The 72,089-nt window shown below is 43.4% G+C and overlaps 2 protein-coding genes across 3 annotated transcripts; both read right to left on the bottom strand.

Moving 5' to 3' along the window:
* Positions 1–15,045: 15,045 nt before the first annotated feature.
* LOC123690455 (insulin-like growth factor 2 mRNA-binding protein 3) lies at positions 15,046–18,951 on the bottom strand. Its single transcript, XM_045633884.1, has 3 exons — positions 18,708–18,951; positions 17,753–17,810; positions 15,046–15,145 (listed from the first exon to the last, which is right to left on the bottom strand). The coding sequence occupies exons 1-3, from the start codon at positions 18,910–18,912 to the stop codon at positions 15,046–15,048; spliced, it is 363 nt and encodes a 120-aa protein (XP_045489840.1). The 5' UTR covers positions 18,913–18,951.
* Positions 18,952–24,271: 5,320 nt separating this feature from the next.
* Positions 24,272–38,526, bottom strand: LOC110995749 (glutamine synthetase 2 cytoplasmic). Of its 2 annotated transcripts, XM_045633914.1 has the most exons (8): positions 38,472–38,526; positions 34,898–34,945; positions 31,145–31,351; positions 28,557–28,718; positions 27,948–28,161; positions 27,202–27,459; positions 25,651–25,790; positions 24,272–24,864 (listed from the first exon to the last, which is right to left on the bottom strand). In XM_045633914.1, exons 2-8 carry the CDS (start codon positions 34,926–34,928, stop codon positions 24,710–24,712), a joined length of 1,167 nt encoding a protein of 388 aa, XP_045489870.1. In that variant the 5' UTR covers positions 34,929–34,945; positions 38,472–38,526; the 3' UTR covers positions 24,272–24,709. The 2 variants fall into 2 exon arrangements, with proteins under 2 accessions (XP_045489870.1, XP_045489871.1); XM_045633915.1 differs by lacking the exons at positions 31,145–31,351; positions 34,898–34,945; positions 38,472–38,526 and adding an exon at positions 30,032–30,149.
* Between the last annotated feature and the right edge of the window lie 33,563 nt (positions 38,527–72,089).

Here is a 72,089-nt window from a genome sequence, read left to right as displayed (position 1 = left end):
GCAGGAGGCTCATCTGATGTTAAGCCCGTGGACAGTCTCAATGCCAGAGGGTTCGCGAGTGCGTTGCCGGCCTTTTAAGAATTGGTACCCTCTTTTCTCGAAGGACCCTAAGTCGAATTGGTTCGGAAATACTTCAGTGGGAAAAAACTGCCTTGAAAAACTTTGTAGTTGTGGAACCGCAGACATACATACATCTATCTGATTATAAGTATGGTCTTAGGCGAAAAATAAACCAATATGACCAGCGTCTTGCCCACTTTCAAATGGTGAGTCTTGAAAGGAGGAGGTGGGTGAGCGACCTGTGCACTTTGCATAAAATAGCAAATGGCTCATTTGACAGCTGCCTTTTGGAGAGGCTGGAGATCAAGGTGCCGACGCGTTCTGTGCGCATCCAGGAATTATTTGTTATACCTATGACTGATAACAATGTTTCCCAGAATGCTCCGCTCGTAAGAATGTGCAAATATTATAATGCTGTGTGTGCTGAGGTTGATATTTTTCACAATAATTTTTGTAAATTTAAAAAGATAGTTCATAGTAAATACTTGCAACCTTAATTACTAATTTAATTGATTAATGTATATGTATAGTAAGAAATTAACAAATAAAATGACTAAACATAACCAAATTAGATTACACAACGAATAACCACAAATTCAACAACAATAGTAACGTCCTACATCTAATGCGAGCGTCGAAGAAGTGTGCCCGACCATACAGCGCGCCGTGCTTATATAGCCTGAAAACCAGTTTAGTCCAGTATACCCCACTGCTACACGTCACTTGACTTTTTACAGCTTATTCGGCCTCTCCTGACGACGGTGCGTCGTCGCCCGTGTGATGATAGGCAGGTTGGCATGTTGAAACTTGACCTGCTGATGACTCTTGTATCACGTGCGGTGGTTGTGGTGAAGGACTATCGTCATCATCAGCGCCACCTAAAAATTACATCATTTTTGTTATTATAACGTTAAATTAACATAACTTCATCGAAAGTAAGAGCGCATCCATTACTCTCGACACAACATTAGTTCATTTTTTTTTTACATAGCAAGAGCGTCTCCATTGCTATCAACAGTAAGAGCGACTCCATTACTGTACATCACACTAAGCAATAGCGAATCCATTGCTATTGATAGTAAGAGCGACTCCATTACTATCACACAAGACTCCCGCAGGTCTTTACCAAAATAGGTACTACCTATATGATAAGCAGTTCTAATAAAATGACAGTTTTCACAAACATTTATCAACATACATAAGTTTTGAAAAGGCAAGTAAAAATTACTTACTCTCAAAGAATGCGGCACACACATCAGGGGTCCATTCCCCGCGCCAGGGCAACATGTATTCCGCGGCAGCTTTACCATAAGAACCAGCGACTAATTTTAGTTCATATCTGTCCTGCGACGTCGCTAAAACCACATATGGTCCGCGCATACAGGAGTCTAGCTTACCAACAGCTTGGCACAAATGCAAAATCGCCGCCATTGAAATGCACACCCTTGCGAGTCAACCTCGCAATGCACGTCTTCATATCTTGACCATTGCTAACTCGGCATAGATACTCGATCTCCGTAGTCTGAAAGTTACATTTTTTTTTTAAATTAATGGAAAAGCCTGCCTGGGTCCCTTACCCTTACCCCCATCTCTGACACATCATGTAATGTACCTAAACCCTCTTCTATTGTTTTACTAGGTAGTAATACGTCATATACACAATTACAACACACAAGGGCTCTGCCTAATCTATGTAAAATCGTAACGTATTTGATATAATTCGTTGATATACAACCTGTGCATTACCTAATTCTTATGGCATCTTTATGTACTCATAATGACCCTCAGGTGTTACGAATCTCGGGAGTGGTGTCGATTTTTTTATTTAATTTTATCTGGTGAAAGCCAGTAGCCATATCAAGGCAAATATAATAGGTAGCTTTACCTAGCCAAACAATATGGTCCTCAATTAACGGAAGCGGGTATTTTAACTGTCTTTGAGTTTTAAGTTTAAAGTCGACACAAAGCCTATCTGAATCGCTTTTTTTCTTTACAAATCTCTATCTCTAATTATTTATTGATTTAACACATCTTTTATGATATCTCTAACGCGTAATTTTTCATCATACGACATTTTATAAGGGCGGTAAACTATAACTAATTTAGCCTACCGCTCGACTCGGAACGCTGTCGAACAAAACAGTCCTCCGTTTTATGTCCTACCTTCTTACAAAATGTGTAAATAATTTTGATATTAGAAAACTGCCTTTTTTCTAAACTTGAATTGTTTGTAGATTGAGTCTCTGGTGCGGTTTCATACTTAGTTTTTTTTAGGACACAAAATTTGTATATGACCAATTTCCCTACATGAAACATGAACAGTTAATATTAGACTGAAAATTATCTCGTTTTCAGAAATTATCTCGCAAATTTGGCCTTTTAACGTGATTTTGTATTATAGAGCGCGGTTCTAGGGGCTTGGTATAAAATGAGAGGATTTTAACTAAGCCTACCGATGATAAATTAGCACTAGTCGCGGCGGCGCGAACTTGTGGGTCCTTAATACCCCAAATAACTACTGCGACAATTAACTCTTCACTCATTCCTCGTACAACACGCAATACGTGAGATAACTATCAGAGTCTGTTGTCATTACGTCGAATAAAATATTTGCTAAGTCTACTCGCTACGGAAAAAGCTATTTAAATTCTCTCAACTATGATCATTACTAAGCCACTCATTTAGCCACACTTTAGCATCCCCTTTCAAACAGTATCCAATCAGAGATACACACTCACGGTCATCCCAATAATTAGACATCCGCGCAGTTTTCCTCCTCACACCATATATCTAAATATTTGAAAGACGGATCAAAATTAGAAATATAAATGGAGTTAGATCTTACCAGAATTGTGCTCAACGCACTTACTAGTTTGTCGGTCACCTGATTAAGTACCAGATCAGCGCTTGACTCGCATGCGCTGCTTGAACTTGGCACCGGAGCGTTTTCAGTACCATTGTGCGAACCGTCAGTACCAGGTGGTAACGAGTGTCGCTTAAGGAAGAAAGCAGCAAATCCGATGGTGTTGCGCATGTCGGTGCAAAGGGCCGACCCCCTCGCGGTGGTGTTGCTGAGCACAGTTGTGGTGACACCACTGGTGGACATAGCTCAGTCGCTTGCGTCGGTTGACGGTTTAATATCGACTGTAACGTTTCTTCAAGCCCAGAGACGGGCACACCGTCTTTTTATTACGTGTTCACCGCCTACCCTCCATTATTTTTATTAAACGTATATCACTCGCGTTTCAAACTGAATCTGAAATAAAACCACGTGGGCGTTAATTTAAACTAATCAGAAATGAGAACGAATCCCACTACTGAAGTAAGAAATTAACAAATAAAATGACTAAACATAACCAAATTAGATTACACAACGAATAACCACAAATTCAACAACAATAGTAACGTCCTACATCTAATGCGAGCGTCGAAGAAGTCCGCCCGACCATACAGCGCGCCGTGCTTATATAGCCTGAAGGCTGAAAACCAGTTTAGTCCAGTTTACCCCACTGCTACACGTCACTTGACTTTTTACAGCTTATTGTATATATACATGTGTGTGTATGTATATATATATTTTTTCCTTTATTTTTTATTTTTTTGTCATTCGGTTTGATATGTGTATGTTGTTTAGTTGATATTTAGTGTAAATGCTGTGTACAGATATAACTGGAAGTCAGATTTTTAAATGTTGTTTAGTATGTAATAATTTTATGTATGTAGTCAGTCTGTTTTCTGTTTTTGTACCTAAATGTGAAAATAAATAAATAAAAAATCTATATTATTATCAATTTAAAATTGTAAACAAAATTTGTCTGAAACCTAGCCTAAAATACCTATCAACGCAAACATATTTCCATAAAACTCATGGTTCAGGTACTCGTATACAAGTCAACAGAACTTATTATCTATTTTCGGGGTTAATTTCTACTTGATTTGCTATAGTGAAAAAAGTATAAATATGCGAGATCCAGTACTGAAGCTACCACACGGCAGCGGCTAACCCCGCTTTAACGTCTAATACTGGTCTATGCAACATGAACCGACAAATTTAATTATCTAGTAACATCGCCAACGACCCTTAAATTGAATGATATTTGCAGACTGCAAATGGGTGCTAGCAAAGTAATTCTAGATCCTGCCAAGTTCCAACTCTCAGCTAATAGTTACAAAATTACATTCAGATCTAGAAATTTTGCTTGCGAGGTAACCTCAAATCAGTCTTATTTCATCAGTCAATCTTATTTCCAGACTATTAATATTTTTTCTAAGCTCTGGATAATCGAGGGCGATGGTATGAAAACATACTTATTAAGATTAAACGATTTGTCAGTTGACGCAACATAACCATTAACGTCCAAACCGAATAACATATCTCAATCCATTTTTGACCAATTAAGATACACATCTCATACAAATATTGAGAAAAGTGTGCCAATAATGGATTGTAATATGTAGCCATCTGTCGATACAAGCTATCCATGGTAGGTTGGATCGCTGTATGCGGATAGACTTTTGTATGAAAATGACAGCTCAACTGTGCCAATATCCTATCTTAAGATTTTAACTTACACCAGTTATTAAAATAATTAAAAGGCTATTTGATATGGTTTTAACATAGACAAGTATGTTTTAATATTATTTGTACGATTTTATTTAATTTATTTGGTTTATCAAATATCAAATAAGAGCGAAGAGATTGCATTCTATCCCTCGCCAAAAATGGATTGTCTTCGTAGGGTTTGGTTATTGGGATGCAGATAGGAGATCGATTGACTGTCACGGTCTGATATTTGACCTGAGATTGTGGTTTAATTATTGAGTTCGGGTGCGTAAGTATATGGTTATTTCCATGAGATATCTATACATCACTGTTAATGATCTATCAAATAATCAAGTCATATTAATCCAACGAAACACCCTAGTTAATAAAGGTTGTTTACTAGTTTATTTACAGTATGAGAAAAATACAAGAAGCATTGTAGGTATTTCATTTACATTTACATTCAATGGCCGTCAAACCAAGCCTAAATGGTAGAAAACAAACAAACCATAATATCGTTATCAAATTAGCTAAGCAGTAGGTAGTTATATATTTAAAAAATCAATATTGGTAGTCATTGCAGGGGTTTAAAATCACCACATGTATTTATTCTAAGAACGTAATTGAACGGAAGTAGGTATCTATTACTATCGGTTCGTCTAAAATACTAATGTTAGCTTGGTACCTACTACTGTTAGTTAACTGCTTTTATTAACGTACAATTAACGTTAATAAAAACAGTATTTTAGCTTATTTGATTACCTTTACTTATTTTTATTATCTTATGTCATCATTTGGGTTATTGAACATAAAGTTCCATGTTAAATTATTTGTTTCATATATTTAATAGATATAACTGAACTTAAAAAAGTAAACCACATCGGGGAGCCATCTTTAGTATGGTAGATAAGGATTTAAAAGTTCACCAATGCAACCACACCTCTATATTTTTGACTTCAGAACGTAGAGCCATCAAATTGTGCATCTTATAACGTAAAAGATACATTAAAGAAAATTTATTGAACTGCCAGTACAACTCGCAGAACTTACATGCGAGCGAAGCCAGGGAAATAGGATCAAGACATTACAGAAATTTACGTGACTCATCAACAATTTATACAACAAACGTTTCTTACCCACAGACGCCTCGGTGCACCTATACACACTAATATACGCATATTTCCGCAACATAACTAATATCTAGGATTTATATATTCTTACACCGACTATTAAAATTCTGTCAAAGTATACTAGGCCCATTTCAAAGGCAAACCGATACGATAACGTTACGCTTGCACTGCGATAGCGTCCCTATGACGTAATTTTTCCGTTTCGTGAGGATACGCGATCGGAATTTAGGACTTACCTGTCCTCATAAGTAGGGGAGACTTCTCCAGAATCTCTTTGGGACGTCTCGCCATCCATGTTTGCTGGTTAGGGTCACTCGTAGATTAATGACCGCAAAAAGCGCGCGCCGACCGTGTACGAGGAGCGGCTAGATGGATAAGACACAAGCACTCCTTCCGAGAGCGATCACTAGGACTGACTGTCGGTCGGAGTTCTACTTTCCGGGCTCTCGAGTGCCGAGCGGTACTGAGGTGAGGTGGGGAGGGTAGAGGCGTGGGAACGCGGCCCCCGCCCGCGTCGCTTGGCAACCGCCGCACGTGGCCTACGCCTCCCCCGCACCTCACTGCCGCCATACTACGACTCCACAATTCTCATATAGCCGCTACATTTTGCTGGGGACGCACAAAAAATTTCCTGATGTCTCCAAAATGTACTTCAGCAGCAATCGGCAGCCGGTTATGTTCAAAACTCGCCTCGATCTATTGGTTAGAGATTGTCAATCTGGGACAGACAAGAAGTTTATTATTGATAAGAGCTAGATAACATTGTATATCTATGTACGTTGTACATACGTTAATGATTGTAACTAGCTAATATTGATAAATAAAAAATTACACGTAAATTTTTCATTTGCACAAATGTTATTGATTAAGTTAACACAGGGTTTTGGTATTAAGGAAAATTAAACCTAGCCATAAACTTTAGTACTTTAATAAAATACCAATTGCTATTAATATAACAATGAGTATTCGTTCAGACAGGATTAGATTAACTAGCAAAAATTTAATAAGAATGCTAAATAAAATATATAGAAGTAAACAGCAGCAATCACAGAAATAAATATAATGGCAATTTCAGATACAATCCAAGTTGTGTACTAAGTACACAACTTTCACAATATTGCTTAGGTGACATTGCAAATGCAACAGACAGGTCACAAAGGGGATATTTTACGAATCCCCTTGCTATAAAGGTCGCAAGATTTTCTAGGTAATCTGGGATAATATGTGCATGAAAAGGCATGCGGAATATTCGGTCGAAGAGTGATCTACTTTTAGGAATCTTGCTGTTGGCTAGTAAGGCCTTTAGAGCTCCACATGGGCTGTTCGGCGAGCTCTGGAGGAGAGACTAATTATGTCTAGGAGATCCTAGGCAACAGCTTGCTTTTGTTGACAAGTTCGTATATCCACTAGAATGTTTGGTAGGTGATTAAACATTTACTTGTAATCACAAAACTTTCGTCGATTATTTAATTTTAGCGTACATCACTTATGCTTTAACAAGATAATATATTATCTATGTTAATACAAGTATGTTATGTTGAAGCTACGGCTACATTAACTGCGACCGAGTCATGGGCACAATTGATTAGTTTCATGTTTTAAAGCATGCGATCTTTTGTGCATTGTATTTTTTAGTAAGCAAAGACAAAACATTAACTATACTTTAACACAAACCTGCAAAAAAGCTACCCAAAAACGCACGAGACGCACGAGACTAAAGTTCCACCCCATCTATTTGGCGACAATACTTGATAAAATTCAGTTAATTCGATCTCGCTAGGTTTCACTGTTAAGACGGGCTGGACGTTAATTTTTTTTTCCCGAACTTCCCAGGCTTAGTCCGCCCAAACACCCCCCACCACCCCTCGAAATAAGTGTGATTATCTTGTGAGACAGATCTTTATTTTCTTTGATTTTTAAGTATCCTTCCAAAAATAGCCCCATTTCCAAAAGGTATGATTTAATTATGTGGCATTTAGCTAGTGGCACAGTCTTCCATTCGCTACTCTATAATTGAAAACAGGGGCCTACAAACCGCTCTTGGTTCTGGCCCTCACATTATAGTATCTGTACTTATAATGCTGTGCCTGAATCATTCTCGCTGCCTATTCTTGTCTTCCTTCTATGGCTCAATTATTTTAAAAAATTGGTTATTTTGAATATTGTGACAGCATCAAGTATACAAAAGAGTTATTGCCGCACCAATAAGACTTTACTCCTTTAAGAAAAGAGAGCCCATTCCCTAGCTGGTCAGCAACACACACAAAGGTGACCAAATTTATTAGCACTTCATTATAAAACATTTTTGGTTACTACTGTATATATATATATGATATAATATATTCGTTTTTTTACACCATATGCATTTACGGACAAATTCTTATATCTCTTTAGAGAAATGATAGTTTTTATATCTGCAGTAATATATTATATGAAACCACAGTTATCCTTCATTTATACATAAAATAAACACTAGTACTGGGCGGGCGGAAGTCGCCCAAAAATCACGCACGCGAGCGTATAAACATCGAATTGGCAGCGGGAGCCGTCGGAGATAATCCAAGATCATTCATAAAGAAACGCTTTTTGCTCGCGACAAGATCAATTAACACTAAATAATAGAAGAATAGAGGAGTCCTATTTACTAACAGAATATTTGTTTTTGCTATTTACTATTACGCCGCAAACGCATACAAAAATCCCATCTCAAATATAAACTTGACAGTATTGAAGAACCAACACTTAACATATAAAACACTTCTATGGAATCCTACGTATTATAAATTGCTAACATCGCCGCATCTTTGTCGATAAATACCTGTGCATACATTCAGCATACATATTACATATTATATTGATTACATTTCAATGTGGTCGATTTTGGTGTCGTAAAGTGTCGAATAAAACTAAGAATTGTTGACGTAATTTAAAAACATGGCCATGAGTTTCGTCTTTCCATGTAATAAATTCCTTTTTAAAAATTATAAAAAATATTTTTTTTTTTTAAGTGTTTAAGTGTAAAATACTTCATACACAATGTTGGTATAAATAACCCAATACAATGAGCACAGGCGATGAGAAACTGATCGTAGTTGGTAATACAGAAGGCAAAAGATGACGTAACCAACCAGATGGACAGATCTAGTGACACAAAACTATACGCTGTTATAAATGGGCTCACTTTGTATAAAACTAATAAATATAAGTAACTTATACTCGATTTGTATATGTTTGTGTATATAAGTGATAATAGCGTTAAATATATTATGTGCCTCTCAGTAAAATATTACGCGAATATTTTACAGAGATCGCAACTATATAAAACTAATCCAGTTAACTATGAGAGGCAATCCATTTTAAAAAAATATAAACCCTTTTAATGAATAGCAAGCATCTGGTACATCTGCCCGGTGGGCGTAGTTACCTAGAAACAGATTCAAAGGGGCGCTATAGTTACCCTAGCAACTAGTCTAGGCCTCACCCCACCGCAACTTAATCCCCATGATAACTACCTACCCCCACCAACCACTCTATAATGACTATGTGTTTCTTTCTACGTACTACATAAGTTGTTGTATCGGCTAGGTAACGAAAATTGATTTTATTATTTATGAATTCAATTACGTTCCGACATTTTGGAATTTAGATTTCAGATTTCAGCTTTTACGTCTTAGAAATATAAAAATACTTCTCAGAATAACAAAGCGCTTTGTTTCAAATATGCCCTTTAAAGTTTGTGACCTTACTTTGGGTTTTCTACTGTGCGTCACGGAAAAAATGAAATTATTAATTAGTTCAGTTATAAAATACGGAAATAGCTGTTAGGTTTTGTCGGTAACGCTCATCTGAATCCTGAAGCCTAATCAACCTCGCCTCTTGGACAATAAAAACGTGACTTTTTGTTCTTTTCAAAAGATCTTTGTTTTATTTTGCCCAGGAGGGACCAATTTGTTTAACTCACGTTTGCTTAAATGACGCCTTTCGTACAAAAACATGTCGCAATGTCATTTTCACGATGTCCCTGGCAAAAAACTTTGGGAAACCACCAAAAGCTGTGTTTACGCACTACACGAATTTTTCGTAATACATACTGCCTCGAATTTCGGCTCAATACTTGCCTATAAAGAAAAGTGTCTTTATAGCCAAGTATGCCATTCGAGTATTCGTATAGTTATGTAATATTTCTAAAACATTAAAAGTATATGTATCATACCATACATTGGAGGTTGGAGGACTCGGTTCGTACTCGGTCTGTTCTGCGTAAATGGATATGTACAATAAATTATTTATTGTTTATTATAAAAAATGCATTAAATTGTATAAGATTTGGGAACGCTTTTAACCAAATTCTTTTTAAAACAAAAAGCATTACTTTGCGTAACAAGTGAGTGTGTGGCTGCTAGTGAGAAGCATCTCCAACTCTTCGTAAGGGATGTTGACTTAAAACGTTTTTAAATTGTGGATGATGAACGGGATATTAAGCTCTATTTGTTTTTTTATAGATGTAGTATGCTTGCATATTGGGTGGTTGAGGACGTTCAAATTCGATGTAGTATGTATTTGTATTTTTAAGAGACAACAGGTTAATATCAGTTAATATTTTGCTTCTGCCCAGTACCAGTCAAAATAACACCTGCATCCTCTGCATAGGAAAATATTTGCAGAGATCAATTTTTGTATTTAAAATAATGGTGTATTCTATATGCTTGCTCTGGAACACCATACATACTTAATTTTCTCTTCATTATCAATATATTCCACTATTTTCACTCTGTGTTCGGTTTGCGTTCGTCACAAAATAAATTTATAGGAAATAAAGTTGTCTTACACCGATTGGTAATGACGATTATGTACGAGTGAAGAAACAGTCGAAGGCCTTTCTTAAATCTAGAACTGCATTTCTTTCCCGTCTCTAAGTTTGCTACAATTAGACGTAAATAAGATATGGCATTTTCCGTGAGTTTTATTTGACTAAATCCATATTGGAAGCTAGAGAACGTTTATTTTGATAGTTTAGTTAGTTTTTCAGAGAACTTAGAGATAACAGAAATAATTGTAATTTGTCTGTAGTTTTTGACATCGCCTAAGTTCTGACTTTTCAAATTATGAATTTTAAAGCTTTTTTTAATGAAATATATTTGAATTGTTCATGGTTTTTATGCACTGGTGCACCTGCACAGCGTTCGTGTAAAAACACCGCAAACAACTGCAGAAAAGTCTCCTACCATAATACATAGCTGATTTTCTATGACGACCGCTTTTAAAGTGTCGACGAAAAAAGTGTGCTATGTCACTTTGCTTGTCTTTGCTATGGCTTTTGTTTATATTGCTAAAAAAACAAATGAGGCAGACTGGCCCACTGATATTCTAGAGGCACCATTTGAAGGTTTTGGATTGTTTTATTTTTAGTTTTTGATGAAGCATTTCGTATCGGAACTCACACTTTAAACCTGCGAATATAGTATCGCAGGTTAACAGGTTACGAATGGCATTCGCCATCCTCCTCATCCTCAAATTTGCGGACTTCAATTAACTGTAATGGTTAGTCAGTAAGTAAAATGTCTGCGAATATTCTTTGGTATTTAGGGGGTTCTAGCCACATATAACAGCTTCAAGCGTCGTATACATTTTTATATCCAATGATTAAATGCAGAAACCTGGAGGCTGTGTTTTAGATTTTTGAAGTGAAACGGCGCATGAGGGTAATTTTTTACGGAACGTCACGAATATGTGCAGTGTTCTTGTTGAAGAAAGAGGGAGAGAGCGATTAAAACTTTGTAAAAAAATGGTGCAGCCACATAAATATCATCATAATATATTAAAAGTTACAATTATTTATATTTTTTATATTCTGTATGTCCATATGAAAAATGTGAACTGATTTAATTTTGTACCGTCTAATTTCACTGAGCATAAAACCTATCGGTTATCTGGCACACGTGCTCATCCCTAATTCCCTTTCACGATTGATAACAAAGCCTCGTCCGTTAGACAAGGTCACGCGAGGGTCTTTGGACAGATTTGACAGTTGCGCTTACAAATTAGAAACTATAGGGTCAGTCTAGACTCTAAACGCTAGTTTGGAGATTTATAAAAAGGTTTCGCCCGAACATTCAAAGATAATTTAGGCTAGAGGAATGATAAAAAGTGTAGAAACGAATAAAATATATTTCTATTCTGTGTGGTATATCTTAATATATATATTTCTTGTGTGTCCTAAACGACTGGACCAATTTTGATGAAATTTTTTGTGTGTGTTCGTGGAGATTCGAGAATGGTTTAGATTCACAATTTTGTCCGCTGGACAATGTTTTTTTTAATTAATTAGTAGTTGTTGATTTTGGAATGTTTTACATTGGATCCGACAGACGGCGCTACCATCGCACTGTCAAATTTTAAATAATATTCGAATTTTAATTTTAGTCTGTCCCGACAGTTAGCGCTGCGATCAAATTAAAAAAAAGTTTTGTTATCATTGTGTTATTGTAGACCATGTGCTGGATCGTTAGATATTGTCATAACATTTGAGTAATAATTTTCATCAAAATGGTCCAGAATGTTTTAGCTTATTAAAAAAAGTTATTAATAAAAGAAATTTTCAAATTAAAGACGTATAGACAGGACAACGTCTGTCGGATCCGCTAGTATACTATATATTTTAGTAGTACCATATTACTACTTAGAAATTTAATCACCAAACCACTTGTTTGTTTTGTCACTAATTGACGTTGATGCAATCCGCAGATGCCACTCGCCAAAAATATTATATTTATTTACAAAACCTTGCCAAGGCTCAGCACACTTTCTAAATTGAAAAACAAAATAGGCAAACTATTTCTTTTAATAAATATAAATTTGAAATCGATTTTTTTCCATCGATTCAAAATCTATACAAATTGAAAGTGTGAAAACAACTAGGTATGGATATCAACATCTAGTTTGTTATCAGAGTTTTGGTCAAAACGTGTCCTTCTGAAAGGAAGGACACGTGGACACAAGGCCAAATGGGACGATGGAATGCCTGGGGTTTCGAGAGGGTATGCGAATTGCGAAATTGAAATTTGGTTAAAAGCATGGGGCAATCAACGCGATTCTTAAATATGTTAATGTAAAACGACATCTCAGCTTGCTCTAGCCTGGTTTTTTTTATAGAACGGCGCTACCGGGTAGGAGGCTCACCCGATGTTAAATGATACAGCCGCCCATGGACACTCAATGCCAGAATGCGAGTGCGTTGCTGGCCTTTTAAGGTTGGTTTGCTTGGTTTCGTATGTTCAGCTGTTTCGAAATGCCACTGGAGAAAAGATGCGATAATTAATAATGTATACTCTAGTTTACATTGTCAGTCACACTTGCCCATTCAACGACGTCTCAGTATATGTACTCGTAATAATATATATAAAGATTTTAATTACTCAATTGGCAGGTTTTCAAACCCACATGTCATCTCTCGACGAACCCAAGCGATGAAGATTTCAAGTAGAGAGAAGCCTAACAAGTATGTATGATGTATGACTGCTACCATTTTTTCCCAGTTATGAGACGTAATAATGCGATCGAAATATTAAACTTGGCCGAGTGGGGATAGAGACCCTTCCTAGGGTCAGATTACGTAATCTTGAGGAATGTGTGTGGTAAACGTGGATAGGGCTATTACGTAATAAAGCAACCTGCGAGCGTATCTCAGTACCAATTTTTATGTACCAGGAATAGAGACCACATGGAATTAGATTTGGTCAATATCGGCATGGTTAGTAGCAAGTGAATTTGTTACAAACTCATCATATACAAACCACTCTCGATCTCTTATTGGTTCATGGGTGTTCAGAACGAGGTGATGGGTATGTTACTTGATAGAGAATTTGGAATGGTTTTGGTGAGGTAAAGCGACCCCCCCTTGTCATGATTCCTATGGTAAGAGGTCCTTAGGCTGTATTCGTTTCTAAAGCATCAAATGTACTGCCAGCACTCCTTGAATCTCTCCAATGGTCTTTGTTGGTCCTAAGCCAAGGGATTCATAGCGTAATCAAATGCCAATTCTCAAGTATTAAGGATTCTTCATGTCCATTACTCTCAAACAACAATGGACATGTCGCCGACTTGATGTTTTCCGAGGCACATAATATATATTAAATATAAATATAATTAAAAATTTGTTTACGAGAACAAGTTTTATTTATTTCTTAAATAAGTAGAAGAGAATTAAAAGATTAAGTAGATTATACGCTTCGGGCGTTCGTTAAAAACTACTTAGCTTCTTTAAAATAAGCTTTTTATTTTCGTAAACAAATTTACAATTAATTATCCTAAATAATTATTTTACGAAAGTATTTAATTAAAAGACGACCCACGCCAGACTACCGATTACATTTTTATAAATTTTATTGAGTTGCCTAGGGCGATTTATTGATAGAACAGTTTTGCGTCGTCATAAACAAGAACCGCCATCTAGTTTTGTTTACTTGTAAAGTATGATTGGTAATTCGCGGGACATAGGCTAAAATAGCAAGAATTCTCAGCGCCAAATAGATTACCCATAATATCGTAAGCCAGCAGATTTAAGTAACATTAAAGACATTGCAGGCTTTTGGTATAATAAATGAATATGGCTAATAATAGTCAAGTTTAAACCATCATAAAGGCCTAATCATTTATTCCAAAAACTGTATGTATACGTACAAAATATTCCAAATTCACTCAAATGTTAACTCAAATGTCAACTCTTACTGGTTCGCAACTGCATATATTTTTCACACAACGGTACAAGACGGTTATACTTTTTCCGAGCAATTATGTTCTTTTTGAGCTATTCGCTTATTATATTATCAAAATAATATTATCAAAATAATCGTATAACTGCCCGTCATCAATAGACTTGAATAGTTTATGTACTGTGGTAGTGCCACAGATCGATAGAATTTTCTAGAACGACATCTATCAGACCAACTAGCTCAGTAGGTACTCAATACCGAGTGCATTTATACCCCTTCAAGTACATATGCTGCTCATTCTTACTAAATATTCGTCTAGAAATGCATGTTTTATTTTTTTTCTAGATAAGTATAAATTCAACCATATATAACTTTACCTACATTTATTTGTGTGATGAACCTTCTGCGTTCTCTACACGAAAGTCACAGCCAAAGGATCGATTTTCTTAGTACCCATAAGATGATACAGTCACCCTATTTCTAAAGATATTTACCTATCCCATGTCTGATATTTTTGTACCTAAGATCAAAAAACATAAACGTAGGGATCAGTATGGCTTTTAGAAGGAATTACTGGCGCAGATTGTCTACTGCTTACGACTTACCTCCAACCACCTCCAGTACCACCGACCGTTGAAGAGTCAGTGCTGGTCTCCTTCAGCTGAGTAGCACTGACGCTCTGAAGATTCGGCGCATTGACACTGAAAACATGTTAACCGAGGCATTTGCACTATTGTTTATATACATTTAAAATAACTCCAAAATGCATTAAAAGTATTAAACAAGAAAATTCCGTAAAAGAAAGAAAAAATTGTAAATACATATATTAATAGGTGAATATGAAAATCTCAGCAGCTACGCTTAGTAATAAAACCAAAGACAACACAATAAAGTAACGGAAAAAATACAGCTCGCATTTCAAAATACAGTTTCTGGAAATTTTCCTTTATTTATCACGTACGAGGGCATAACTGAAGTAAACAATCCTTGACACAAAATGGCGCAGCATTTCAGCAGTCTTCTTAAGGTGCAAAACATATACTCTTTATACTGTAGTTTCCACAGCTTACATTATAGTGTCGTCGTTGGAACTTTTGCGATAAAGAAATATTGTTAAATTAAAGATTTTTTTTTTCATTTCTATTGAAGACATCGAATGGCTGCGAAAGTACCACATGATAATATTTGGATCACTTGATTCGAAAGTGGAATAGATGTAAAATTAAAAAAAAACATTCCAACTTGTTTGTTAACATTTTATATGTATAGAAATATATAATTCGGAATATTACAAGGTTGCTTTTTTTTCCACAATATAGTTCTTAAATAACGTTGATCGAATTTGTTCCTTACAGTTCGTAATCGCAATATTGCCTAGGCCTCTAAAAGGACGATCTAAAAAAGAATACTTCATATCAGAGGTGCCTGAGCAACCAAATAAAAAGGTTTCTATTTTAAATGAATACATTGTGGTACTTTAAATAAAATTTACGAATACAACACGTATTCGTAAATTTTCTGGAGTATTCGGCGGTATTGTTTCTCGACAATAGGCTATTCGGCCGCAGGTATAAACACGTCCTTCTGCGAATTTTTGTCAATAACATTCAGGATTGTCTAAGCTTATTACGAAGCTCTAGTTAAAAAATATTTGTAAAACGATTATTAACGACTGAAAACTAAAGAAATCATTAAAATTTTAATTTTATATTTAATTCGTTCCAATTTATATTATACGAATGAAAATACACCGCGCTAAGTCTAGACTGAAATGTGAGGGTTAAAAGCGCGGCGTTAAATATCTGATGAGATAATTTTTCTTAATAGGTGGATACACGTTACGTCGATTCTTTTGTCTGGGTTTGCAAACGCAGGTGGTTTCCATACGTTTTCCTTTACGGTGTAAGCCAATAATACTTGCCCACAGTCAAATGTATAGTTAAAGTATATACTCAGGATTTTCGTTCCAGTTTCCGTTGTTACATATATCCCAAGGTATAAAAATTGCTAATTTACAGCCATAAACCTATTCTACGGGAACAAATCGATTTTCCCCTTAGGCGCTGCATCTAGGCCACATACAAACCTACTGCGATTTACTTTTGCCTAGTCATTGATAAATTTATCGGAAACGCCCCTAGCCTAGTACACGCAATTATAGGTATACTCCAGGGTGGGGGTGGGTGGTGTGGGTCGTGAATGAAAATCCACGCGTTTTCCCACGTGACACTGCAATGCAATGCAATGCAAATTAAACCGCCCATCCGCTTAAATCTATTTTGAACCATTTTACTACACATAGACTTACACTTTACTGAGATAATAGAGGTCTATGGATGATATTAAAAATATAAAATTCTATCCCGAAATTATAAAATTCTTAAATTTGCTCCTATTCTTACTCACTTCGACTAAAGCTGCGATAGCTAAAGGTCATATCAACAGTCAGCTCCAGAAGTATCTAGAAGCTTTCGTGGCGGTCGTTCAGATGGGAAATTCTACCCTAGGTACTTGCCGATCTGTACCGGAGCAAGCTTGTGTCGGAAGTCGGAACTCTGCTACGTGGTAAATCTAGTCCAGTTTAGCTCCAACTCTAGTATCGCTACTTCTCTTTGAAGCCAGAGTCAGTATCAGAATACTGGCCATTGACATATCGAACGATGTTCAGTTTTGTGGTCGTTTGAAAGACCTTGTTTTGGGCTGAAGGCAAGACTTCAATCCGGGCTATTGCTTGCAAAGGAACAAAGCGTAAATACTGGGGCCTACCCACATGGAGTACTGCTCTCATGTTTGGGCGAGAGATCCCAGTACCAGCTCCTTCCACGTCACCGTATTCAACGAATCTTCTACCTCGTTTACCATGGAGAGTGTTGAGATGAGTTGTTCGGACTACTACCTACAGTTGAGTTTTTATCATCGGATGTGGAGGCGAATACGAAATTCTACCCGTATTATCTCTACGTCCGTCATTCCACAACAGAGCGTTACTTAAGGCAGTTTTTGCTTCGTTCAGTTCTGAAGCAACTCGACCTAGGACCCTTCATAAAATCAGCGAACCAGTTCTTAAAAGGCCAGCAACCTCCACCGAAGAGAGGGCAGTTTAGAGGTAGTCACTAAATTCTCCCGGTTTTCCCGTGATTTATAAACATAAATATTGGGACAGCTTCACAGCAGGCCAAAATCAGTAGGAAATTATTCGGCTTTAACGAGATTCCAGCTTCTTCAAAATGATCACGACACAGAAATAAGGTTAAGTATTGCAGCGCCACTGGTTTTAATCTATAATAAACATTTGTTAGGCAACTTACATCTTCTTGTTAGCCACAGATGGTTCTACGATGAGGGGAAGGCCGCAGTACGAGTAACCTGTTGAACATACACATAAACATACTTTTAAACAGACAACTTTCATTGCTTTCTCTTTATATGACTAAGCAGGTCATCTTATGGAAGGGGTAGCGAAGGGTTAGGGCATCCTTAAAAATAATAATATAATATATGTTAAAAGGAATATGAATATTTCTTCATCCCACGTCCTCCCTTTCATGAATATAACGGAGCAGAAAAGTGTTTGACACCTGATAATAAAATGAAACTTCACAAAGCTGCTCAGAGGAAAATTACTTTACAGTTCCCTAATGGGAATGCCTTAATAGAAATTCCAACATTTATTATAAAAAATAAACGTTAGTAATGTTTCGCAGGGAATCGAACTAACAGCCTTAATTACCTAAAAATATTTACAAAGCAAATATGTTTGCTGGGGTTCGAACTCAGGGCTCAGAATGGCACATAGTTTTCATCAAACAACTATCTTTGGAGCCAATTACCATTTTAGAATTATATATAAAACAAAATAGTATGTTGTCCATATATTTACTGGACAAGCGTTTGGCCATTAAATGTTGGTTATATACCTATATCTTCGTATATTTTGACTGGAGTGAAAAATCGTATTTGCTTGAATAACTCAACAGTTAAGGTGATATGTCAACGACACGTCATTTTGAGGTTCAGATTTCAGATTCAGGCACATCAACACAAGGAAAAAAAATTGCACATCCGTTCACCAACCAGATGGATCGATCAAGTGAAAAACGTCCTTAAAAGCTATTCTTACTACACTGCAGAAAGAAAGACGCACCAGAAACTGATACAGGTAGCTGAAGACAGCTTGCTGCCCTGCGGCAGTGCCCCCCTGCCGACCATGACCGACCTAAGAAACTCAACAAGTTAACAATTCTTGTAACAGAATTAACTCACCATGCAATTTGTCAATAGCTCGATCCGCTGCCGACTGGTCAGGGAAGTCCACGAAAGCATAGCCTCCTCGTTTTACGGATATGTCGGCAACGGTTAGATTGTGTTCGGCGAACAGCTGCCGAACCGCGGCCTCGTCCGCCTCCATCGGCAGATTACCGATGTACAGCTTGTTCATAGCAGACACGTTCTTCAGCTGTTCAGTCATGATGGAGACAGAATCGGATAGGGAGATGATGTGTATCGATGCCCGGTTGTTTTTTAACTGAATGACACGCGAGTTCGAACGGATTCAAATTTCATTTTTGGTTTCGAATAAGGTTTTTATTTTTAGATTTTATTACTGGCCTGTAAGAAAACATATAGACTCTAAATATTTTGTATCCTATGGGTATTGTGTGGAGGACGCAGGAGCCATTTTAAAAAATCTAGAAGTTTTAGTGCCTAGGTCTTAGGGAGTCTGTAGCGTTAGGAGGCGATATCCAGCGTTCGTTTAAAAACGTTCGCCTTAAATGTGTTCAAAAAAAGTGTCTTTGCTTTGGCTCATGTTTATATTACTTAGAAAAAACAAACGAGGCATACACCCATCCCGCTGATATTCTGAAACCACCATTTCATATTTTGTATTGATTTTTTGTTATTTTATTATGTTTCTTTTCGTAACGGAACTCACACTTTAAACCTGCGAATATAGTATCGCAGGTTAACAGGTTACGAATATATCCTCCTCATCCTCAAAGTCGCGGACTTCAATTAACTGTAATGGTTAAAGTACTGACTTTAGTAAAATGTCTGCGAATATTGTATTCAGGTTCTAGGCACATATCACAGCTTTGAGCTTCATATACATTTTTAAATCCAATGATTAAATACAGAGACCTGAAGGTCTGGCTTATAGATTTTTGAAGTGAAACTTCTTTAGGCGCAATGAGGGTAATTTTTTTACGGAGCGTCACGACGATGTGCAGCGTTTTTGTCGAAGAAAAGCGAGAGAGAATAACATAAAAATATATTATAGGAAAATGCACGCTTTTGGTTGATGTATTCGTTTAGTAGTCACATATTAGAACTTTAGATGGAAATAATGTCGCATAACGTCTTGTGCAGTAAACGCAGATTTTTTATTTACCTATATTATCATTAGCACGTATACCGTGTGTATACAGTGTGAATATAGATACAAATACATGAAGTGATCATAAACTGATCATCATCGGGACTTTTACCTTAGTAATAATTAATTTACAAAGAAGTTTCACTTCTGACATGTCTATTTGTACGCACGCATTTTTTTCTTTTTTATCTAAATAAGAATAATAATAAATAATAAATATTATTATAATACATAATTATATTGAATAATAATAATAAATAAATACGAGCAAATGATTTACTATATTTTTAAGCACAGACTTTTAATAAATCAGCAAAGTGCAACCTTTATTCAATAAGATTTTTTTTTCGTATTGGTCCGAACTTAAATTCCTAACAAGTTTCGATGCGAAATTAGCAAAACATATTTTAAACGCCCGCCAGCTCCATATTTATTATTAATTATTAGCACTCACGACACAATGTATGAAAATAATTACTGTATAGATTAACAGACGTTCTTAATTGTTTAATAGTAAACTGACTAATAATATAATGGTCTGCTTCACGTCAGTTTCTATTCTGTAAGAAATACTTAGTCTTTGTTTAAATATTTTATTTTTCTGTTTAATGTTGTTTTGTTTTTTGCTTTGTCTATGCATTGTTTTGTATGTGATTTAAATGTAAACATTTGTATGCATGCAGTAGTCTGTAATGTAATAAAATTAAAATAATACTACTTATATTAATACTTTAGTATTGTAACTTATAGTAAAAAACCGAAAAATCGGACATACAAAGTTCACGTTCCAATTAACTGAAGTAGATGGTAACAATTATAATCTGGAGGTTGTACGTTGCTTTGGCTTCCCTTTAACCTTAAGATGCCCTCACAAAAAACGTAATTGAAAACGCCTTTTTAAGCAGCAGAAATCTTATAAAAACTTCTAATAAGAGGGAGGAATTTGCTTGACTGTGCATTGAAATTTACAAAACATATTTTTCTCTTTTGATGCCAAGCTTGATTGAATTAGTAGCATCTTTAATGTTTGACTCAACCTGGGATCTATACATTCTGTAGCTAGAAAGGAGCGCTATTATGAAACATTGTAATCGCATTTAAATAGTTCTAGAATGGTTACTGTGTTAGTGCATTATGCATTCCGTTTCTCATGTATATATGTGCATAGTGAGCTATTTTTGCCATTACACGGGCTATTATATAATTTTGTTGGAAAAATGGTGGCGCAGAACCAACACTGCAATATTAAACATTACTGTCAACATGCCAGCTTGTTTAGAATAATTCATTAGAAAATATTCAAACACAAAACAGATAGATAGATAGAATGCAATCTCTTCGCTTTTTACACTAAACTAACTATATTTGAAAATCAATATAAACCAAATAAAGTAAATGAAACCGTACAAAAATTATTTAAAATATATTAAATAGCTTTTAATTATTTTAAAATCTGTTTTCAGTTAAAATCTTAAGATAGGATTGTACAGTCGTAGGCACAGTTGAAGTGTCGTTTTCGTACAAAGGTCTATCCACGTACACCGATCCGACCTACAATGGATAGCTTGTATCGAGAGATGGCTATTACACTCCGTCGATTGTTTATTGGCACACTTTAATCAATATTAGGATTAAAAAGTCTATCTCAGATGGTCAAAAATGGATTTAGATACGTTATTGGGTTTGAGCGTAACAGTTGGTGGACACTGGACAACATGGGCTGATTGTGATTCCGGCCGCAGTCACTGGTATCAGCTAGTTAATAAAATGAAAACCGCCTGGCATCAAACGATCCTCAGCGAAATATGATCTCCCAAACAGGATGACGAGTGATCTCATATTACTTATAACTCCTCAAAATTAGGTTTGAATGGGTAATTTATTAAGTCGCTTTGTTCATACGCAGTTGGCTTTGGTAACGCAATACTCTCGTCAATACCAGTAATGCATATGATAAACAAAGTTCATTTGTTTGATTCGTAACTTCACTTTTGGGTACTTCTTCGGTGATACAAAACCGACAGTAGTATCGACTATGCTTCATTATGTATTTGACAAAATATTATTATCAAAACGCGAATAGGTATTTTTAAACCAAATGAAGACCTAAGTAGTAGATGGTAAAACTCCGATATCTTTATCGTTACAGAATATGGCATCTGGATCGGCACAAAATACACACAAATACTTTCTCTGTCAAATAATAGGCTAAAACTAGTACAAGCCTTCGTCTTCGAGTCCGATTTCTTTTACTGAGTAATTTACGCAATAAGCAAGTGGGTGTGCTAATTTGCCCAATATGATTATTTCATTTTTTTATATTTTTTATAGAACAAACGCAAACGGGCAGGAGGCTCACCTGATGTTAAGTGATACCGCCGCGCATGGACACTCTCAATGCCAGAGGGCTCGGGAGTGCGTTGCCGACCTTTAAAGAATTGGTACGCTCTTTTCTTGAAGGACCCTAAGTCGAATTGGTTCGGAAATACTTCAGTGGGCAGCTGGTTCCTCATAGTGGTGTAATATAAAAAATCTATTGTTTCCGCTGGAATCAAACGCAACGACCTTCCGTTTAATTCCCTATTTACTGGATAAACATGATATTATTTCCCAATTCTATTAAAAATGGTGGAACCGTGCTTTATGTATGGCTATCACCCTAGCACTCCCTCACAATAAACAAACTAAACATGTTTTTCTATTTCTATTTCAAAAATTAGATAGATTTTAGGTTACTACAATTTAATTGCAGGGTTGTGTCGCCATCTGTGATTATTTTTACAATGGGATATACTGTTTATACGCATAAAATGCTCTTTAGCCGGCAATAAATTTCAATGTTGTTAAATAAGTTTGAAAAAAAGGGTTATTTTCTACATTTATTAAAAATACAATATTAGTTATTCCAACAGTTTGAAAAAAAATGTTGCCTTCTATGTCTTTCTTTTTAAATGATGTCTAGCAGCTTTTTGTAGAAATAAGACGTATTTTTGGCTTTTATTAATAGATGTCGTTGTTAAAAAAAATATTATATTTAAATTTTTTTTTATCTATAATATATTTAAATTTATCAACCTATAAAATATATTAAATTAAATATAAAAATAATAAACATAATAAATAATTAAATAAAACAAATAATATTAAACATTTATATTAAGGTTTCATACGAATGTTAATTTTGAATATAATTAGAAATAATAATATGAATTACAATACAAAATCTCTGAATATGATTTTGTCCCATTCGGTGTCGAGACCCTTGGTCCGTGGGGTCCTAGCGCATTAAAGCTTTTTAGGGAATTATCAAAAAGGTTAGTCGACATCACAGGAGAACGAAGAGCTGGCAGCTACCTCGCTCAAAGAATTAGTCTGGCTATTCAAAGGGGGAACGCTGCTAGTATCTTCGGAACCTTGCCTAAAGGGACTCCTTTTAATAATATATTTTAATTATTAAATTTTAAGGTTAGTTATTAGATATATTTTTATGTATTAGGTGATGTAGTTGGAATAAATAGTACGAATTACATACTAATTAAATGATGTTTATTTGAAATATAAAGTACTTGTGTCTTAATGTTTTGTTTTATAATATGTATATAAGCTGTAAGATTACTTATAATTAAATATTTAGAAATAATATATGTTGTGTGTATATTTCACTCTAGTACCCTACATAGGGACATCATTATCCGCTAGATGGCGATTAAACACGATAGCATTTATAAAAAATCTATGAGGTTATAATATAACACCTTAAATTGGAATTCTAATTTTTTTATAAAAAAATTGAGATTTGACCTGTTTCTAACTCACAAGCATGAAGATTTCAGTACATCAGGCATCCGCTACGGGACCCTGCCACAAGTTTCCACCTTGCGGATTAATTGTAGATTTAGTACCTTTTCACATGGATTACAAAACATTAGAAGGTTCATAAGTTGTTTCAATTTTTAAGAACATTTTAAAGATTTAAAACATTCTCAAGTCATTCTCTAAATTATTCTAGCGATCAATATTTTATCTTTAAAGTATTTATAGTGTATTTTCTTTCTCTTTTTATTTATTTTCTTTGATTATTGTTATTTTGTGTGGTTATGTGTGTGTGTTTTGTTTGTAATAAATGTTATGCGTGTTTGTATGTCTGTCTTCTTCTTCAAATTGTGTACAGTATGGGTCTGGTCTTTTTCTTTCTTTAAGTAATAAATACTGATTCCCACTGAGGTTAAATATAATTCAGACTGTTTAATTTGTTTATTTGTTGTAGCATTCAGACTAGAACTCAAAACGTTTTAGACGTTCATAAGTGAACATTGTGTTACCTGAATGAATAAATGATTTTAATTCTCCAAAAGGTCGGTTAATTTTCTTACGTCTGTGAGGACAAAGAGGGATCAACCCTGTCACGTGGCGGTAAAAGATTATAGTAAAGTAGGTATATTATAAAGATTTTATTTTCAATATTTATTGGTTATTATGATTATTGGTTACATTGATAAAAATAATTAAGACATTAACTTACAACTAAAAGAAAGGAGGCCATGGCTGATGGCACACAAGTTTACCATAGTGTTGTCAAGTCCATTGACATTATATCTGACATATGTCAGTCGTCGACGCCATTTTGGCAGGTCGAATCTTATTAATTTCAAATACTGGGTATATTTGAAAATAATAATATTCTACTAGTACAATTCGATTTCATGTATTGTTTTTGTGTTAAGAAGCCTCGGTATTCTTAAACATTTACTTACTAATTAAAACCACATGCACTTAGAGTAGCTTAGTAAGAGTTACTTAAGACATTTAATCAGATCCAAAGCAAGGTATTTTTTACTCATATACTTTTAAATTGGTATTTAAATAGCAATTAGACAAGTGTCGATTTTTTTTACTGTGACTCGTTGAGAATACAAGTACGTAATAATGCATCTATGACTGCGTAAGGGTCGCAATTGGAAGCGGGTCGCCGGTCTTCAAGGTAGCCGCACGATTCTTCAGCACACTTCCTGGGTATCCTGATGCTACAACTCCTGTTAGCAACACCTGAGAAAGTTATAAATAGCATTAGGACCTAAAACAGAAGTGGCAATGGGCGGAGCTTATAACAAGATATTTACAGATAAAAGGGGAAAATTACAGATAAAAACAAAAAAATAAAAAAACAAAGTTACAAAGGTCGGAGGAGCGAAGGGTGCCCTAAAAAAAGTGGATAGAAGATATAGAAGCGTTGGCGGGAAGCGTGGAAGAAAAAAACTTGGAGATATTTGGAAAAATCTAGAAGAAGCCATTACCCACAAGAAAAAAAATATAATAAATCTAAGATTTGATAAGATTGGAAATAAACGGGCTTTATTTTTATTGTATTTACAGAAATAGGTATTAAGGGTTGGTTCGAAAGTTATGGTAATCTTTCGTAACCAAGTTCAAGACCAGCCAGGTCTAAGTATGACTTCCGTCGTGGAACGCCTATAACGCGATTTTCGTCCCCCAAATAACGCGGTATTACCCCTTTGTGTAATTTATTATGATTTGTGAAGTCCATAATTATTTTTGCATACCTTTCTATCTGTTTAAATTGTATTGAAACGGTTTTATATTACATTAAACTCAATAACTTTGAGACGTATAAATTCGTGGTCCTATTTTTGAATTGTTCAAAGGAACGGTTTTGCGACCCGACCCAGTGTTAACTGTATTTTGTCACGTTCATTTATTTACAACGCTTTTTAATGATAGGTACGTTTATAGGTAAGGGATAAGCGACAGGGCTACAGATACTTAAAGAACATCAACATCTGTAAGCAATTGGCCAATTATTGAGTAATTTACCCGAAGTAAAGTTGTTAATACTGGCGGTCTCATGCAGACCGGTGAGACGGCGCTCGTTGTCTTTGCCTCCGCGAGGGTCGTACACTTGAATGTGCTTCATGTGCACCTTAGACAGTTTCTCTATCGCCTTCTCGATTTCTCTGAAATTTAATTTTCGCCTTTTTAACCTGGCTAAGCTGAACTAACGTGCCAGAGACGTCGGCTTATTGTCGTAGACTTTAGATTTATTTTAACCCTATAAGAAAAAATCCATAGAGGTTAAATCAGGACTGCGTGGGGGGTAATTTCTGTCACCTCTCCTAGGGATTGGGCGGAGACGTATTGGACGTGTGACGTTGCTCCGTCCTGTTGGAAACATGTTCTTTGGTTATAGCCAGGAAAATTTTCAAGTTGGCACCAAGAAGTCGTTTAACATTTTCACGTAACTGAAAACTAAATCTAGACATCTATAATTATACCAACTCAATTTTATTGGGCACAGAGAAACACTTATACTACGTTAATTTGATATTCAAACAGACAAAGTTCAAAGCAATTTCAGTCATTACAATAAACTGAAATGCCATTTATCCGTTTCAGCACCTAAAACACATGCTCAGTATTTTTTCTTAGTGTTTATAGTGTAATAAGAAAATGATTTCACATTTTATAAAAATAAATGACATAATGTTTTGTAATTGTACAAAAAGCAATAAAACAGGAACCCAATTTATCAAAAATGCTTCAAACACGGAAAACAAGCAAACAGACTAAGGTCTAGACTGAGTTGGAAGAAACTGTAGTTTCTCGTTTCTCAAATCAGGCTCCGATTTTTAAGTAAAAACCCATTGCTCGACTGTTCGTATCTCGAACACACGATATAAAAAAAATCAGTGGCGCTACAACCTCTTTAGGTCTTGGCCTCAGATTTCTGAATCTGTTTCATGATCAATTTTAAATCTAATAGGCAAGTAGGTGATCAGCCTTCAGTGGCTGACACACGTCGTCACTTTTTGGGTCTAAGACATGTCGGTTTCCTCACGATGTTTTCCTTCACCGTTCGAGCAAATGATAAATGCGCATATAGAATGAAGCTATTGGTGCACAGCCGGGGATCGAACCTACGGCCTCAGGTATGAGAGTCGCACGCTAGCCATTAGGCCAACACTGCTCATATATCGAGAGGTACTTGCTAATTGGTGTTAATTGACCTTCGGTACTTCTATTGTCATGATGCAGAGTGTTGCATAGTTGTAATCTCGTGCACTATTTTATTACCAGTCAGTAGAAATTAGCGTTATTAATAAACAAAACAGACATTTTTTATTTATTTATGAATTCCACCAAATAAATACAAATATCAAATAATACATTGACCTCCAATAAACGTCTTTGTGAGACTTGTGAGAGATAAAATAAACTTATAGGTAGCGTTCCGATTAAAAGAAAAATAGATTTTCAGTAACTGCACAACTTAACAATATAAAAAATAGGACTGTTTAAAGAGAACCTCAATAAGCTCGAACAATTTTCTTTTGTCCAGGATCCCTCATTGCCCATATAAATACTCACACAATACCGTTTTTAGCTCGCATAGCCTTTGTTGAGAAGTTCACGTGCGCTCCGGATCCGTTCCAGTTCTCAACAGGTTTAGGATCAAAAGACACAATAATCCCGAACTCTTCAGCCAAGCGATGAAGAATGAAACGCGCCATCCAGAGGTCGTCCGCTGCTTTCACACCAACCGCTGGTCCCACTTGGAACTCCCATTGAGAAGGCATCGCTTCCGCGTTGGTACCCGCGAGCGGGATACCGGCATAAAGGCAACACCTAGAGGTTTATGTAGCTTCACATTCTATATAGCTTATTACAAGCCCATACACGGTTAGAAGAGCCTCTATCCCAGACCAGTCACCACGTGCCTAGTTCCCCCACCCAGGACAATCATGACTCTCATGACTGTCCTGCATCACACACTCCAGCATCCTGGTATAGAATATTACACTGTTATTTAAAAATAACACTTTTACCGTAAGCTCGCGATTTTCAATTCTAGATTTAAGTTCTGGTTGTGCAATGGACCTTACATGTGGCGTTTTTATTTAAGTAGGATAGTTAAAAAAGATTACCACCAATAATTAACAACAGTTTCGCCATTAAACAATGAAACAAATGCAGGAAGCTTAAACTTATAGAGGATTTAAGGCCGGGTAACTTTTAGACGTGCATAGCAGTTGCCTAAGCAACGTTTTACGTGTTAAATGGATATATAAAGTGAAAATAGCTGTCGAATGTTAATCCATGTTTTGAATATTTACAAGTAATGCGCTTGAACGAGATCCCTTGCGAAGACTTTGTTGGCCCCGACGCCGCAGTAGTAAGGCCCCTGAGGGGGAGGGCAGCCGCCAGGAGGCCAACCGAAGGGCCGCAGTTCTGCGTCCAGAAGAATGTACTCTTGTTCAATCCCGAACCACGGTTCCTCTGTTGTGCATTTATCATACGCAGCTTGGCAGTTTACTCGATGATTTGTTACTGTTGAATAATATTAGATTTTTAAATTAGTGTAAAGTAATGTGTATGAATAAAATAATGCTGACGCCAGTTGAGTTCGGTGACACTTCTGTCACCTATAAAGAATATAAGTGTAGTCGTTTTGGACATTACCGGAAACGAAAGTATTACATTACATTTTATAAGTGAATGTATATTAATTAATTATTAAACTGACGTTTTACAATTTATTGGTCGCAAGGGTACGATTATTGGTAACATTTGGTTTGCGCTTCTAATTATTATTAATATCGATATTAAAAAATAGGCGTTGATAAGGGTGAAAAATATAAAATTTGGTATAAAAATACGTGTACGTCTAACCGGATAGGCACTTCGTGACATAATAATCAAAAGGTTTACATTCAAATAATTACCTGTAGGCTCCATATTGTATTTATATGTGTCACACATGACCAAAATGTGCGGACCTCGCCTAAAGGGATCCTTGTATATGGTTCGAGGCACCAAGTGAGTATCTGCATTTTTTCTATCAGCTTGTCCCGTGGAGCTTCCATCAAAATTCCATACTGGTAATTCTGAAGATATAACATTCAAATTTTTAATTTATATATAACACTTTAATTTTATCGACAACTCCTTGCAAATATCAGTAGTTTTACAGTTTTTTTAAAATGGATAGGGGGACAAACTATCCTACGGGACGCCCAAAAAGGGTAGTCATCGCAGCCTATGGACACCCATTTGAATGGGGTCTTTGAGGTGCCCTTTTTCTTTAAACAATTGGAGGTCGCATCTCGCAGTGAATCCCTCCACCGGGAGTGGATTCTTCGATTCGCTAGTTCGCAAAAGAAAGTGTCTCGTGAAGCAGTCAGTCTTTGACCGCTCACGGTGCTGCTGCTGAAATTTAAATTATTACGGTGATGAAATGATGCAGGGGTGGTCAATCCAAACATAAAACATAAACTCTCTGCATAGTACACATTACAGAATACGCATAAAGACGCAATGTCAAAGTCAAATTCAATGAGGTGAGCAAGAAGTGGACTTCTTTTGTTTTGGGAAACTACATTAGAAATACTTGAACATATGGCGCGATAGAATAAGCGAAAAAGAAAAATAGAGAATAAAACAGGACATTTGAATCATTATATTGGATTTACATACTAATTGTTCATAGAGTGAAATGACAAAAGGTTTCCTTCACGTCAGTTCCTATACTGCAAGAAGGAGATAGTCTTATATTTAGTTTTATTGTTTAGTGTTGTTTTTTTGTGTATGTTTGTGATTTAAATGTTAATAGTTGCTACAATCTTAGTTTGTTGTTTAATAAATATTATATCCACCAGAAATTGCTCCTCTAAGCCAATAGGAGAGGAGAGAGTTTATTGCCAGTTTTCCTCTTCCGTTCTACGCCCTTGATTTGGAAATGGCAGTAAACGTAAAAATAAAAGCATTCAATGTATATTTTTTCTTTGACGTTCATAAGTGCGCATTGTGTTACCTACATAAATAAATGATTTTTGATTTTGATTTGATATAAATAATTGATAGACGCGTTTGAATCCCGGATTTCTCATGTCTCGTATCTGAAACGCTCAGGATGTACCTACTAGAAAAATATTTGTTTCGAATAGTCCGTACGCCGAGGAAGCCCATACGATAGTTATATTATACTAGTGTTAACTAGTCAATGGTCCTGTAATGAAAGATGAAACCATATGTATGAAATCACTTGTGAAGCCGCACCTCTAGAGGCTAATTTATTTGATGATACTCACGAAACACGAGCCTAATTCATTAATGGATAGTCCTTAATCACTTCCGCGATTGCATAAAAAAAAATAATGTTAAAGTATTAAGAGAGTGTTCAGAGGAGTTATTCTAATACCTGAGTTTCATTATCGGACGTCAAGGGCCAAAGGAGCCTTTGCGTGCCTTCTGGCTAGTGCCCATGGGCGGCCGCGGCGGTATATCTTATCATTAGGTGAGCCTCCTGCCCTTTTCCTCCTATTACAAAAAATATTCACGCAATAATCTTGTGTAGATTCGGTGTATTTTATCATACAGAAATAACGGTATTCAGTAAACAGTGTAAAATTTGGAATCCGGCGATTAACTCAAAAACACCGAATTAGGACGGTTCCAGTGAAAAATTAATTTAATATGCTAATATGTGAAGTAACTGTGAGTGGGCTATAATACTTTTTTTTCATTTATGTCCTCAAATATCACAAGCCAAAATATAGACAATCAAATACTTATGAAAGTATGTTTTGATTTCAGTATTATCCTTAAGAAGGCGCAGCGCTAACCAGATCTATGCCATTTCCTTACAATCAGTAGCCCCCAATAAGGATTTTCTGTGTCGTAGAAGTCGCATTGGTCCGCCAAGCATCCGCGAATATACAATGTAAATACATAAACAGCAATTAGGCAGAAATTACAAAGCAACAGAAAGCAATAATAATGGAAAGGTCTCGAGTGGAGTTGCTAAAAATGTCCACCGAGTCATTCTTCATCTGAGGCTAATTGTAAACCCGACACATTCTGTTACGCGATAAGCAAAAGTCGTTAAAAATTTATTAGAATTGCTTGCTAAAAGATCGATCTGCAGTGGATCGACATTTTAGCAATACATTATTTATAAATATTATAATGTATTTTCTTGTACAGAAACATGACATCCATGTATTGATTCAGAACAGCGTAGAAGGCTACACGAGCTGGCGAAAAATTAATCATGTTCACCAACGGGAACGACGGGCAGTAGATTTTTATTTATTTTATTTTGGCTTTTAAACATCACATGTTATAATGAAGACTATCAGATACTCGAAATGACATGAGAATTTAAGAAGGCGCAGCGTTACCCAGATCCATGCAACTTCCTCGCATAGGATTATAGAGACATCGACTGATAGAAATTTTTATAATAAAATGGGTGTATAGTTAAAGTGCAAATTCTCACTAGCCCCATCTCTCTTGCACAAGCAAAACTAACCTGATGGGGCCCGAGGATAAAAGTTCAGTGTCCTGTCCTTGCACCGAATGTGTTCTCCAGTCCCGTCGATCCACACATAGGTCGCAATGAGCCTAGTATCATCTTTACTAAACAATTCAATGTTCTGATAACGACTCAGCAAACTCTTTGAAAGGGCCGCATTGGGTGAGTTAATCAGTACAGGCCCAGATAGGATCTTTGGATTATCTGTAAATGAATGATATAAAGTAATTATGTATTCGAAAAAATTGCAAAAACGAGCAGGCTCCAGTATAATGTTTTTATTTTCAATATGACAGGAGGAGCCGGGCAAAACGCCCACCTGATGTTAAGTGATACCCCCGCTCAATGAACCTAAGTCGAATTGGTTCGGAAATACTTAAGGGTTGTACATAGTCGTCGTGCGCTGCAATAATTGCCTAAAGAAACTCTCAGTATTGAATCGACGTGATATTGATGTTATTTTGTAGGCGTGAAGTCAAACTTAGCGTCACAGTTGAGAGCGCTGAGCACAACTCTTGTATGTCAAATACAAGTTGAAATAAATTTTAATATTATTATTTTCATACAAATTATTTTAACACTACTGTTCTAAAGGTGTTTATTAATTGTAATTTTGTACCCTTACTTGTGTTTTCAATGTTAAAGTGCAAATCGGTTTCTCGAATCTGGAAACTAGTTATAATAATAATAATAATAATTTATTCATTGCACGAATATGGTACAAAATGTCAAGGTGGTACAATTGTCAGTCGTTCGCATATTCTGCCACACACAGTGGCGCGCAAATTTATCTTAGTTTAGATTTTACATTATTAGTCAGATTCATATCAATTAAGTCAATTATCATACATAATTAAATTTGTATAAATTACCATGTCTCACACAAATAATCGTTTATTGAGTAGTAGGTACGTTTTTTCTAAAAGTAATGCACTAAGTCGCTTTTTAAAGATTCTTGTCGGAAGATCTTTAAGTTCTTTCGGTAATCTATTGTAAATTTTAATTGCCATACAGAAGGCGTTTTTCCGAAATAATTCTAAATTTATTTTTGGCCAGCCAATTTCTTTACTACTTACTACATTCGATTTAAAAATAAAATAAATAAAAATAAAATACGTTTATTTTGGAACATAAGATCATCTAGGTATCACTTATTCCACGTCAATCAATTCGAACTTGTAGGCATCCCTACTCATCGGCAAAGACAGAGGGTGTAGGCCGAGAGAAAAAGCCGGCGTAAAAAACTCTCGGTACTCTTTTAAAAAAGCAAATCATCAAACAATATTTAAAACAAATATATCAAATTAATTAATTATATTATAATAATATAAAATAACTAGTTATTAGTTTATAAAGCTAATTTATCATTAAAGACATCCGAGGTTGATAATATATCATAACGTATAATATCTATGAAGTATGTATCCGTTATACGCAGGATATACCGTATTATGATGTTTCCCGACCTTGAACATGGCGATAGTAAACAAGGCTACTACTACATACGAGGTTTGGCCAATGTCATAAATTTACATTCGCGTATTTTTGTGGTAAAACAAGTATGTTGATAGCCGACCTTTAGATAACTATTACCAAGGTTATATGTAATATATTTATTGCTTCAATAGTATTAAATTAACAAGGGACTTGATTGGATACCTGCTTTTCTTAAATTAACTTAGTAATTTAGAATTTGATAACGTTTCGATACGGTTATGTGAATTAAATTTTATTTATTGTATACATTTTATTGGTATAAATTTTGTAGCCTACAAATATAAATACTCAATGAAGATGCAATTCGTAAAAAAAGGCCAAGGATCGGAGGATCGGAGGATAATTGAATGAAACCTCGTTAAGTAAAACCTCGATAAGTCAAAAACCTCCAAATCTCGATAAAATTTTTTGTTCCCTTCCCTTCAAACACCAAAACCTCCAAAAGAACCTCCGAAAAGAGGAGTAGCGACATAGGGAGCTTTTGAAGCGGAAAACGCGCAAACTTGTGTCTTTTTGGGGTTAAATTGGACTAGGTTTAGTCTGCCCCAGTCAGAGACTCCACGTAGTAGAGTTTCTACTTCCGGCACAAGTTTGTTCCGGTGCTCATCGACATCTGCCCGAGAAATACTTGCCCGGCCAGTGTAAAGTGCTAACAGCACTGGGGACACTCTTTTTTAAAAAATACAGCGTTTAAGACCGTTTGAGAGAGAGTATGAAAGGGCGAACGTAGCATGAAGCAAATAGCCATGGAGCGGGAGTAGAGAGGCAAGCAAGTGAAAGATAGGAGAAGGAGAGAGAGAGTGAGATAGAGCGAACGTCGCACCACGCACAGGGCCATGGAGCCAAGGTGGAAGAGAGCTATAGTGAAAGGTTGAGAGAGAGTATGGGAGATCGAGAAAAAATACATGCTATTGGTTGATTTATTCGCTTAGTAGTTACATATTAGAACTTTAGATGGTAATTCTGTCGCTTAACGTCTTGTGCAGTTAACGCAGATATTTTATTTATTTATATTAACATTAGGTACTATATAAATAAATTTTACTGTGAGTATAGGTATACAAATACACGGAGTGATCATATTGTGTACATGATCACCTGTTGGGCTTTTACCTAAGTAATAATTAATTTTCCAAGTAAAACTACTTCTGACATGTGTACTTTGTATGCCCACACTGTTTTTGTTTCTAAGTAGAGTTTGCGGGATACCTACGCGGTCTGCCGCAAGAATTGCTCTTTGTGCACCGTGAGCAAACTTTATCAACATTAATTGAAGATTCTGTCGTTGTTCATTGCAAAGGCAAGATGATCCGATATGTGACATATCTGTTTCCTTATTATATTTTGTTCACCACACGATAGTATTATATGCGCGCATAATATCCAATATCTATAGTATTATAGGGCCTCGTTTTGGAAGTTTTAGTTCCATAGGGCTAAAGTAGTACGAGGACATTGTAAGTAAATAAGAATGTCAAGCAATTAAGGGGTAGATAGCTGATACCGCACCCAAGACAATTTCATGACAGTGCAAGATAATGGTTGTCGATAAACACAATAAACTTACAATGTTATCCTTGTTGCTTGATTCAAGGTGGAATATACTATCAAACTGTCTACCTATTTTATTTAATGGGAATAACCCTGAACATTTTTATTCTGTTTTTATAGAACAAAAAAGTTCCAAGAGTGAGCTATGGTAAAGTTTGTGGGTTATTTGTTAAATCATATCTATAATTATTCATTATTGTTTCTTTGTATTATATAATCATTATATTTTTTATTGATACTAAACTGTTAAAAAAATCGAATTGCTATATTTTTATTTAATAAATTCTTGCCTCCTGTTATACTTCTTTTACTATTGTAATACAATAAATTGTGTTTGTAAATTTTCTTATGGAAGAGAATGTTGTAATATTATTTATGAGAAAAACGTAGAAATTATTTTGCCTCTCACAGGACGCACTGCGAACCTGACGAAAGGCGATCTAAGTATAGATAAGTTGGTGTCGATCTGAAAATATATCCTAACAACTTTCCAAGTGCATTTGTTAGTCTTTAAATTGAATATCATGTAATTTAAGGTTTGAATTTAATGAATAACAATGTTTAATTCAGCGATGATACTTGGATAGGAGATCGGAGATCGGAGACGGGGAAATGCTTGGCTGGCAACGCACTTGCGAGCCCTCTAGCAACATGCCTCCTGCCCATTTGCCACGCCAATTAAAAAAATAAGAAAGTACTTACGTTCCACCTTCGCTTTTGAATCTTCTGCCATGATGATAACGGAACGACCTGCAAAAGTTTTTATTTGAATTTCCCATTATAAAATTTACCCAACAGCAAGTCAGCCAATGTAACCCTTTATTTAATGAAAAAAAATACTAGCATCCGCCTGTCTAAACAACAATTTTAAAATGCCTTAAATTGTCCAACTTCACTAATTATTGCGTGTGTGTGTTTTTTGTGAAAATCAAACAACTCCAATGTGGCTAGAAGCCTGGGTATAAGATTGTTTTTTGGTAAGTTTCTTGAAAAGCATTTTAATATCATCGGTGACTAGAAGTTGTTTCTTTACCTATGTGAGTAATAATAAGCCGTCTGACAATAGGTAAATGTAAAAGGAGGCAATTTAAAATAACAGATAACAGAAGGTAGGGCTCGGTACGGTTATTGGACATTTACATTACCTTACCTCCGTTAACTCATCACCTGACATAATAAAGTATTGCCAGATATTACAATTTACATGCCTAGTAGCCGCTGGGCATAACATTCAAGAAGCAGGAACAAAGCTAAGATCTGATTTCGATACGTTGGCCTAATGGTCCCACGACGTAGGACGGAAAACAAAGTTCATGCATATTCGATCCAGTCACAGGATCTTACAGGAATGAGGTCTTTATAGGAAATTACCTTAAAATAATTAAAACTCACTATCACTTTTCAACACGTAGAAAATTAAAAAACGATAATGAAATTTCTATTACTGAAATAAATTAATTTAAATGGGGAAAAAACCACAGACTATATTATTCAAAAAATAATTAACTTTCTACCAGCTACACTTCTTACTAATATAACGAGAAATAATATTTAATTTAAATTAAAAAAATATTACATAAATCAAACAATTATAAATTAAACAAAACAAAAATCAGGCGTCATCGTCAATTAATTCATATTCCAATATTGGAACACCTGTATTCGAATGAGAATTCTCGTTTAGAACAGGTTTCTTGCATCGGCTATCTTATAACTGATAATGTTTCAATTGGTTTATTACGATGTTCGTGCAATTGTGATGGTTTAATGGTAAAAATTTTATATTGTATATAATTTTATATCACTGGCCTTAGTATGTAGGTAAATAAGTTAATTATTGAAATATGTTCCACAGCCTGGTGGACTGAAAACCTCTGACCAGTTTTTGTTTCCACCACACCAACTTATTTCTATTTAAGATGATGTATACAATAATTAAATAAAAATTATTTATCGATTTTTAATCATTATTATTATTAATAAGTAGTTGAAGAATATTGTAAATAAGTACATTTGTCTGTTGCAAATGAAATTATTCGTTTACGTTTTTAATTATGAAATGTTTGATAAAAATTGACAATTCATTGTACTCAAAAGAATTTTTCACCATTACTCAATAACTCGTTTGATACGATCAAATAGACTTTCGCGCACATATTTATAAATACATTGGCGCCCAGCCGGGGCTCAAACTCGCGACCTTAGGGGTGACTCGCGAAGCTTATATACATTGATAATAAGCAGATAGCGACACAAGTTATCAATTTCATCATTTCTATATTGTGTTTGATTGAACTTTACTTACGCAAATAAATATCTGAATTTTATAAAATAACCACATCGGTACATTTCATAAATTTAATACAAAAATAACGTAAAATATTTAGTACGATGAACTCGCCTGAATTTAATATGCAAATATTTACTAGATACTAATAATAAAATAATATTTGAGAAAATTGAGCCAAAAAACATGTGCGGAACACCAAACGCAAACTATTTTTCAATCTCAAACATTTATTATTTTTTATTTCTGTCCTTTGATCTACATACATAAATAACGCGATAATTTAGAACTAATCAGAATTTTTTCATTTAGATCTTGAGTACTAATAGGAAAAAACTACATTACTTAATAAACAATACTATAAAACTGAAATTACTGTTTGTTTAAACCCATTAAACATTAATGGATTTTATGTGCCATAACACCAGCTCGTGCGCTGGTATCAGAATCAGATATATACCGTCTTATACCGTCTCCATAGACTTCCATAGGTGTAATTTATGCAGTATGGCCATTGATATACAAAAACCCTTTTGGTTTTTTGTATATCAATGAGTATGGCGTATCCAATACGTTTTTTGACATACAGTATGTTAGTGTTAAGTATAACATGAATCATCACTTCATCAACATAGTATAAAACAAAGTCGCTTTCTCTGTCCCTATGTCCCTTTGTATGCTTAAATCTTTGAAACTACGCAACGGATTTTGATGCAGTTTTTTTAATAGATAGAGTGATTCAAGAGGAAGGTTTATACGTATAATAACATCCATTAAATAGTTGAGAAGTACTGTTATTTTTGAAGTTTCTAATGTGATGTCGTGAATAATTACATTTTTTCCGCTTACATTGCAAACGCAGGCTGAACCCTACGAGTGTTATCAAAATAATGTTCTAAGTATTGTACCCATTGAAAAGGTCTACAGAAAAATCCATGATGGTATATGTGTATCTCTTATGGATAACCCACAATAACTTTTTTTTGTCATTTACTTTTTACGACAATTAATGGCTCATTTTCGAAGCGATTTTAACCAATACCGCATTAATCCTTAACCAATTACATAAATACCTTGAATAGGTACATTGTTCATTTAATATAGATATATACAGCGATCGAACGCGTATAATATTATCGGAGCTTTCCAGCGACGGAAATAACAATACATAATAAAAACCTGCTTTTCATCAGCGCATCACAGCGCATCACAGCGCATTAGCGTAGCGCATCTTCGCACGGGTGCGTTGAGTTGAACATAAATCGAAGCGTGTCAAACAGAAGACAGGTCACTGCTTATTAATAGGTATCAATAAAACAACTAAATCATAAACAAAATGCATCTATTATATTATCAACGAGAAATATATTACATAATTAACTTTCTACCTAGAGCGAGGAAAGTTTTTAATACGCATGAGGACCAAACTGTTTAAAAATTTTGCATTTTTAATGAATGTTGTAAATACTATATATATTTGATTGTTTTAATAAAAAGATAATATTTTTTAAAGACAATTTTAGAAATAATAATTAGGTTTAAAATGTCGTATATAATTCCATAAATCTCAGACAATAAATTAAAACATATACTATATCATTAATATATAAAATAATTCAAGGTCAGCTTTCAAATGATATATATTTAAGTTTCTAAATACAATTCATCTCTGAACCAACAACCAAGTTTGGTCTTATGTCATTTTATTAGCAACATTAGAGTTTTGAAACTCGTTCTATTGAGTGTCACTACAATTAAAAAAATATTCGAAAAACACAATTAAAATCAGTTCAGTAGTTTTAGAGAAAATTTTCCCTACAGAGCATTACGTCTGTATACAGTAGATTTTTCTTAGTGGCAAATCGTTTATATTGTTATTATAATTTAGGTTAAAGCATCATTAGGGGTTGATAAGAATATACAGCGGAGGCAAATATTACAAAATTATCTTACAACGTGTGCTAAGTGACAAATCTTATAATTGCATACCTGAGACAATTAATCCTCTAATTATAAATAGATGCGCGTCCCTCTCACTGGCCGAACTCGCACTGTGAGTTATAATGTATTTATCAGTCTTATATAGGGATGGCGATAGGATCGATTATTCGATTTTTTATAATATTTTTGTGAATCAATATTATTTCGGATTCCAATTCGATTCGTGGCTTCTGCGTTACCGACTACAATCAGTTTCTCCAAGGAAAAATTTGGATTAGTTTTAACTCTTTTTGATTTCAATTACTTAAGACTAAGTTCTTTTGAGAAAAGATTTTTTAAGAATCGATAATGATTCGATTTAATAATGTTCGTTTCGAATCGAGTTTGGCCATCCCTATTATTATGTTTGATCTAATGAAGCCAATCTCCAACAAACAAGTTTGCAGTCCCGTTTGCATGATAGAAAATAACTCTTATGTATGTAAAATTAGAGCTCAAATACAAATAAAAGGTTTGTTATTGGAACGAAAATAAAAAAAAACATGTATGTAATTCACACGTGGTAGGAGTGAAACCTTCAAAAACAACGTTAATAACGTAATTATCATATGTAAATTAGACTTTTTTCACTATCTATATATGTAAATGTATTACACTTTTCTTTAAAAAGAGTATATTTTAATGATTAATTTTAATTTATAAATTTTATATGAATCTTTGGAAAATACTGAAATAACGAAAGTTTAAAATTCGATAAAATGGAAAAGCGGCAGTGAAAAGAGACTCTCAAAGAGAGCCTCCTATAAGTACGAGATCCGGCTGCGGGATTTCTTCGCTCGTTGGTTATTTGCTAAATAAAAATATGTATATTTATAATTAGAAGAATGTACATCTACCAAGTTGCCTTTAAAAAATTGGCCGCTAGTATTTATAGTGAAATTATTTTGAATTGATTTCTGGGAAAGCATTTCGTTCACTTGTTATTAAAATAAAACATCGTCTCCATGACGGCAATTAATAAAAAGATTTTAAAATTCCGGGTGCCGTTGATCCTATGGTCTCTTTTCTTCGCAGCCAGGCGTAAACAGGCTACATGTATGATCACGATAAATTTTTACGTTCATAACGTACATGAATTATATATATCAAATTGAAGCTATTTTTTATTAATTATCGTAAAAGGTTGCCTAGTGAAATCTGGCCGCAAGTAAGGGATACCTGCAGTAAAAGTATAAATATAATATCTTTACTAATACAAAATTTGTAATAGGTTTTGAACTTGGGGTAAACGGAGGAATTTACCGAAGGCAATCAAACCTGTGGACTTTACCAAATACCTCAAATCTAAAATGTGGACTGCGTTGCCACTTCAATTTATATATAAACTGCTTAATACAAAATACAAATGACACAGAAATGCGCGCGCGTCTAATTGTTTTTAAGGTCCGTGCAGAAATTAGTTGCTGACGAACTTATACGAGCTGATACGTGTTCTTGACACCAGTATCGAAAACACGTGGATGAGGGCTACTAGCGACCTTTCAGTGGGTCCATCCGAGCAGTACTAGAGTGCATCAAGTAGCCAAGTAATTATACAGATAAAATCTAATTGGGAGTCATAATTTTTTAATTTATGAACTTTATTATTATTATAATATAGTATTATAGTGCATGCCCCATGAATACATGCTGGGGCATCCAAACGCTTAGAAAGCCTAGGAATAGTTAGGAGACTGACTTTCGAGCATCTGAAAGGAGCTAGGCTGGCTTAATTAGATAATACTAGGCACAAACAAACTAACAAACAAACAAATAAAAATGTCTTTATCTTTCACAACGAACTAAATGAGGTTCGACGTCAGAATTTACAATTTAATTTAATTAATTTTTACATACAAGACCATTTGTTATTTTCTAATTCGTAAAAATAACTGTTTGTAATTACCGGAGGAAAATGAAAACCAAAAATTAATTATTAATCATATATTTCCTTGTTATAAAACACAATAATCATATCAATATAAACGTTACAAAAAACCCTTTTTCCCCCTTTGATTTTCTCTTTCATGTTTCTCAGGGAATCATGCGAATTTAAGTAACCTAACAGGAATAAAAATAAAAATTGGATCTTTACTAAAAACGAAGCTAAATAATCCTCTATTACATTAATAAATGAATCTAATAAATGTATAACACTAACATTATCTTATTCAACAATAATAATAATATGAAATAATAATTTACAATTCACTTTACGAAAATACACAATATAATATTTAGTAAAACATTACATTTATATCAATCAATCGGCCAATCACTTGCCGAATATCCGGCCCAGAGCCGAATAAAGTAAAGAAAATAAATTTATTTTTTAACTGTTGTCTTACGCGGTCAGTGATGAAATTTAAAATTATGTCTAAATAATTATAAGTTTAAATACAATAATACATAACTATAATCCGTAAAAAAGAGTTTTCTTTCAATGAGATAAACTTATTCATTATATATTTCATAAATTATACTCTTAATTCAAAATATAATAAAATAATTTACCACTAAAAGCAAGTCTGTCCAGGAGATTGGATGGTTTTTTTTCACATAACGTAGTTTAGGGTCTGAATCAGGACTGGTTTCTGTGGAAGTTTCCAATAGTGGAACTTTGCACTTCATATTATGTGTAAATGCTCCAGCAGCAAATTTTCTTTGAGCTCCGAAATTCCGACTATATATTAAAACATATAACGTATGTTAAACAAAACAAACAACAACAAAAAAAACGTTTTTAGTGATACAATACAAAATCCACAATTTCATCAACACGGATGTTAAGAATATATACTAAAAGTACCTACTATGCATCAATTTCAAGTTTAATGAAATTAAGTAGGTACCTACGAGAAGTAAATGTTTTTATTTTTTGGTATCGTCCAGAAAACGGTGGAGTAGTAGAAGCATGAAGAATATGATAAAAATTATGTTTAAATTATGTTTAATATTTTCCTTTTATGTAATGCAACAAAGTGTAAATAAATAAATAAATAAATAAAATAAATAATGTATAAACTTAATATTCTAAAAAAGATAAATAGGTACTACACTTTAGACGACATTTTTTTTTGTCTATATTGAATTAAATGGTTTAAAATGATTAATAAGTAAACCCTTTATCCATTTGGTAATTAATTATAGCAAAACTTTACATTTATTTAGATACCACTTTGTTTAAACCATCACAATCTCCAGCTTTTTCAGTGAATATTCAAAACTACCCACACTCAGAATAAAGTAAAATTAAATAAATTAAATGAATTTCCAAATAATATATATGAATTCAATGTAGTTTTAGCCTAGGGTCTACTCCCAATATGGTAGTAGCCGTGTCAATTGTAGTTATATTCTTTTATTTACAATAATTTGTCTTAAGGCTATACTTAATATAAGGTCTACTCCCAATAGGGTAGTAGACAGGTCAATGGTTAGGTTTTTTTTTAATGCACCTAATAGGCCTACCTTCCCCGGCTACTTTATCGTCGGGGGCGTTGACTAAGCTACACGTCCGTCCTTTCTTTTACACAGATATCAGGGTTACAATTTCAATTTTCACAACTATTCCTACTTTTCCTATCTTCTTATCTAGTTTTTTATGCAAAATTCCTCTAGCTGCGATCTGTAATAGGCTAGCATGTCGGGCAGACAGTCCTTCAAGACTGACCACCATGCCTGTCATCTGTTCCAGGTCGCACCTGGAGGAGGCAAAAATGGGGCACTCTGTAAGTAAATGCGGGATGGTTTGTTCCACCCCGCTGTCGCACTCGCATTCAGGTGTTTCGTTTAATTTGAAACGGCACAGGTACTCGGCAAAAGGCCCGTGGCCTGTGAGTATCTGTGCCATTTCAGGGCTATATCTCGCTTCTCTCATTTGTTTATAAGCGCTTGCAACATTTTTTAAAAAAATCTTTGTTATTCCGCCCGTAGTCCCTACTCTATATCGTATGTCCCATTCTTCTATCGTTTTCCGTCTTACTTCTTTCCTTATGAACGATAGCGGGTACTCTACGTGGACTGCTTTGACATTAGAGGTCTCCGCAGCGGCCCTCGCGAGTTCGTCCGCCCTCTCGTTCCCCTCCGTGCCGGCGTGCGCTTTCACCCAGTGGAGTCTTATGTTTTGGCCCTTTTTTCGGCTCTCCACCAGGTGGCTGCGGATCTCGACTACTCGGGGGTTCCGAGAGCGTCCGCCCGCGATGGCCTCGAGCGAGGACCTCGAGTCGCTGCAGATGTTCACGTCAGTACCCGCTACCGTCGCCTGCCTTACTGCACCGACGAGAGCCGCCAGCTCTGCTTGATACACGGTGCAGTAAGGGGCCATCTTTATCTTCTTCCATTTTCGTTCTCTACCTCCCTCCCATTTAGTCCAAGCCGCTCCGACTCCCTTCTCTGTCTTGCTCCCGTCCGTGTATATGGCCGCTGTTTTCGTTTTGTATTTGGCCAGGGTCAGTTGTGATGGCGAAGCTTATATCTGGTCTTTCTGCAGGATGGGGTTGTTCTATAGCAGGTACGGCACGCTCAATCCGGTCTCCTTCGCGTATAAACGGGGATGACCCCCTCGGGCCTCAAACATCGCGGCGGCTTCTTCCACCCTGAGGTCGAGGGGCAGTATCCCCGCCAATAGCGTCGCGGAATTTAGCGATGCCGTCCTGTACGTTTTTGCGATCTTCTGTCCGAAGGCCCGTTGCACCGTCTCCAATTTTTTCTTTGTGCACATTTTCTTTACTGTCGGTGCCCAGGCTGCCGACGCGTATGTTACCGTCGGCTCAATGACGGCTTGGTACACCTGGAATACCGTGTCTCCCGTCATTCCCCATTCAAGCTTCGCCATTCTCGATACTTTTTTTTTTTTTTTTTTTTTTTTTTTTTTTTTTTTTTTTTTTTTTTTTTTTTTTTTTTTTTTTTAATATATTTCTGCCGCTTTTCGGTTAGGTTAGGTTAGGTTAGGTTAGGTTAGGTTAGGTTAGGTTAGGTTAGGTTAGGTTAGGTTAGGTTAGGTTAGGTTAGGTTAGGTTAGGTTAGGTTAGGTTAGGTTAGGTTAGGTTAGGTTAAGGGCCTCATAGCCTAGCGGTCTTTGTATGTGGCCGCTGTGGTGAGGGGTACTGGGTTCGATTCCCGGTTCGAGGATAAGTTTTCAATTTATCCTCGGCCTTTGGTAGGGTTGTACGGTACCGGGCGAGTGCTTAAACCGTACATGGTGGGCACGGTTGAATTTCTATAGTATGCAGTGGGCAACTATGGAAAGGAGACTGTGTAGGTTTAGAACGTAGCAATACGTTCTAGGCCGAGAGTGGTAATTACAGTGGTCAAGTAATTCAACATTCTTTTTAAGGGCCTCATAGCCTAGCGGTCTTTGTATGTGGCCGCTGTGGTGAGGGGTACTGGGTTCGATTCCCGGTTCGAGGATAAGTTTTCAATTTATCCTCGGCCTTTGGTAGGGTTGTACGGTACCGGGCGAGTGCTTAAACCGTACATGGTGGGCACGGTTGAATTTCTATAGTATGCAGTGGGCAACTATGGAAAGGAGACTGTGTAGGTTTAGAACGTAGCAATACGTTCTAGGCCGAGAGTGGTAATTACAAGTGGTCAAGTAATTCAACATTCTTTTAGTACGCGTTGAGCCTTCATAGCGACAACAGTGACTGTTTGCGCTCCGCGTCCTGAAAATCTTTTGAGGGTCTTTCCGGTGTCGGAGAATACTGTGAGGTGCATCAAAACAACCGCACAAGTGTGCTGCGTGTTTTGACATATATGTGATATTTATATATTAAATACTTTTTAATATATAATAGAAAAGAAGTGTGGGAAATTGACCCGGTGTTTTTTGTGTTTTTATGTTGTTTTTGTCGCGACGACATATTAATTTTTCATTGTGTTTGTGTTGTGTGGACTGTCCTGCATATGTGAGTACTTTTTATTTAAAAATCGGCTCACAGAGTTGGCCGGAAATATTTTTCAAAAAGTGGAGGCGGTTTTTTAATCACAACATTTTGGCGGGAGGTTTAATCACCAATTGAGGAGTACCATCGTCTCCGCCGTGATCAGGCGGTTCGATTTCATACCTCAAAGTTGAGATTGGAAGAAGGAGGAAGGAATTATTGATGTAAGCATCATTTATAGCTACATAATATCATAAGACGCCATCTTGTTTGACAAGTAAGGTGCAAAGGTCGGCATTGTGTGGCGCCGGTCGTCTGGCGGCGGTCTGACGTCATACGATTTATCGAGCGGGCGTTTCAAGTTTTCCGAAGTGGATAGAGACAATATTGTTCTTGGTTTTAATTTTTGTATATAATTTAATTTAAGTTTAGATTTAAGTTAGAATTAAGACTGTACTATAGTATTATCTCTGTTCATAAATATATTTATTATTTATTTATATATTTTGTGGGAGTACTTTTTGTATATTTCGCAAAATGCGAAAGAGGCGGGTTAAGCCGCAGGCCTCGGACAGCGAGGAAGAAGAAATGTCCAGGGCTGGCTCAAAAGAGCGGAGGAAGCGGTCCTTCTTTAAGAACCCTACTAGGGATGGGGACGAGGATGTGTCTCCTCCTCCTAAAGGTAAGCCGCCAAAGAAAGCGGCTGCCCATAAGGAAGGAACTAAGGAGGCGGAGGAAGAGTTGCGTGCTCTCGAGGCTCGCTCTCTTCATGGAGGTGAAGATAGTGGTGCTGGAGGCCACCAGCCAGACGGGGCCTCGACAAGTACAGGTCGGGCCCCGGACGGGCCCCCGTCATCGTGGGAGGACTACGAGGACGATGTGGTCCTCCTGGGGGTGCCTGAAATAAAGGAGAGGTCGGTTTCCCGAGTCCGCAAAATCCTAGAGATTGCGGCGAAATCGGGAAACCTAAAAGGGACGTACGTCCGCGACCTGAAGGTTGCGGCCAAGGAAATTGGAGAGATCGTGGAGGATCTCGCTGATAGGTGTCTGGGGGGGGAAGAGGGCAGACGTCTACAAAGAGACAATAATCGTCTGAGGGCCCAGGTCAAGGAGCTGGGCCTGGAGCTTGCCGCCCTCAGACGCGAGTTCAACGAGCGCACTGCGCTATTTGCACAATCAAAGGGGGACAACAGGGATCCCGTCTCGGTGGATAGTCCCATCACGCCGGATGCTCTCCGTCAAATGATGGAGGGTCTCTTAGACGGGATCAAGGAGAGCCTGATGGGGGAGTTGATGAGGGCTGTGGGGGGCATGCTTGATGCGAAGTTGGCGGGGATTGGGGACAGGCTGCTCCCTGAGCCTGTGTTACGCCCCCCGCTGATGGCATTAGACCGAGGCCCCCATGGGGCCTCCAAGGGCTCCTTAGGGGGTGAGGCCCAGGTGGCCTCAAATTGTCCGGGGCCACAGGGCAAGAGAGCCCACAGTGGTCCCGCAGGAGTTGGGGTCCAGAGCTCAGAAGAAAATGTCCCGGGAAATGGAGGGGTCTCTTCAGAGATGCCTCCAGCGGGTCCCAGCTGGGCGACAGTGACCGGCAAGAAGAAGAAGAAGAGTAAGGGCAAGAAGAAGTCGGACAGTCTTCCAGCTGCACCGGCTCTTCCTACCAAGGGTGGGGTAGGTCTCCCGGCAAGGCAGCCGGCGGCTATGGAGAAGCCTGTTGGGGTGCGGTCTTCCCTTGCTCCGCCGACAACTGCTGCAGTGGTTTTAACACTGCTGCAGGGAGCGGTGGAGCGGGGGGTTACCTACGCTTCTGCTCTGTCCAAGGCAAGGCAGGCCATCAGTCTGCCTGACTTGGGGATCGAGCGTATAAGCATCCGAGTAACGGCTACCGGAGCTCGGATGCTGGAGGTGCCCGGAGAAGGTAGGGAGGAGAAGGCTAACCGCCTAGCTGAAAAACTGAGGGTGGTTCTGTCGGAAGAGGCCTCGGTGGGGAGGCCCGTCAAGTGCGCGGACCTCCGCATCCGGGACCTTGATGACAGCATCACCGAGGGGAATGTTGTGGAGGCGGTGGCTGCCATGGGGGAGTGCCCAGTGGCGGCAATTAAACCAGGGAAAATAATGAGGCATGGGGGCCGGGGTTTGGGGGAGATGTTCCTCCTATGTCCGGTTGCCTCCGCCAATAAGATCAAGAGTGGGAGGCTCCTCATTGGGTGGAGTTCTTGTCGAGTGGAAATCCAGGAGCACCGCCCTTTGAGGTGCTTTAAGTGTCAACAGCTGGGTCATGTGCGCGCAACATGCGACTCAGCGGTGGACCTGGCGGAGGCTTGCCACCGATGTGGGGTTGCGGGCCATAAGGCTAATGAATGCAGCTCGAAAGAGCTGCATTGTTTGGTCTGTGCGGCGGCCGGGAAGGCAGCGAACCACAAGATGGCGGGAAGGGCCTGCAACCCTCCAAGGCAAGGGAGGGCCCCGCATGCCCCTAAAGCGTCCGGCACCGTGGTGGAGAACGTTCCCATGGAGGTTGGTGTGGAGGTGTCAAACAAATAAAATGTCTGACAACCTCACTAGCCTCCTCCAGGGGAACCTAAGGCGCTCCGCTGCGGCTCAGGACTTGTTCCTGCAGTCGATGGCGGAGTGGGGTGTGATGGCGGCCGTTGTCACAGAGCCCTATTACGTGTCGCGGCAGAATTCGTGGGTGGGGGACCTTCGAGGTGATGCGGCTGTCATTGCTCGGCCTCATGGACCTCCTCTCTCTCTAAGAGAGAGGGGTTCCGGTTTTGTCCTGGCTGATTGGGGGGACTGGACGCTTGTTGGAGCGTATTTTTCGCCCAATGAGCGTCTGAGCCACTTCGAGGACTTCCTGGACGCCATGGGGCTGGCCGTGCAGAGGGCTCTTCCGCGCCCCCTTATCCTCATGGGAGACCTTAATGCGCGGTCTTCCACTTGGGGTGATAGGGTGTCGTGTCGGAGGGGTCCGGTTTTGGAGGAGTGGGCGGCGGAGCTGGGCCTCGTTTTCCTAAATGAGGGAACCGAGCCCACCTGTGTCCGTCCGCAGGGCAGTTCAAGGGTGGACGTGACCCTAGCTTCTGCGGCAGCGGCCCGTGCGACGACGGCGTGGAGCGTGCTGGACGAAGTGGAGACCCTATCGGATCATCGATATATCCGGATGTGGGTCTCTACCTCGATGAGGTGGGCAGTGCGGGGGCAGACTTCCCAGAACAGCTTCCCCCGTTGGGCGATTCGGCGACTTGACCGTCAGGTTGCGGAGGAGGTGGCCATTGTGGAGGGGTGGTGTGCGCCTGCTGGTGCTGGGGATGTAGACGAAGGGGTCGGTAGACTGAGTCAAAGTCTCCGAAGGGTGTCGAATGCGGCGATGCCCAAATGGAGACCGCCGAAGGGGAGAAGAGCTGTCTACTGGTGGACGTCGCATATTGGAAATCTTCGGGGCGAATGTAGCGAGGCGAGAAGGGCCTGCTACAGGAGTCGCCGGAGGAGGGGAGATAGTCCCGATGTTACGGAGGGTCTTCGCTTGATCTATAATGATCGCAAGAGGGCTCTCCGACAGGCTATTTGTGAGGCGAAGGAAAGGGCCCATCGGGAGGTGCTTCGGGGGCTTGATGATGATCCATGGGGGCGTCCCTATCGATCGGCTCGTAAGAGACTGAAGGGTGCGGGGATGCCTCTCGTGGAGAGTCTGGAGCCGACTTTCCTGGAGCGGGTGGTGGCGGACCTGTTTCCTTTGCCTCCCGACACTGTCCCTCCAAGTATGACGGCGTCTATGGTAGAAGTGGCTGACGGGGAGGGTGAGATGGCTCCGGAAGTCTCTGATATAGAGATGGAGACCATTCTAGCCCGTCTCAAAGCCCGCAAGAAAGCTCCTGGCCCGGATGGTGTACATGCACGTGTACTGGCAGTGGTCCTCCCTCATATGGAGGTCTCCGTCCGGGAGCTGTACACTGCGTGTCTGCGTGGTGGACGGTTTCCGGTGGCATGGAAGACGGGACGACTGTGCCTCGTGCGCAAGGAGGGGCGCCCGGTGGACAGTTCGGCGGCTTACCGCCCTATTGTCCTCCTGGATGAAGCGGGCAAGGCGCTGGAGTGGGTAGTGGCCTCTCGATTGTGCCGGCACCTCTCTGTTGAGGGGCCGGATCTAAACGAGGCACAGTACGGCTTCCGAGCGGGAAGGTCGACGCTCGACGCACTTCGGGACCTGAGGTCTCACACCGCTGGAGTGGTAGACGGGGGAGGGAGAGCATTGGCAGTATCGTTAGATATTGCAAATGCTTTCAATAGTCTTCCCTTTGGTGTGATCAGAGAGGCCCTTGCTTTTTTCGAGGTCCCTCTGTATCTGCGCCAAATAGTGGGGGACTATTTTATGGAAAGACGGATCGTGTACTCCAATATGGAGGGCACGGTCTCCTACCACCCTGTGCGGTGTGGAGTTCCTCAGGGCTCAGTACTTGGGCCGCTTTTGTGGGACATGGCCTACGATTGGGTGTTGCGGGGCGCGCTTCTTCCGGGATTGCGCGTCTTCTGCTATGCAGACGACACCCTCGTGGTGGCCAGTGGGGCCAGTTTTGGAGAGGTGGCTCGACTCGCAACGGTCGGCACCTCCCTTGTTGTGAGACGGATAAGGGCCCTGGGCCTTAGGGTGTCTCTCGATAAGACGGACGCCCTATTGTTCCATGGCCCTAGGAATGGTCCACCTCCTGGGGCGGTCCTGATGGTGGAAGGAGTGAGGGTACCGGTGGCGGCCAAGATGAAGTATCTCGGTCTCATCTTGGATGGGCGCTGGAACTTTGAGGCCCACTTTGAGGCTCTTGGGGGGAAGCTGGTAGGGGCAGCGGGGGCGCTTGCAAAACTCCTGCCGAACATTGGGGGCCCAAAGCAGAGTGTGCGCAGGCTCTACTGCGGAATTATACGCAGTATGGCCTTGTATGGGGCCCCAATATGGGATGATCGGTTGGGGTCGAGGAATCGCACCCTTCTCAGGAGGCCGCAGCGAGTGATGGCGGTTCGGGTGGCTCGTTGCTACCGGACCGTCTCGTTCGAGGCGGCATGCCTGTTGGCGGCGACTCCTCCCTGGGAGTTAGAGGCGGTGGCCCTAGGGTCCCTGTATCGCCTCAAGTGCGAGACGAGGGCGGATGGCCGATGGGCCGAACTGGTCGGACCGGCGAGGAGGCAGGCCAGGGAGGTCATCCTTGATAGGTGGGCCCATGATCTGGCCACGCCGAGGGCGGGAGTACGCACTGTGGAGGCGATTCGCCCATGCTTACGGGAATGGGTGAATCGCCCGAGTGGAGCTGTGTCCTTTCGGATGGCGCAGATTCTGTCCGGGCATGGATGCTTTGGACGGTTTCTGCACAGGGTGGCAGGGCGGGAAATCTATCCTATCTGCCACCACTGTGGCGCCCCAGAGGACACGGCGGAGCACACCCTGGCTGAATGTGCCACCTGGTCGAGGCAACGCCACGACCTGGTGTCGGTCATCGGGACGGACCTCTCGCTACCGAGCGTTGTTGCAGCGATGCTAGGTAGCCAAGAGGCATGGCGTGCGGTGGCTTTCTTCTGCGAGCGCGTTCTGCTGCAGAAGGAGGCTGCCGAGCGTCAGCGGGAGGTGCGTGGCGATGGCCGGAGGGGTTGTGCTCGGCGGCGGCGGGGCGGGGGCGCGGGGGCTAGACGCGGAAGCCGTCTGCCCAACAACGTCCCGCTGCGTCGTCGCTGAGCCCGTATGCAGACATATTTGCCTAAATTCCCTGGGTTGAATGCCTAGTGCGACCCCCGGGGAATTTAATGTGGTGCCAGACGTCATTCATTCAGAATGGATGAGGCTGGCACTGCAGGCGATATGGAGGGTTCTGGAGGAGTTTTTAGTGGGTCGGGTTTCTCCCCTCTGACTAGCAGAGGGATAAGAGTTAACCATCCCCACAGTCCCCGCGTTAGCGACTGCATACGCGCGCGGGCCTGCATCTGTGCATTTCAACCTCCATTATAAAAAAAAAAAAAAAAAAAAGGTTAGGTTAGGTTAGGTTAGGTTAGGTTAGGTTAGGTTAGGTTAGGTTAGGTTAGGTTAGGTTAGGTTAAGGGCCTCATAGCCTAGCGGTCTTTGTATGTGGCCGCTATGGTGAGGGGTACTGGGTTCGATTCCCGGTTCGAGGATAAGTTTTCAATTTATCCTCGGCCTTTGGTAGGGTTGTACGGTACCGGGCGAGTGCTTAAACCGTACATGGTGGGCACGGTTGAATTTCTATAGTATGCAGTGGGCAACTATGGAAAGGAAACTGTGTAGGTTTAGAACGTAGCAATACGTTCTAGGCCGAGAGTGGTAATTACAAGTGGTCAAGTAATTCAACATTCTTTTTAAGGGCCTCATAGCCTAGCGGTCTTTGTATGTGGCCGCTGTGGTGAGGGGTACTGGGTTCGATTCCCGGTTCGAGGATAAGTTTTCAATTTATCCTCGGCCTTTGGTAGGGTTGTACGGTACCGGGCGAGTGCTTAAACCGTACATGGTGGGCACGGTTGAATTTCTATAGAATGCAGTGGGCAACTATAGAAAGGATACTGTGTAGGTTTAGAACGTAGCAATACGTTCTAGGCCGAGGATGGTAATTACAGTGGTCAGTAATTCAACATTCCTTTTTAAAGGGCCTCATAGCCTAGCGGTCTTTGTATGTGGCCGCTGTGGTGAAGGGTACTGGGTTCGATTCCCGGTTCGAGGATAAGTTTTCAATTTATCCTCGGCCTTTGGTAGGGTTGTACGGTACCGGGCGAGTGCTTAAACCGTACATGGTGGGCACGGTTGAATTTCTATAGTATGCAGTGGGCAACTATAGAAAGGAAACTGTGTAGGTTTAGAACGTAGCAATACGTTCTAGGCCGAGGATGGTAATTACAGTGGTCAAGTAATTCAACATTCTTTTTAAGGGCCTCATAGCCTAGCGGTCTTTGTATGTGGCCGCTGTGGTGAGGGGTACTGGGTTCGATTCCCGGTTCGAGGATAAGTTTTCAATTTATCCTCGGCCTTTGGTAGGGTTGTACGGTACCGGGCGAGTGCTTAAACCGTACATGGTGGGCACGGTTGAATTTCTATAGTATGCAGTGGGCAACTATGGAAAGGAAACTGTGTAGGTTTAGAACGTAGCAATACGTTCTAGGCCGAGAGTGGTAATTACAAGTGGTCAAGTAATTCAACATTCTTTTTAAGGGCCTCATAGCCTAGCGGTCTTTGTATGTGGCCGCTGTGGTGAGGGGTACTGGGTTCGATTCCCGGTTCGAGGATAAGTTTTCAATTTATCCTCGGCCTTTGGTAGGGTTGTACGGTACCGGGCGAGTGCTTAAACCGTACATGGTGGGCACGGTTGAATTTCTATAGAATGCAGTGGGCAACTATAGAAAGGATACTGTGTAGGTTTAGAACGTAGCAATACGTTCTAGGCCGAGAGTGGTAATTACAAGTGGTCAAGTAATTCAACATTCTTTTTAAGGGCCTCATAGCCTAGCGGTCTTTGTATGTGGCCGCTGTGGTGAGGGGTACTGGGTTCGATTCCCGGTTCGAGGATAAGTTTTCAATTTATCCTCGGCCTTTGGTAGGGTTGTACGGTACCGGGCGAGTGCTTAAACCGTACATGGTGGGCACGGTTGAATTTCTATAGTATGCAGTGGGCAACTATGGAAAGGAAACTGTGTAGGTTTAGAACGTAGCAATACGTTCTAGGCCGAGAGTGGTAATTACAAGTGGTCAAGTAATTCAACATTCTTTTTAAAGGGCCTCATAGCCTAGCGGTCTTTGTATGTGGCCGCTGTGGTGAGGGGTACTGGGTTCGATTCCCGGTTCGAGGATAAGTTTTCAATTTATCCTCGGCCTTTGGTAGGGTTGTACGGTACCGGGCGAGTGCTTAAACCGTACATGGTGGGCACGGTTGAATTTCTATAGTATGCAGTGGGCAACTATGGAAAGGAGACTGTGTAGGTTTAGAACGTAGCAATACGTTCTAGGCCGAGAGTGGTAATTACAGTGGTCAAGTAATTCAACATTCTTTTTAGTACGCGTTGAGCCTTCATAGCGACAACAGTGACTGTTTGCGCTCCGCGTCCTGAAAATCTTTTGAGGGTCTTTCCGGTGTCGGAGAATACTGTGAGGTGCATCAAAACAACCGCACAAGTGTGCTGCGTGTTTTGACATATATGTGATATTTATATATTAAATACTTTTTAATATATAATAGAAAAGAAGTGTGGGAAATTGACCCGGTGTTTTTTGTGTTTTTATGTTGTTTTTGTCGCGACGACATATTAATTTTTCATTGTGTTTGTGTTGTGTGGATTGTCCTGCATATGTGAGTACTTTTAAATTAAAAATCGGCTCACAAAGTTGGCCGGAAATATTTTTCAAAAAGTGGAGGCGGTTTTTTAACCACAACATTTTGGCGGGAGGTTTAATCACAAATTGAGGACTACCATCGTCTCCGCCGTGATCAGGCGGTTCGATTGAATACCTCATAGTTGAGATTGGGAGAAAGTGGAAGGACTTATTGACCTTAGCATCTTTTTAGCTACATAAAATAAGACGCCATCTTGTTATTGACAAGGTGCAAAGGGCGGCATTGTGTGGCGCCGGTCGTCTGGCGGCGGTCTGACGTCATACGATTTATCGAGCGGGCGTTTCAAGTTTTCCGAAGTGGATAGAGACAATATTGTTCTTAGTTTTAATTTTTGTATATAATTTAATTTAAGTTTAGATTTAAGTTAGAATTAGGACTGTACTATAGTATTATCTCTGTTTATAAATATATTAATTATTTATTTATATATTTTGTGGGAGTACTTTTTGTATATTTCGCAAAATGCGAAAGAGGCGGGTTAAGCCGCAGGCCTCGGACAGCGAGGAAGAAGAAATGTCCAGGGCTGGCTCAAAAGAGCGGAGGAAGCGGTCCTTCTTTAAAAACCCTGAGGACGTGTCTCCTCCTCCTAAAGGTAAGCCGCCAAAGAAAGCGGCTGCCCATAAGGAAGGAATAAAGGAGGCGGAGGAAGAGTTGCGTGCTCTCGAGGCTCGCTCTCTTCATGGAGGTGAAGATAGTGGTGCTGGAGGCCACCAGCCAGACGGGGCCTCGACAAGTACAGGTCGGGCCCCGGACGGGCCCCCGTCATCGTGGGAGGACTACGAGGACGATGTGGTCCTCCTGGGGGTGCCTGAAATAAAGGAGAGGTCGGTTTCCCGAGTCCGCAAAATCCTAGAGATTGCGGCGAAATCGGGAAACCTAAAAGGGACATACGTCCGCGACCTGAAGGTTGCGGCCAAGGAAATTGGAGAGATCGTGGAGGATCTCGCTGATAGGTGTCTGGGGGGGGAAGAGGGCAGACGTCTACAAAGAGACAATAATCGTCTGAGGGCCCAGGTCAAGGAGCTGGGCCTGGAGCTTGCCGCCCTCAGACGCGAGTTCAACGAGCGCACTGCGCTATTTGCACAATCAAAGGGGGACAACAGGGATCCCGTCTCGGTGGATAGTCCCATCACGCCGGATGCTCTCCGTCAAATGATGGAGGGTCTCTTAGACGGGATCAAGGAGAGCCTGATGGGGGAGTTGATGAGGGCGGTGGGGGGCATGCTTGATGCGAAGTTGGCGGGGATTGGGGACAGGCTGCTCCCTGAGCCTGTGTTACGCCCCCCGCTGATGGCATTAGACCGAGGCCCCCATGGGGCCTCCAAGGGCTCCTTAGGGGGTGAGGCCCAGGTGGCCTCAAATTGTCCGGGGCCACAGGGCAAGAGAGCCCGCAGTGGTCCCGCAGGAGTTGGGGTCCAGAGCTCAGAAGAAAATGTCCCGGGAAATGGAGGGGTCTCTTCAGAGATGCCTCCAGCGGGTCCCAGCTGGGCGACAGTGACCGGCAAGAAGAAGAAGAAGAGTAAGGGCAAGAAGAAGTCGGACAGTCTTCCAGCTGCACCGGCTCTTCCTACCAAGGGTGGGGTAGGTCTCCCGGCAAGGCAGCCGGCGGCTATGGAGAAGCCTGTTGGGGTGCGGTCTTCCCTTGCTCCGCCGACAACTGCTGCAGTGGTTTTAACACTGCTGCAGGGAGCGGTGGAGCGGGGGGTTACCTACGCTTCTGCTCTGTCCAAGGCAAGGCAGGCCATCAGTCTGCCTGACTTGGGGATCGAGCGTATAAGCATCCGAGTAACGGCTACCGGAGCTCGGATGCTGGAGGTGCCCGGAGAAGGTAGGGAGGAGAAGGCTAACCGCCTAGCTGAAAAACTGAGGGTGGTTCTGTCGGAAGAGGCCTCGGTGGGGAGGCCCGTCAAGTGCGCGGACCTCCGCATCCGGGACCTTGATGACAGCATCACCGAGGGGAATGTTGTGGAGGCGGTGGCTGCCATGGGGGAGTGCCCAGTGGCGGCAATTAAACCAGGGAAAATAATGAGGCATGGGGGCCGGGGTTTGGGGGAGATGTTCCTCCTATGTCCGGTTGCCTCCGCCAATAAGATCAAGAGTGGGAGGCTCCTCATTGGGTGGAGTTCTTGTCGAGTGGAAATCCAGGAGCACCGCCCTTTGAGGTGCTTTAAGTGTCAACAGCTGGGTCATGTGCGCGCAACATGCGACTCAGCGGTGGACCTGGCGGAGGCTTGCCACCGATGTGGGGTTGCGGGCCATAAGGCTAATGAATGCAGCTCGAAAGAGCTGCATTGTTTGGTCTGTGCGGCGGCCGGGAAGGCAGCGAACCACAAGATGGCGGGAAGGGCCTGCAACCCTCCAAGGCAAGGGAGGGCCCCGCATGCCCCTAAAGCGTCCGGCACCGTGGTGGAGAACGTTCCCATGGAGGTTGGTGTGGAGGTGTCAAACAAATAAAATGTCTGACAACCTCACTAGCCTCCTCCAGGGGAACCTAAGGCGCTCCGCTGCGGCTCAGGACTTGTTCCTGCAGTCGATGGCGGAGTGGGGTGTGATGGCGGCCGTTGTCACAGAGCCCTATTACGTGTCGCGGCAGAATTCGTGGGTGGGGGACCTTCGAGGTGATGCGGCTGTCATTGCTCGGCCTCATGGACCTCCTCTCTCTCTAAGAGAGAGGGGTTCCGGTTTTGTCCTGGCTGATTGGGGGGACTGGACGCTTGTTGGAGCGTATTTTTCGCCCAATGAGCGTCTGAGCCACTTCGAGGACTTCCTGGACGCCATGGGGCTGGCCGTGCAGAGGGCTCTTCCGCGCCCCCTTATCCTCATGGGAGACCTTAATGCGCGGTCTTCCACTTGGGGTGATAGGGTGTCGTGTCGGAGGGGTCCGGTTTTGGAGGAGTGGGCGGCGGAGCTGGGCCTCGTTTTCCTAAATGAGGGAACCGAGCCCACCTGTGTCCGTCCGCAGGGCAGTTCAAGGGTGGACGTGACCCTAGCTTCTGCGGCAGCGGCCCGTGCGACGACGGCGTGGAGCGTGCTGGACGAAGTGGAGACCCTATCGGATCATCGATATATCCGGATGTGGGTCTCTACCTCGATGAGGTGGGCAGTGCGGGGGCAGACTTCCCAGAACAGCTTCCCCCGTTGGGCGATTCGGCGACTTGACCGTCAGGTTGCGGAGGAGGTGGCCATTGTGGAGGGGTGGTGTGCGCCTGCTGGTGCTGGGGATGTAGACGAAGGGGTCGGTAGACTGAGTCAAAGTCTCCGAAGGGTGTCGAATGCGGCGATGCCCAAATGGAGACCGCCGAAGGGGAGAAGAGCTGTCTACTGGTGGACGTCGCATATTGGAAATCTTCGGGGCGAATGTAGCGAGGCGAGAAGGGCCTGCTACAGGAGTCGCCGGAGGAGGGGAGATAGTCCCGATGTTACGGAGGGTCTTCGCTTGATCTATAATGATCGCAAGAGGGCTCTCCGACAGGCTATTTGTGAGGCGAAGGAAAGGGCCCATCGGGAGGTGCTTCGGGGGCTTGATGATGATCCATGGGGGCGTCCCTATCGATCGGCTCGTAAGAGACTGAAGGGTGCGGGGATGCCTCTCGTGGAGAGTCTGGAGCCGACTTTCCTGGAGCGGGTGGTGGCGGACCTGTTTCCTTTGCCTCCCGACACTGTCCCTCCAAGTATGACGGCGTCTATGGTAGAAGTGGCTGACGGGGAGGGTGAGATGGCTCCGGAAGTCTCTGATATAGAGATGGAGACCATTCTAGCCCGTCTCAAAGCCCGCAAGAAAGCTCCTGGCCCGGATGGTGTACATGCACGTGTACTGGCAGTGGTCCTCCCTCATATGGAGGTCTCCGTCCGGGAGCTGTACACTGCGTGTCTGCGTGGTGGACGGTTTCCGGTGGCATGGAAGACGGGACGACTGTGTCTCGTGCGCAAGGAGGGGCGCCCGGTGGACAGTTCGGCGGCTTACCGCCCTATTGTCCTCCTGGATGAAGCGGGCAAGGCGCTGGAGTGGGTAGTGGCCTCTCGATTGTGCCGGCACCTCTCTGTTGAGGGGCCGGATCTAAACGAGGCACAGTACGGCTTCCGAGCGGGAAGGTCGACGCTCGACGCACTTCGGGACCTGAGGTCTCACACCGCTGGAGTGGTAGACGGGGGAGGGAGAGCATTGGCGGTATCGTTAGATATTGCAAATGCTTTCAATAGTCTTCCCTTTGGTGTGATCAGAGAGGCCCTTGCTTTTTTCGAGGTCCCTCTGTATCTGCGCCAAATAGTGGGGGACTATTTTATGGAAAGACGGATCGTGTACTCCAATATGGAGGGCACGGTCTCCTACCACCCTGTGCGGTGTGGAGTTCCTCAGGGCTCAGTACTTGGGCCGCTTTTGTGGGACATGGCCTACGATTGGGTGTTGCGGGGCGCGCTTCTTCCGGGATTGCGCGTCTTCTGCTATGCAGACGACACCCTCGTGGTGGCCAGTGGGGCCAGTTTTGGAGAGGTGTCTCGACTCGCAACGGTCGGCACCTCCCTTGTTGTGAGACGGATAAGGGCCCTGGGCCTTAGGGTGTCTCTCGATAAGACGGATGCCCTATTGTTCCATGGCCCTAGGAATGGTCCACCTCCTGGGGCGGTCCTGATGGTGGAAGGAGTGAGGGTACCGGTGGCGGCCAAGATGAAGTATCTCGGTCTCATCTTGGATGGGCGCTGGAACTTTGAGGCCCACTTTGAGGCTCTTGGGGGGAAGCTGGTAGGGGCAGCGGGGGCGCTTGCAAAACTCCTGCCGAACATTGGGGGCCCAAAGCAGAGTGTGCGCAGGCTCTACTGCGGAATTATACGCAGTATGGCCTTGTATGGGGCCCCAATATGGGATGATCGGTTGGGGTCGAGGAACCGCACCCTTCTCAGGAGGCCGCAGCGAGTGATGGCGGTTCGGGTGGCTCGTTGCTACCGGACCGTCTCGTTCGAGGCGGCATGCCTGTTGGCGGCGACTCCTCCCTGGGAGTTAGAGGCGGTGGCCCTAGGGTCCCTGTATCGCCTCAAGTGCGAGACGAGGGCGGATGGCCGATGGGCCGAACTGGTCGGACCGGCGAGGAGGCAGGCCAGGGAGGTCATCCTTGATAGGTGGGCCCATGATCTGGCCATGCCGAGGGCGGGAGTACGCACTGTGGAGGCGATTCGCCCATGCTTACGGGAATGGGTGAATCGCCCGAGTGGAGCTGTGTCCTTTCGGATGGCGCAGATTCTGTCCGGGCATGGATGCTTTGGGCGGTTTCTGCACAGGGTGGCAGGGCGGGAAATCTATCCTATCTGCCACCACTGTGGCGCCCCAGAGGACACGGCGGAGCACACCCTGGCTGAATGTGCCACCTGGTCGAGGCAACGCCACGACCTGGTGTCGGTCATCGGGACGGACCTCTCGCTACCGAGCGTTGTTGCAGCGATGCTAGGTAGCCAAGAGGCATGGCGTGCGGTGGCTTTCTTCTGCGAGCGCGTTCTGCTGCAGAAGGAGGCTGCCGAGCGTCAGCGGGAGGTGCGTGGCGATGGCCGGAGGGGTTGTGCTCGGCGGCGGCGGGGCGGGGGCGCGGGGGCTAGACGCGGAAGCCGTCTGCCCAACAGCGTCCCGCTGCGTCGTCGCTGAGCCCGTATGCAGACATATTTGCCTAAATTCCCTGGGTTGAATGCCTAGTGCGACCCCCGGGGAATTTGATGTGGTGCCAGACGTCATTCATTCAGAATGGATGAGGCTGGCACTGCAGGCGATATGGAGGGTTCTGGAGGAGTTTTTAGTGGGTCGGGTTTCTCCCCTCTGACTAGCAGAGGGATAAGAGTTAACCATCCCCACAGTCCCCGCGTTAGCGACTGCATACGCGCGCGGGCCTGCATCTGTGCATTTCAACCTCCATTATAAAAAAAAAAAAAAAAAAGGTTAGGTTAGGTTAGGTTAGGTTAGGTTAGGTTAGGTTAGGTTAGGTTAGGTTAGGTTAGGTTAGGTTAGGTTAGGTTAGGTTAGGTTAGGTTAGGTTAGGTTAGGTTAGGTTAGGTTAGGTTAGGTTAGGTTAGGTTAGGTTAGGTTAGGTTAGGTTAGGTTAGGTTAGGTTAGGTTAGGTTAGGTTAGGTTAGGTTAGGTTAGGTTAGGTTAGGTTAGGTTAGGTTAGGTTAGGTTAGGTTAGGTTAAGGGCCTCATAGCCTAGCGGTCTTTGTATGTGGCCGCTGTGGTGAGGGGTACTGGGTTCGATTCCCGGTTCGAGGATAAGTTTTCAATTTATCCTCGGCCTTTGGTAGGGTTGTACGGTACCGGGCGAGTGCTTAAAACGTACGTGGTGGGCACGGTTGAATTTCTATAGTATGCAGAGGGCATGGAACTGTAGAAAGGATACTGTGTAGGTTTAGAACGTAGCAATACGTTCTAGGCCGAGGATGGTAATTACAGTGGTCAGTAATTCAACATTCCTTTTAAGGGCCTCATAGCCTAGCGGTCTTTGTATGTGGCCGCTGTGGTGAGGGGTACTGGGTTCGATTCCCGGTTCGAGGATAAGTTTTCAATTTATCCTCGGCCTTTGGTAGGGTTGTACGGTACCGGGCGAGTGCTTAAACCGTACATGGTGGGCACGGTTGAATTTCTATAGAATGCAGTGGGCAACTATAGAAAGGATACTGTGTAGGTTTAGAACGTAGCAATACGTTCTAGGCCGAGAGTGGTAATTACAAGTGGTCAAGTAATTCAACATTCTTTATAAGGGGGACAACAGGGATCCCGTCTCGGTGGATAGTCCCATCACGCCGGATGCTCTCCGTCAAATGATGGAGGGTCTCTTAGACGGGATCAAGGAGAGCCTGATGGGGGAGTTGATGAGGGCTGTGGGGGGCATGCTTGATGCGAAGTTGGCGGGGATTGGGGACAGGCTGCTCCCTGAGCCTGTGTTACGCCCCCCGCTGATGGCATTAGACCGAGGCCCCCATGGGGCCTCCAAGGGCTCCTTAGGGGGTGAGGCCCAGGTGGCCTCAAATTGTCCGGGGCCACAGGGCAAGAGAGCCCACAGTGGTCCCGCAGGAGTTGGGGTCCAGAGCTCAGAAGAAAATGTCCCGGGAAATGGAGGGGTCTCTTCAGAGATGCCTCCAGCGGGTCCCAGCTGGGCGACAGTGACCGGCAAGAAGAAGAAGAAGAAGAGTAAGGGCAAGAAGAAGTCGGACAGTCTTCCAGCTGCACCGGCTCTTCCTACCAAGGGTGGGGTAGGTCTCCCGGCAAGGCAGCCGGCGGCTATGGAGAAGCCTGTTGGGGTGCGGTCTTCCCTTGCTCCGCCGACAACTGCTGCAGTGGTTTTAACACTGCTGCAGGGAGCGGTGGAGCGGGGGGTTACCTACGCTTCTGCTCTGTCCAAGGCAAGGCAGGCCATCAGTCTGCCTGACTTGGGGATCGAGCGTATAAGCATCCGAGTAACGGCTACCGGAGCTCGGATGCTGGAGGTGCCCGGAGAAGGTAGGGAGGAGAAGGCTAACCGCCTAGCTGAAAAACTGAGGGTGGTTCTGTCGGAAGAGGCCTCGGTGGGGAGGCCCGTCAAGTGCGCGGACCTCCGCATCCGGGACCTTGATGACAGTATCACCGAGGGGAATGTTGTGGAGGCGGTGGCTGCCATGGGGGAGTGCCCAGTGGCGGCAATTAAACCAGGGAAAATAATGAGGCATGGGGGCCGGGGTTTGGGGGAGATGTTCCTCCTATGTCCGGTTGCCTCCGCCAATAAGATCAAGAGTGGGAGGCTCCTCATTGGGTGGAGTTCTTGTCGAGTGGAAATCCAGGAGCACCGCCCTTTGAGGTGCTTTAAGTGTCAACAGCTGGGACATGTGCGCGCAACATGCGACTCAGCGGTGGACCTGGCGGAGGCTTGCCACCGATGTGGGGTTGCGGGCCATAAGGCTAATGAATGCAGCTCGAAAGAGCTGCATTGTTTGGTCTGTGCGGCGGCCGGGAAGGCAGCGAACCACAAGATGGCGGGAAGGGCCTGCAACCCTCCAAGGCAAGGGAGGGCCCCGCATGCCCCTAAAGCGTCCGGCACCGTGGTGGAGAACGTTCCCATGGAGGTTGGTGTGGAGGTGTCAAACAAATAAAATGTCTGACAACCTCACTAGCCTCCTCCAGGGGAACCTAAGGCGCTCTGCTGCGGCTCAGGACTTGTTCTTGCAGTCGATGGCGGAGTGGGGTGTGATGGCGGCCGTTGTCACAGAGCCCTATTACGTGTCGCGGCAGAATTCGTGGGTGGGGGACCTTCGAGGTGATGCGGCTGTCATTGCTCGGCCTCATGGACCTCCTCTCTCTCTAAGAGAGAGGGGTTCCGGTTTTGTCCTGGCTGATTGGGGGGACTGGACGCTTGTTGGAGCGTATTTTTCGCCCAATGAGCGTCTGAGCCACTTCGAGGACTTCCTGGACGCCATGGGGCTGGCCGTGCAGAGGGCTCTTCCGCGCCCCCTTATCCTCATGGGAGACCTTAATGCGCGGTCTTCCACTTGGGGTGATAGGGTGTCGTGTCGGAGGGGTCCGGTTTTGGAGGAGTGGGCGGCGGAGCTGGGCCTCGTTTTCCTAAATGAGGGAACCGAGCCCACCTGTGTCCGTCCGCAGGGCAGTTCAAGGGTGGACGTGACCCTAGCTTCTGCGGCAGCGGCCCGTGCGACGACGGCGTGGAGCGTGCTGGACGAAGTGGAGACCCTATCGGATCATCGATATATCCGGATGTGGGTCTCTACCTCGATGAGGTGGGCAGTGCGGGGGCAGACTTCCCAGAACAGCTTCCCCCGTTGGGCGATTCGGCGACTTGACCGTCAGGTTGCGGAGGAGGTGGCCATTGTGGAGGGGTGGTGTGCGCCTGCTGGTGCTGGGGATGTAGACGAAGGGGTCGGTAGACTGAGTCAAAGTCTCCGAAGGGTGTCGAATGCGGCGATGCCCAAATGGAGACCGCCGAAGGGGAGAAGAGCTGTCTACTGGTGGACGTCGCATATTGGAAATCTTCGGGGCGAATGTAGCGAGGCGAGAAGGGCCTGCTACAGGAGTCGCCGGAGGAGGGGAGATAGTCCCGATGTTACGGAGGGTCTTCGCTTGATCTATAATGATCGCAAGAGGGCTCTCCGACAGGCTATTTGTGAGGCGAAGGAAAGGGCCCATCGGGAGGTGCTTCGGGGGCTTGATGATGATCCATGGGGGCGTCCCTATCGGTCGGCTCGTAAGAGACTGAAGGGTGCGGGGATGCCTCTCGTGGAGAGTCTGGAGCCGACTTTCCTGGAGCGGGTGGTGGCGGACCTGTTTCCTTTGCCTCCCGACACTGTCCCTCCAAGTATGACGGCGTCTATGGTAGAAGTGGCTGACGGGGAGGGTGAGATGGCTCCGGAAGTCTCTGATATAGAGATGGAGACCATTCTAGCCCGTCTCAAAGCCCGCAAGAAAGCTCCTGGCCCGGATGGTGTACATGCACGTGTACTGGCAGTGGTCCTCCCTCATATGGAGGTCTCCGTCCGGGAGCTGTACACTGCGTGTCTGCGTGGTGGACGGTTTCCGGTGGCATGGAAGACGGGACGACTGTGTCTCGTGCGCAAGGAGGGGCGCCCGGTGGACAGTTCGGCGGCTTACCGCCCTATTGTCCTCCTGGATGAAGCGGGCAAGGCGCTGGAGTGGGTAGTGGCCTCTCGATTGTGCCGGCACCTCTCTGTTGAGGGGCCGGATCTAAACGAGGCACAGTACGGCTTCCGAGCGGGAAGGTCGACGCTCGACGCACTTCGGGACCTGAGGTCTCACACCGCTGGAGTGGTAGACGGGGGAGGGAGAGCATTGGCAGTATCGTTAGATATTGCAAATGCTTTCAATAGTCTTCCCTTTGGTGTGATCAGAGAGGCCCTTGCTTTTTTCGAGGTCCCTCTGTATCTGCGCCAAATAGTGGGGGACTATTTTATGGAAAGACGGATCGTGTACTCCAATATGGAGGGCACGGTCTCCTACCACCCTGTGCGGTGTGGAGTTCCTCAGGGCTCAGTACTTGGGCCGCTTTTGTGGGACATGGCCTACGATTGGGTGTTGCGGGGCGCGCTTCTTCCGGGATTGCGCGTCTTCTGCTATGCAGACGACACCCTCGTGGTGGCCAGTGGGGCCAGTTTTGGAGAGGTGGCTCGACTCGCAACGGTCGGCACCTCCCTTGTTGTGAGACGGATAAGGGCCCTGGGCCTTAGGGTGTCTCTCGATAAGACGGACGCCCTATTGTTCCATGGCCCTAGGAATGGTCCACCTCCTGGGGCGGTCCTGATGGTGGAAGGAGTGAGGGTACCGGTGGCGGCCAAGATGAAGTATCTCGGTCTCATCTTGGATGGGCGCTGGAACTTTGAGGCCCACTTTGAGGCTCTTGGGGGGAAGCTGGTAGGGGCAGCGGGGGCGCTTGCAAAACTCCTGCCGAACATTGGGGGCCCAAAGCAGAGTGTGCGCAGGCTCTACTGCGGAATTATACGCAGTATGGCCTTGTATGGGGCCCCAATATGGGATGATCGGTTGGGGTCGAGGAACCGCACCCTTCTCAGGAGGCCGCAGCGAGTGATGGCGGTTCGGGTGGCTCGTTGCTACCGGACCGTCTCGTTCGAGGCGGCATGCCTGTTGGCGGCGACTCCTCCCTGGGAGTTAGAGGCGGTGGCCCTAGGGTCCCTGTATCGCCTCAAGTGCGAGACGAGGGCGGATGGCCGATGGGCCGAACTGGTCGGACCGGCGAGGAGGCAGGCCAGGGAGGTCATCCTTGATAGGTGGGCCCATGATCTGGCCACGCCGAGGGCGGGAGTACGCACTGTGGAGGCGATTCGCCCATGCTTACGGGAATGGGTGAATCGCCCGAGTGGAGCTGTGTCCTTTCGGATGGCGCAGATTCTGTCCGGGCATGGATGCTTTGGACGGTTTCTGCACAGGGTGGCAGGGCGGGAAATCTATCCTATCTGCCACCACTGTGGCGCCCCAGAGGACACGGCGGAGCACACCCTGGCTGAATGTGCCACCTGGTCGAGGCAACGCCACGACCTGGTGTCGGTCATCGGGACGGACCTCTCGCTACCGAGCGTTGTTGCAGCGATGCTAGGTAGCCAAGAGGCATGGCGTGCGGTGGCTTTCTTCTGCGAGCGCGTTCTGCTGCAGAAGGAGGCTGCCGAGCGTCAGCGGGAGGTGCGTGGCGATGGCCGGAGGGGTTGTGCTCGGCGGCGGCGGGGCGGGGGCGCGGGGGCTAGACGCGGAAGCCGTCTGCCCAACAGCGTCCCGCTGCGTCGTCGCTGAGCCCGTATGCAGACATATTTGCCTAAATTCCCTGGGTTGAATGCCTAGTGCGACCCCCGGGGAATTTAATGTGGTGCCAGACGTCATTCATTCAGAATGGATGAGGCTGGCACTGCAGGCGATATGGAGGGTTCTGGAGGAGTTTTTAGTGGGTCGGGTTTCTCCCCTCTGACTAGCAGAGGGATAAGAGTTAACCATCCCCACAGTCCCCGCGTTAGCGACTGCATACGCGCGCGGGCCTGCATTTGTGCATTTCAACCTCCATTATAAAAAAAAAAAAAAAAAAGGTTAGGTTAGGTTAGGTTAGGTTAGGTTAGGTTAGGTTAGGTTAGGTTAGGTTAGGTTAGGTTAAGGGCCTCATAGCCTAGCGGTCTTTGTATGTGGCCGCTGTGGTGAGGGGTACTGGGTTCGATTCCCGGTTCGAGGATAAGTTTTCAATTTATCCTCGGCCTTTGGTAGGGTTGTACGGTACCGGGCGAGTGCTTAAACCGTACATGGTGGGCATGGTTGAATTTCTATAGAATGCAGTGGGCAACTATAGAAAGGATACTGTGTAGGTTTAGAACGTAGCAATACGTTCTAGGCCGAGAGTGGTAATTACAAGTGGTCCTGTAATTCAACATTCTTTTTTAAGGGCCTCATAGCCTAGCGGTCTTTGTATGTGGCCGCTGTGGTGAGGGGTACTGGGTTCGATTCCCGGTTCGAGGATAAGTTTTCAATTTATCCTCGGCCTTTGGTAGGGTTGTACGGTACCGGGCGAGTGCTTAAACCGTACATGGTGGGCACGGTTGAATTTCTATAGTATGCAGTGGGCAACTATGGAAAGGAAACTGTGTAGGTTTAGAACGTAGCAATACGTTCTAGGCCGAGAGTGGTAATTACAAGTGGTCAAGTAATTCAACATTCTTTTTTTAAGGGCCTCATAGCCTAGCGGTCTTTGTATGTGGCCGCTGTGGTGAGGGGTACTGGGTTCGATTCCCGGTTCGAGGATAAGTTTTCAATTTATCCTCGGCCTTTGGTAGGGTTGTACGGTACCGGGCGAGTGCTTAAACCGTACATGGTGGGCACGGTTGAATTTCTATAGTATGCAGTGGGCAACTATGGAAAGGAAACTGTGTAGGTTTAGAACGTAGCAATACGTTCTAGGCCGAGAGTGGTAATTACAAGTGGTCAAGTAATTCAACATTCTTTTAAGGGCCTCATAGCCTAGCGGTCTTTGTATGTGGCCGCTGTGGTGAGGGGTACTGGGTTCGATTCCCGGTTCGAGGATAAGTTTTCAATTTATCCTCGGCCTTTGGTAGGGTTGTACGGTACCGGGCGAGTGCTTAAACCGTACATGGTGGGCACGGTTGAATTTCTATAGTATGCAGTGGGCAACTATGGAAAGGAAACTGTGTAGGTTTAGAACGTAGCAATACGTTCTAGGCCGAGGATGGTAATTACAGTGGTCAAGTAATTCAACATTCTTTTTAGTACGCGTTGAGCCTTCATAGCGACAACAGTGACTGTTTGCGCTCCGCGTCCTGAAAATCTTTTGAGGGTCTTTCCGGTGTCGGAGAATACTGTGAGGTGCATCAAAACAACCGCACAAGTGTGCTGCGTGTTTTGACATATATGTGATATTTATATATTAAATACTTTTTAATATATAATAGAAAAGAAGTGTGGGAAATTGACCCGGTGTTTTTTGTGTTTTTATGTTGTTTTTGTCGCGACGACATATTAATTTTTCATTGTGTTTGTGTTGTGTGGATTGTCCTGCATATGTGAGTACTTTTAAATTAAAAATCGGCTCACAAAGTTGGCCGGAAATATTTTTCAAAAAGTGGAGGCGGTTTTTTAACCACAACATTTTGGCGGGAGGTTTAATCACAAATTGAGGACTACCATCGTCTCCGCCGTGATCAGGCGGTTCGATTGAATACCTCATAGTTGAGATTGGGAGAAAGTGGAAGGACTTATTGACCTTAGCATCTTTTTAGCTACATAAAATAAGACGCCATCTTGTTATTGACAAGGTGCAAAGGGCGGCATTGTGTGGCGCCGGTCGTCTGGCGGCGGTCTGACGTCATACGATTTATCGAGCGGGCGTTTCAAGTTTTCCGAAGTGGATAGAGACAATATTGTTCTTAGTTTTAATTTTTGTATATAATTTAATTTAAGTTTAGATTTAAGTTAGAATTAGGACTGTACTATAGTATTATCTCTGTTTATAAATATATTAATTATTTATTTATATATTTTGTGGGAGTACTTTTTGTATATTTCGCAAAATGCGAAAGAGGCGGGTTAAGCCGCAGGCCTCGGACAGCGAGGAAGAAGAAATGTCCAGGGCTGGCTCAAAAGAGCGGAGGAAGCGGTCCTTCTTTAAAAACCCTGAGGACGTGTCTCCTCCTCCTAAAGGTAAGCCGCCAAAGAAAGTGGCTGCCCATAAGGAAGGAATTAAGGAGGCGGAGGAAGAGTTGCGAGCTCTCGAGGCTCGCTCTCTTCATGGAGGTGAAGATAGTGGTGCTGGAGGCCACCAGCCAGACGGGGCCTCGACAAGTACAGGTCGGGCCCCGGACGGGCCCCCGTCATCGTGGGAGGACTACGAGGACGATGTGGTCCTCCTGGGGGTGCCTGAAATAAAGGAGAGGTCGGTTTCCCGAGTCCGCAAAATCCTAGAGATTGCGGCGAAATCGGGAAACCTAAAAGGGACGTACGTCCGCGACCTGAAGGTTGCGGCCAAGGAAATTGGAGAGATCGTGGAGGATCTTGCTGATAGGTGTCTGGGGGGGGAAGAGGGCAGACGTCTACAAAGAGACAATAATCGTCTGAGGGCCCAGGTCAAGGAGCTGGGCCTGGAGCTTGCCGCCCTCAGACGCGAGTTCAACGAGCGCACTGCGCTATTTGCACAATCAAAGGGGGACAACAGGGATCCCGTCTCGGTGGATAGTCCCATCACGCCGGATGCTCTCCGTCAAATGATGGAGGGTCTCTTAGACGGGATCAAGGAGAGCCTGATGGGGGAGTTGATGAGGGCTGTGGGGGGCATGCTTGATGCGAAGTTGGCGGGGATTGGGGACAGGCTGCTCCCTGAGCCTGTGTTACGCCCCCCGCTGATGGCATTAGACCGAGGCCCCCATGGGGCCTCCAAGGGCTCCTTAGGGGGTGAGGCCCAGGTGGCCTCAAATTGTCCGGGGCCACAGGGCAAGAGAGCCCACAGTGGTCCCGCAGGAGTTGGGGTCCAGAGCTCAGAAGGAAATGTCCCGGGAAATGGAGGGGTCTCTTCAGAGATGCCTCCAGCGGGTCCCAGCTGGGCGACAGTGACCGGCAAGAAGAAGAAGAAGAGTAAGGGCAAGAAGAAGTCGGACAGTCTTCCAGCTGCACCGGCTCCTCCTACCAAGGGTGGGGTAGGTCTCCCGGCAAGGCAGCCGGCGGCTATGGAGAAGCCTGTTGGGGTGCGGTCTTCCCTTGCTCCGCCGACAACTGCTGCAGTGGTTTTAACACTGCTGCAGGGAGCGGTGGAGCGGGGGGTTACCTACGCTTCTGCTCTGTCCAAGGCAAGGCAGGCCATCAGTCTGCCTGACTTGGGGATCGAGCGTATAAGCATCCGAGTAACGGCTACCGGAGCTCGGATGCTGGAGGTGCCCGGAGAAGGTAGGGAGGAGAAGGCTAACCGCCTAGCTGAAAAACTGAGGGTGGTTCTGTCGGAAGAGGCCTCGGTGGGGAGGCCCGTCAAGTGCGCGGACCTCCGCATCCGGGACCTTGATGACAGCATCACCGAGGGGAATGTTGTGGAGGCGGTGGCTGCCATGGGGGAGTGCCCAGTGGCGGCAATTAAACCAGGGAAAATAATGAGGCATGGGGGCCGGGGTTTGGGGGAGATGTTCCTTCTATGTCCGGTTGCCTCCGCCAATAAGATCAAGAGTGGGAGGCTCCTCATTGGGTGGAGTTCTTGTCGAGTGGAAATCCAGGAGCACCGCCCTTTGAGGTGCTTTAAGTGTCAACAGCTGGGTCATGTGCGCGCAACATGCGACTCAGCGGTGGACCTGGCGGAGGCTTGCCACCGATGTGGGGTTGCGGGCCATAAGGCTAATGAATGCAGCTCGAAAGAGCTGCATTGTTTGGTCTGTGCGGCGGCCGGGAAGGCAGCGAACCACAAGATGGCGGGAAGGGCCTGCAACCCTCCAAGGCAAGGGAGGGCCCCGCATGCCCCTAAAGCGTCCGGCACCGTGGTGGAGAACGTTCCCATGGAGGTTGGTGTGGAGGTGTCAAACAAATAAAATGTCTGACAACCTCACTAGCCTCCTCCAGGGGAACCTAAGGCGCTCCGCTGCGGCTCAGGACTTGTTCCTGCAGTCGATGGCGGAGTGGGGTGTGATGGCGGCCGTTGTCACAGAGCCCTATTACGTGTCGCGGCAGAATTCGTGGGTGGGGGACCTTCGAGGTGATGCGGCTGTCATTGCTCGGCCTCATGGACCTCCTCTCTCTCTAAGAGAGAGGGGTTCCGGTTTTGTCCTGGCTGATTGGGGGGACTGGACGCTTGTTGGAGCGTATTTTTCGCCCAATGAGCGTCTGAGCCACTTCGAGGACTTCCTGGACGCCATGGGGCTGGCCGTGCAGAGGGCTCTTCCGCGCCCCCTTATCCTCATGGGAGACCTTAATGCGCGGTCTTCCACTTGGGGTGATAGGGTGTCGTGTCGGAGGGGTCCGGTTTTGGAGGAGTGGGCGGCGGAGCTGGGCCTCGTTTTCCTAAATGAGGGAACCGAGCCCACCTGTGTCCGTCCGCAGGGCAGTTCAAGGGTGGACGTGACCCTAGCTTCTGCGGCAGCGGCCCGTGCGACGACGGCGTGGAGCGTGCTGGACGAAGTGGAGACCCTATCGGATCATCGATATATCCGGATGTGGGTCTCTACCTCGATGAGGTGGGCAGTGCGGGGGCAGACTTCCCAGAACAGCTTCCCCCGTTGGGCGATTCGGCGATTTGACCGTCAGGTTGCGGAGGAGGTGGCCATTGTGGAGGGGTGGTGTGCGCCTGCTGGTGCTGGGGATGTAGACGAAGGGGTCGGTAGACTGAGTCAAAGTCTCCGAAGGGTGTCGAATGCGGCGATGCCCAAATGGAGACCGCCGAAGGGGAGAAGAGCTGTCTACTGGTGGACGTCGCATATTGGAAATCTTCGGGGCGAATGTAGCGAGGCGAGAAGGGCCTGCTACAGGAGTCGCCGGAGGAGGGGAGATAGTCCCGATGTTACGGAGGGTCTTCGCTTGATCTATAATGATCGCAAGAGGGCTCTCCGACAGGCTATTTGTGAGGCGAAGGAAAGGGCCCATCGGGAGGTGCTTCGGGGGCTTGATGATGATCCATGGGGGCGTCCCTATCGATCGGCTCGTAAGAGACTGAAGGGTGCGGGGATGCCTCTCGTGGAGAGTCTGGAGCCGACTTTCCTGGAGCGGGTGGTGGCGGACCTGTTTCCTTTGCCTCCCGACACTGTCCCTCCAAGTATGACGGCGTCTATGGTAGAAGTGGCTGACGGGGAGGGTGAGATGGCTCCGGAAGTCTCTGATATAGAGATGGAGACCATTCTAGCCCGTCTCAAAGCCCGCAAGAAAGCTCCTGGCCCGGATGGTGTACATGCACGTGTACTGGCAGTGGTCCTCCCTCATATGGAGGTCTCCGTCCGGGAGCTGTACACTGCGTGTCTGCGTGGTGGACGGTTTCCGGTGGCATGGAAGACGGGACGACTGTGTCTCGTGCGCAAGGAGGGGCGCCCGGTGGACAGTTCGGCGGCTTACCGCCCTATTGTCCTCCTGGATGAAGCGGGCAAGGCGCTGGAGTGGGTAGTGGCCTCTCGATTGTGCCGGCACCTCTCTGTTGAGGGGCCGGATCTAAACGAGGCACAGTACGGCTTCCGAGCGGGAAGGTCGACGCTCGACGCACTTCGGGACCTGAGGTCTCACACCGCTGGAGTGGTAGACGGGGGAGGGAGAGCATTGGCGGTATCGTTAGATATTGCAAATGCTTTCAATAGTCTTCCCTTTGGTGTGATCAGAGAGGCCCTTGCTTTTTTCGAGGTCCCTCTGTATCTGCGCCAAATAGTGGGGGACTATTTTATGGAAAGACGGATCGTGTACTCCAATATGGAGGGCACGGTCTCCTACCACCCTGTGCGGTGTGGAGTTCCTCAGGGCTCAGTACTTGGGCCGCTTTTGTGGGACATGGCCTACGATTGGGTGTTGCGGGGCGCGCTTCTTCCGGGATTGCGCGTCTTCTGCTATGCAGACGACACCCTCGTGGTGGCCAGTGGGGCCAGTTTTGGAGAGGTGTCTCGACTCGCAACGGTCGGCACCTCCCTTGTTGTGAGACGGATAAGGGCCCTGGGCCTTAGGGTGTCTCTCGATAAGACGGACGCCCTATTGTTCCATGGCCCTAGGAATGGTCCACCTCCTGGGGCGGTCCTGATGGTGGAAGGAGTGAGGGTACCGGTGGCGGCCAAGATGAAGTACCTCGGTCTCATCTTGGATGGGCGCTGGAACTTTGAGGCCCACTTTGAGGCTCTTGGGGGGAAGCTGGTAGGGGCAGCGGGGGCGCTTGCAAAACTCCTGCCGAACATTGGGGGCCCAAAGCAGAGTGTGCGCAGGCTCTACTGCGGAATTATACGCAGTATGGCCTTGTATGGGGCCCCAATATGGGATGATCGGTTGGGGTCGAGGAACCGCACCCTTCTCAGGAGGCCGCAGCGAGTGATGGCGGTTCGGGTGGCTCGTTGCTACCGGACCGTCTCGTTCGAGGCGGCATGCCTGTTGGCGGCGACTCCTCCCTGGGAGTTAGAGGCGGTGGCCCTAGGGTCCCTGTATCGCCTCAAGTGCGAGACGAGGGCGGATGGCCGATGGGCCGAACTGGTCGGACCGGCGAGGAGGCAGGCCAGGGAGGTCATCCTTGATAGGTGGGCCCATGATCTGGCCACGCCGAGGGCGGGAGTACGCACTGTGGAGGCGATTCGCCCATGCTTACGGGAATGGGTGAATCGCCCGAGTGGAGCTGTGTCCTTTCGGATGGCGCAGATTCTGTCCGGGCATGGATGCTTTGGGCGGTTTCTGCACAGGGTGGCAGGGCGGGAAATCTATCCTATCTGCCACCACTGTGGCGCCCCAGAGGACACGGCGGAGCACACCCTGGCTGAATGTGCCACCTGGTCGAGGCAACGCCACGACCTGGTGTCGGTCATCGGGACGGACCTCTCGCTACCGAGCGTTGTTGCAGCGATGCTAGGTAGCCAAGAGGCATGGCGTGCGGTGGCTTTCTTCTGCGAGCGCGTTCTGCTGCAGAAGGAGGCTGCCGAGCGTCAGCGGGAGGTGCGTGGCGATGGCCGGAGGGGTTGTGCTCGGCGGCGGCGGGGCGGGGGCGCGGGGGCTAGACGCGGAAGCCGTCTGCCCAACAGCGTCCCGCTGCGTCGTCGCTGAGCCCGTATGCAGACATATTTGCCTAAATTCCCTGGGTTGAATGCCTAGTGCGACCCCCGGGGAATTTAATGTGGTGCCAGACGTAATTCATTCAGAATGGATGAGGCTGGCACTGCAGGCGATATGGAGGGTTCTGGAGGAGTTTTTAGTGGGTCGGGTTTCTCCCCTCTGACTAGCAGAGGGATAAGAGTTAACCATCCCCACAGTCCCCGCGTTAGCGACTGCATACGCGCGCGGGCCTGCATCTGTGCATTTCAACCTCCATTATAAAAAAAAAAAAAAAAAAAAAAGGTTAGGTTAGGTTAGGTTAGGTTAGGTTAGGTTAGGTTAGGTTAGGTTAGGTTAGGTTAGGTTAGGTTAGGTTAGGTTAGGTTAGGTTAGGTTAGGTTAGGTTAGGTTAGGTTAGGTTAGGTTAGGTTAGGTTAGGTTAGGTTAGGTTAGGTTAGGTTAGGTTAGGTTAGGTTAGGTTAGGTTAGGTTAGGTTAGGTTAGGTTAGGTTAGGTTAGGTTAGGTTAGGTTAGGTTAGGTTAGGTTAGGTTAGGTTAGGTTAGGTTAGGTTAGGTTAGGTTAGGTTAGGTTAGGTTAGGTAGGTTAGGTTAGGTTAGGTTAGGTTAGGTTAGGTTAGGTTAGGTTAGGTTAGGTTAGG

Source organism: Pieris rapae, chromosome W (genome assembly GCF_905147795.1).
Source record: "Pieris rapae chromosome W, ilPieRapa1.1, whole genome shotgun sequence".
In the NCBI taxonomy this organism is placed as follows: Eukaryota; Metazoa; Arthropoda; class Insecta; order Lepidoptera; family Pieridae; genus Pieris; species Pieris rapae.
The sequence above is the reverse complement of the archived record's forward strand: the minus strand, read 5'-3'. Positions and strand labels throughout refer to the sequence as shown.

Coding starts and splice junctions, on each gene's coding strand:
- LOC123690455 (XM_045633884.1), bottom strand. CDS start 18,912: ATGACTGAACAGCTGAAGAACGTGTCTGCTATGAACAAGCTGTACATC. Junction 17,811..18,707: donor AGCTATTGACAAATTGCATG/GTGAGTTAATTC, acceptor TATGTTCAACAG/GTTACTCGTACTGCGGCCTT. Junction 15,146..17,752: donor TCTGTGGCTAACAAGAAGAT/GTAAGTTGCCTA, acceptor ACATGTTTTCAG/TGTCAATGCGCCGAATCTTC.
- LOC110995749 (XM_045633914.1), bottom strand. CDS start 34,928: ATGGCAGAAGATTCAAAAGCGAAGGTGGAAC. Junction 28,719..31,144: donor TTATCCTCGGGCCCCATCAG/GTTAGTTTTGCT, acceptor TTATATCTTCAG/AATTACCAGTATGGAATTTT. Junction 24,865..25,650: donor TATTAACAACTTTACTTCGG/GTAAATTACTCA, acceptor TAACTTTCTCAG/GTGTTGCTAACAGGAGTTGT.